At 34.2% G+C, this 72,089-nt stretch overlaps 2 protein-coding genes, 1 long non-coding RNA gene and 1 pseudogene across 4 annotated transcripts; 2 read left to right on the top strand and 2 right to left on the bottom strand.

The window, feature by feature from the left end:
• The first annotated feature begins 26,472 nt into the window (after positions 1–26,472).
• On the top strand, positions 26,473–28,429 carry LOC120260420 (transcription factor HY5-like). Its single transcript, XM_039267897.1, has 4 exons — positions 26,473–26,635; positions 26,857–27,040; positions 27,168–27,324; positions 28,099–28,429. Exons 1-4 carry the CDS (start codon positions 26,554–26,556, stop codon positions 28,162–28,164), a joined length of 489 nt encoding a protein of 162 aa, XP_039123831.1. The 5' UTR covers positions 26,473–26,553; the 3' UTR covers positions 28,165–28,429.
• Positions 28,430–29,227: 798 nt separating this feature from the next.
• LOC120260007 lies at positions 29,228–45,966 on the bottom strand (annotated as a pseudogene).
• Positions 45,967–46,729: 763 nt separating this feature from the next.
• On the bottom strand, positions 46,730–47,726 carry LOC120262287. The gene is made up of 3 exons (XM_039270380.1): positions 47,417–47,726; positions 47,228–47,333; positions 46,730–47,159 (listed from the first exon to the last, which is right to left on the bottom strand). Exons 1-3 carry the CDS (start codon positions 47,566–47,568, stop codon positions 46,866–46,868), a joined length of 552 nt encoding a protein of 183 aa, XP_039126314.1. The 5' UTR covers positions 47,569–47,726; the 3' UTR covers positions 46,730–46,865.
• A 15,480-nt stretch (positions 47,727–63,206) lies between these two features.
• On the top strand, positions 63,207–66,754 carry LOC120262384. Of its 2 annotated transcripts, none has more exons than XR_005536767.1 (4): positions 63,207–63,467; positions 63,576–63,819; positions 65,746–65,807; positions 66,459–66,754. It is a non-coding gene; the product is annotated as an uncharacterized LOC120262384 (long non-coding RNA). The 2 variants fall into 2 exon arrangements; XR_005536768.1 differs by having other exon boundaries at positions 63,208–63,467; positions 63,622–63,819.
• The last annotated feature ends 5,335 nt before the right edge of the window (positions 66,755–72,089 follow it).

Here is a 72,089-nt window from a genome sequence, read left to right as displayed (position 1 = left end):
TATTATTATTATTATTATTATTATTATTATTATTATTATTATTATTATTCAGTTGATGTTGTTGTTGTTGTTGTTGTTGTTGTTGTTGTTGTTGTTAGAGCAAAAAAAAACAGAGAAAAACTACAATGACTAGATAGATGTAAATGGTGAAGAAGAAGATGCAAAAGTGATTGAGCATGAATTTAAGAGCTAATTCAGCAAAACAGCCATATCTCCCTTATTCTAGGACAAATGAGGTGATTCAATGCTTGTTAAAAAACGGTCTTCTTGCCTTACAAGTTTGCTATTTAGACATTTCAAAGATTTGTAAAGAATCAAGGTCAAAATTAGTGGAGAAGTCAAACCCCACTATCATGCTAATCGAGTCCAAGCCCATACCCAAGACTAATTAGTTAGCTATGACTAGATGGATTAGTTAGGATTTGTTATGATTAAGCACGTGATTAGGATCCGCTTTACCTAAATAACTAACTAACTAACTAAATTAGTTATTTTAGGGAGAATTCCAAATTTAGAGCTTCTACAAGGAAACAAGGGCTATAAAAAAACTTTTAGCCCATTGCCCGTCATCATTAATCTTCAAGATAATCTCCTGAGTAGAAAGAAAACATTCAATTCTAGGTCCACCAACTATTATTTTATCACCTATATCATACACCTTTCTCGGTTGATTACATGTCATAACAAACCAACCAGCTTCTTTGGGCTCTTCAAAATAAAAAAAAAACTTTCTTCACTTGTGATGAAAACACATAAGTCTCATCAAGCAAATAGTCACTAGTGTGAATTAATTGAGAGAAATTTACCATTGTAGATCCATATCTATCATTCCTAATTCCTCTACAATTAGCCATATTATCGCAAACACACCAAAACAACACGAACTTGAGCTTATTAAAATAATCTAACTCGATTATATAACTTTAGTATCCCATAGTAGTTAGTGTTTCCTTCTAAATGGTTAGCATCCCTAGCACTAGCATAGCTCATTGTTGAAGAAGTAACAAGACATCTAGAGTTTTGAGTTCTCCTAAATCTCTCTCGAGATTTAGTATGAAATCGAGATTCATTAATGGTTAATCTTTTATATCTCTCAACAATCTTTTTTGGACCTTGTGTATGATACCCAACTTCTTAAGTTGCATTTCTTCCATAAGAAACCTATAAGAGTTACTTGAATCTAATTATAAATAAATTAAATATATTAAAGGATAATTATTCAAGTTATAAGGTTTTCATTGTTTATAGTTTCTCCAAACCAATCATGAAAAGTTTCAGTAAATTTACTATCAACATTATGAACATTTGAACGTCGACCTCATATTAGATCTCTCAAGATATTCATCTACTCACTACAAGTATTGATAATAAATGTTAAGAACTTATTATTCACAAAATAAGAAATTTAAAATGGTTAGCTTATGTTTGAAGCGGTTTAATAGCCTCATGGTGTAATAACACATATAGATGTGCTTGTGCCCATGATTTATCATCCAACTCTATCACTTCAACTTTGCCTATTGGTTCTCCACCACTTTTAAATAAATAAGATCTTGCAAGTAGCTCATCATGCACTTTTCTTAAATTTCTCACAGCTCTATCAAATATTGTTTTCATATCAACTATATATCTAGAACAAACATTTACAAATCCTTCTACCAAATATTGCTAATTCCTTTAGGATATTGTTTATTCCACACATAACTTTTTAATTTAAGCAAAAACTATAAAAATAGATTGAATTAATAACCTACAAAATATTGCTTAGTAAAATATCATAATAAATTGTTTCAAATATTATTTGATTCAATACATTTATCTATAATTAACAAGTTTACCGAGTTTAGCCTCCAATAGAAGGTGAATAACCAACTACACCATAATAGTGAAGAATGAAGGCAGAAAATGCTTCTCCAAATGATACAAAGCTAATACTACTCGATATTGAAGTTTGTCACACTTTTCCATCTTAAGAAATTTACCACAAATAATTTTGAATATGTTACAAACTTCTTAAATGGTATAAATCACTTGCTTTGACATTGATGAGTGTAAAGTAATTGGAAGCAAATCATGAAGCAATATATGATGATCATGTGATTTTAAAGAATAATTTTTTTTGTTCCTTCTGATTCAAACATCTGGATATATTTGAAGAATAACCGTCCGAAACTTTATTATTCTTCAAAACTTGACAAAATACATAATTATCCTTTTTGGACATTACAGAAGAAATGGGTGGCAGCCTTGTTTCTCATTGGATAGATATTCAAGATGGAGCTCATGATGAATTTCCATCTTGACCAAATCAAGTTTGTGTTTTAAATTATCCTTTGATTTTCCATTAACATTAAGAATTGTTCCAACAATATTTTCACAAATATTCTTTTCAATGTGCATCACATAGAGGTTATGAGACAATAGGTTATGCTCCCAACAAAGCAAATCAAATAAGATACTTCTCTTCTTCCACAAATCTAGTTCATTTGATTCCTTTTCCTCTATCTTATTCTCATCACTCTATCTACATCAACATTCGACACTTGCCTAGGTCTTTTCTTCATTCAGCAATAGTCTTAGATTTTTTTCAAATTATTTTTAATTAATTTTCCATACCTAAATTGCACATCTTTCAACATTAATAAAATATTAGATCCAACAATAGCTAAAGGAGCTCCATATAACTTTATAGTAACATTGAATAAATGTTTCTGGAATCTATATGGGTGGTTATATTCTAACCACCATTAATGTGCCATGAAACAAAATTTTTTGCCCATGATAACCATTTTGAAGAAAATTGTACAGCACAACAAGGACAAGCATATTTTCCTTTGTTGTTCCAACCTATTAAATTTGCATAAGTAGAAAAATCATTAATAGTCCATAATAGAGCTGCCCCCCAAATAGAAATTCTTTTTTACTAGTACATCATATGGCTCAACTCCAACCTACAATTGATTTAACTCTTTAATAAGAGGTTGCAAGTAGATATCGATACCATTTCTAGGACCTTTATCTCTAAAAATAATCATTGATAAGAGAAAAGACCGTTGTTTCATCCCAATCCATAGTGACAAATTATAGGGAATTAACACCACTAGCCAAGTATTATAAGTATACTTAATAATTTGAATTGGTTAAAACCATCAGAAACATTTCGAGGACCATAAGTAAAGTTTGGATATCTAGTACCTTAATTTCCTATTATTTGTTCGACCATCAGCATGCCATATTATATCAGCATAAGTCCTAGAGGATATGAAAATTCTCTGCAATCTTGGTATTAAAGGAAAATACTGTAAAACCTTCGCAAGTCTCTTAGGAACCACTTCACCATCAACATTTAAAAGTTGATCGAAATCAGTGAACACCCAATAAGAACTACAACACAGATGACAAGATTATTGATTTTATTTATCACCCCAGTATAGCATGTAATCATTAGGCCAACTACAAATTTTCTCATATCCAAGACCTAAATCCTGAATGGTCTTCTTGAACGACTACTTGCAGGAATAGTAGCTGAGGGAAAAACTTCTTTTAAAAATTCATTCAAGTAGGCGAGCCCTTTACCATTTATCCCGCACATGCATTTCAAATAAAAAAGGTGAATGCAAAAGTACAACCTAGAATGCTTTGACACCTCATAAAGTGTATCATTTATACATTCAAGCAACTTGTACAACTTGCCACTTCTTTGGAGGGTTGCTAGTAACCTACCCCTCTATGGGTTTCACATCCATTATTCACTTCAACATTAAATTCACCTATATCAAATTCTAAATCCTCCTGATCAACTTGATGTATGTTAAAAGCATCCCACAACAATTCTTCCATGTCATCGTGCCTAATATGAGAAGTTTGGTAATGAGAATAAGAATTTGAAGGAGTTATAAATGTGTTTGTCATATTATAGGTAGATGAAGGCACATGATTTTAATAAAAAATAAATGGCAAGTATGCCTTTACAGAATTCCATTACACACTAAATGTTTGAGCATTTTATCACAAGTTTACCAATAAATATTCATGCACTTTATGCAAAGGCATACAATCAATGACGGATTTAAGGAGAGGCGGGCGAGAGCCATCTCATCCCAAGTTTTGGGATCCTTTTTGTGTGTGTATATATATATATATATATATGTCTGTGTGTGTGTGTTTCTATGTATATAGGGAGAGATAGAGATAGAGGAAAGAATTCAAAGGTATTCTTCTATATATCTACATTTACATGCATATAGAATTCAAAGCTATTTTAGTATGTATGTAAAATTCAACCCCTACAAAAGGTATATACAGATATATGTGTTATATATATATATATAGAGAGAGAGAGAGAGAATTCAATAGTATTTCATCATATACTTAAAATTTAGCTTCATGGATAGGGATTCTCCATCCCTATCCCAAATTGGGTACGGGGAAGAAAAACCCTCTTTCCCACCACTGCAGAGATCCCTATGAGGATTAAAAAATAATATAATAATAAATATAAAAAATCAATAAAATAAAATCATGATATTACTTTAAAAACAGTAATGATAATAAAAATAAAAACTTAACATAATAATAACACTAATGACAATATAAGGTTAAATCAAAGACAATAATAATAACACTAATGACAACTAAAATATAAAACTTTAATAAAACAAATGTATAAAAATTAAAAATTAAAACCTTAATACTTCAATGCACATAAGACACTACTAAATATATTTAGATTTATTAATAAGTCATTTTTTTTTTCTTTTGACCTCTTTATTAAATTTATATTTATTAGTAAATTTAGTTTTTATCAGAGCAGGGGATCCCTTAGGGTGGGAAGTGTTTTCCTCGTCCTCATCTCACTACAATATTTAGAGATGTTTTTCCTCCTTACCCCATCTCTGCGGGAAATTTAAGGATCCCTCGACGAAAGGGCAAATCCTCGTAGGGCCCATCTTGGTCCTATCCCTACTCCCAAAGAAGCCTGCCCCCTAGGTTTGATTTCTGGATTCGCCACTTCATACGATAATACTATCTTGACTCACGTTATTAAATTAATCAAAAATTGAGAAATTCTTCCACTCCATTTAGATATTATTGACTCACTCTTGACTTAACAATCGAACTCTTATCCATTTCTACTTAATATATTAAAATTTTAATTAGATGTGAAGAAATTATATAATAGTTAGAGCAAAAATTATTGATTTCAATTTAATAAATTTCTTTGAATCCATATTATTTACACATTTACCATATAAATACACTACGTAAAAATTGTAGATTACAAACATCATTTTTCGTTTTTAATCCATTGCTAATTCATTTTAGAAATGGATTAGAAATGGATTTTTTTCAGTTTCTAAAAGGGTCATTGCTAATTTATTAGAAATGGATATAACAATCCGTTTCAGACACTAGCAAAGGATTTATAACAGAATAAATTCTGTTTCCAAATTTTGAAAAATAGAATCAGAAATTATTCTGTTTCAAATTCATCGCAAAATTTTGTAACATAATTTATTTTCTTATTAATCTGTTTCATAGTTTAACAACTGATTTGCAATGGAATTTATTCGTTCGAGAATGTAGAAACGGATTTGAAATGGAAAATATTTTGTTTTAAATTTACTTTTTTATTAGAAACAAAAATGATTCCGCTACAACTCCATTGCTAAATTTTGTATATATATACATATTATTTTATTTTAAAATAAATTAATCTATTTCTGATCCATTGCTAATCCGTTGCTAAATCCCAAATTAAAAAATACTATATTTATTATGTAATTCATATAAATAATACCTGTTACAACAAATTTTTTCAACCAATATAGCTGACAAATAATGATTTTATTAATTCATGTAGAAAAAACATATGTCCAAAATGTTTGTTTAACAAAAGAAAAATGCTAACAAATAACAAATAACTACAATTTATCTAAGTATTCAATGTCATGACCATCACTAGCCTGTTGTGAGTCTTGAGTAAACTGTGAGCACTGAAGTACCTTAGCCTTAAATTGCATCATCATTTCCTACAACTTACGCATCATCTGGTCACTATACTGATCTTTTTCCTCCCTCATCGCATGCAAATTCTGTTGAAGCCCCTTATTATCATTCTTCATCTCTTGTAGACTCATGAAGCTTCTTGTTTCAATCCTATAGATGATTAATAGTCTCACACAACTGTCTAATCTTAACCTGTACCTTTTTAGATATTGTACCTTTAGATGAAAAACAAATCAACAATGTCACATGCTTGTCTAATATTACCCTGCATGTCCATAAATGATGTACCTGTAGATGAGCTCTGCGATAACTGGGGATAGAAAATAGATGCTTGGGACTCCCCCCCCCCCTAGCTCCAATTTCCCATAATTGGCTCAATTATGCAATGAGAGGCTGCAAATACACATCCAACATATCTTTCGTATTTCTTGGGCTTGGAACTATCACCATTAGAAACATATGCTCCTCTTTCATACACATCAAAAGAGGCAAATTATAAGGAGTGACAATTATTGGCCAAGAGGAATATTGTTGACCTGAATGCCAGAAAGATTGGAATCTATTAGTGCACAACCCGAATCTCACATTCTGACTTTCTGCTCCAAATGAAGGATGGGTGTTATTAAAATGCTTCCACGGAGGGTAGTCAGAGCAATGGTGCATGATCACTTCTTCAGGCTCATGCTCCGCATGCTATCTCATTTATTTTGTTGTTGCATTTTATGCATATAATCTTTGTAACCTTGTTGTTAAAGGAAAGTAATACATTTTCTTGTATGGAATATTTTTTTTGTTTTTAAATGAACTACCTTGTCGTCACTTATATCTAGGACACTCACAAATTTTGCAACTCATTAGTTCACCATCTCCTCCCTAGTATATCATGCATCCATTAAGACAACAATGTATTTTCTCAACCGATAGACCTAAGCCTTGAACTAAATTCTTTGTGCTATAAAAGTTACTTGATATTACATTATCGGTTAGTAATATTTCTTTCAAAAATTGACAACAAAAATCATTGAAGCACCTTTCAAATAAATGATGTTCTGCCCTCATATTTAGCATTCTTGCAACTGTTGATAATAATGAGTGATTTTCACAACCCGGCCACACCTCTTGGTTAGTGGCTCTTAACATGTCAAACAAATTTTTTAGCCATTACATTTGGAGGTTCCTCCATATACGTAGGTGAGAAATCAAGTCCTCCAGCATCTATAACCATATGTTCATATATATTATATGATGATGGTCTAGCACGTGTAACCAGTTCAGCGGTTACATCCTATTCACCATAAGCATCGATATATGGCTCATTAGGTTCTCCATGGAGAATCCATCAGTAATAGTACCTTACAAATCTATACTCCATTAGATGATATCTAACTATATTTTCATCCAAAAAGGCACAATTTTGACATTTGCGATGATTACAGGGACACTTGATTTTGATTCCATGCATACATTCTGGGTGCCTTTTTGTAAACTCAATAAATTCATTGGAACCTTGTAAAAAATTCGGGTTCATAAAGCCATCTTTAAGCCTAACATACATCTAACTCCTTTTTGAATTCATTTTAATAATTATTGTGTTATAAAAGGATGGAATCGGTGAACATTTTTTATTGTACCTCTAACCAGTAAAATATTGTGTTTAAAGAGAAAACTGCATGAATATTGAATTATTTCTCACGTTCAACATTACAATTTCTAGTGATGGTTTGAAGCACCAGAATGGTTAAGTGTTGTATATTTAGTGGCATGAAATATCATGTACATGTGACCCAATCATAGTTCTTTAAATCAATTTTGCATTTTAAATTCATATAAATAAAAAACACATAGCACTTAACTTTGCAAAATGCTTCACTTGATTATATGCCAAATTACCAATATTCCAGATAAGACTAACCAAACACTTCAAATGGTAGCAAAGAGAATTCAACTAATCAAGACACTATAACACAATGCGAAAGAATGAGATAAATACTTTTATGATTGAAACCATAAAATTAGCATGAAAGATTAATAAATTTAATCATTGTTTTATCATTAGAAAAATATATGCACATTTTGAAATGACTTACTTCGGTAGAAAATAAGTAAAATAAATATAATATTTCAAGACTTTGACATATACAGCATGTCTATCAATGAAAATGATGCACGTCTTTACCCATAAGTAATTGAACAAAGTTGGAAGCTTAGAAGTCATCCATAAATATTAAAATACTAATTAAAAGAAAAAGATCTTGCTCAAAGATTCAAGGCATCTTTTATAATGGCACTTGTGGAGGAATCACATCCACTCAATTTTCTCTAGAATTCTTTAACTGCTTTAGCTTAAATCACTCTTTACATAAATCTAGGAGAATGAAAATCCATTACAATTAAGATGGCTCAATATTATGTTTGATTATTCAAACATAAAATATATATATATATATATATATATATATGTATGTATGAATATATTATGCTGAAAGCAAATGTTCAACTTTCAAGTTTCAAGGACTCAGGAGAATATATTGACATGCATGATATGGAATTTATATCTACATGTAAGAATATTCTTTTATAGTTCAATCATATGTACTATCCTAGGGAAGCATCAAAGGGTTCCTATTTCCCATATTAATATTTTTAGTGTCCCCTGTCAAAACTATATATATATATATATATATATATATATATATATATATAAGAAGTCACTCTTTTAGTTGCCGAAAATCTAGTAACCATATATATATACATATTTCAAAATATCTATGAGATTGACAAGGTCATTTTAATATATTGCAAATAAAAATACAAAATAAAACCAATTATATAATAATTAATTTATAGAATCTCATAAAAACAAAGTAAAATAAATTAGTTAATTACTAAGAAGTTACTTGTCAAAGTAAGACAAAATAGTAACCAAAAGTCTTCTTCTTCTCCACAAATTCTTTCATCCTCTTCAATGCAACCTCTAATGTATTCCTACTCATGTTAGCAAAACAAACCCTTTAACCTTCCAACCTCACCGCAATGGCATAAACTCCTTGGTGATATTTAAGCCTCACTTCATTAACTACAGTCTCCCAAAATTTAAACTCTCTATCTATTGTTTTCTCTTCAAGCAATGGGCTCAAGTTCATCCACATAAACAACCCTGCATTTCCTTCCAAACACTCTATCTCAGTTTCTTTCAATCCTTCAACTATCTTTCAATGTCTATTTCTTAGGCTTTCTCTATTAGTTCTTATAAACTTCTCAATGAACTCTTTGTTTGATAGCATGGAAGCCAACATTCTCTAAAACTAGGTTGAAACTTGACATCTTTGTTTCAATTATAAAAACATTTGGATTGTACGAATATATAGCTCCAACACTTCTTGATCAAAAGAGTTGGAGTATCAAGAAGTGTTGGAGCTATTCCTTAAGTTTAGGATCATTTTCTTGATTAGAAGTGCAAAAAATTTCCTTAAGTTATATTAAATTAAAAAATTTGTTATACTGGACCAAAAAGGCATGCTAAACCAACTCTGAGATTATTTTTTTGCACAAAAACAACAACTATTGGAGTCTAAGTAAAAAAAAACATAAAATGAAAAATGACATTGACCAAAAATTCCACAAAAAAATCCCAATAAAATTGTAAAAGCAGTTATCAATCACTCCCAAGCAACAACATATAGTTCAATTATGAAAAAAAAAGTTATAAAATTCACACAAAAAATCATTAAAAAAAAGCCATCACCAATTAAAACAAAAATCACCCCAAGAACAAACAATGGTCATCAAAAGAAGAAGACTTGAAAAGGAATAAAAGCAAAAGGGCAAATTTGAGAGTGCCAATCCAAATGGAAGAATAATCCATATGACCTTCCTCTCCTCCTAGAAAATCCTACACTCAATATAACCCCTCAAAACCCTAAAAATTCCAATAGGTAAAAGGATAAACACTCCTCGATTATATCCCATCAAATTGCCACGCAAACCCTAAAAAAAACTATCCAAAAATGAAATTCACCATAGAACTATAAAGAAAACAAATATCTAACCTGAAAGAAGGGATTCTAAGAAGATTTGGGCTTCAATTTGGGGATAATTAGGGTTAAAGATGAATGGGATTCAGATTGAGACGATAAAGAAGGAAAAGAAAGAGAAAGTCAATTAAAGAATAAAATATAACATTAGGAATTTATAAATTAAAAAAATTAATACATTTAGGGCATGTTTGGATTGCGGAATAGGAATGGGAAAGGGGGAATGAGAAGGAGGGAGGAATGGGAATGAAAATAGGAAGAAAGGGAAGGATAATGATGAAGGTGTTTACTTGGAAGGAATGAGAGTTAAAAATATGAAAAGTAGGAGAGAGAAATATAGTAGAATTACACTTATGCCCTTTTATAAAAATGGAATGATATTTTACTAAACAATAGTTTATATTTAATAATAAATAATTAAAATGTTATTAAATATTTACAATATATTTAATTATTTATTTTAATTTAACATAATTAAATATTTTAACTAATTATTATAATTTAACAAATGTTATTTTAACAAAATCTAATTATAGATAAATTATATCTTTATTGATATCATTATCCAAAATCCCATAATAATAATAATAATAATAAATTATTATTATTATTATTATCCGAACCTAACACATAAAAAGAAAAAAGTTGGTAACTTGAATTATAATTTTCAGAATAATGATTAAAATGATATTAATATGATAGAAATTAAGTTGGTTGATTATGTTTTATAACTTAATGATATAAACATCATGAAGAAGAAGAGCCGTAACTACTCCTCTTCACCCATTTCCCCGGCCTAGCTTGATCTTCGTCGATGTTCAGATCCTCATATCTGAAGGCCCTACTGCCACCATCATCCACGGCGACAACAGGATCTTCCCATTGCACCGCAAGATTGTTGCCGGGATAGGTGCAGCCGTCAGTAACCCTGCTGACATCGCCATGGTCCGGATGCAAGCTGATGGTTGCCTCCCCGTGGCGCAGCGCCGGAACTGCAAGAGCACCGTGTATGCTATTTCGCGAATGGTGAGAGAGGAGGATGTGACAAGCTTGTGCTACGTATCTTCATTGACGATGAATCGGACGAAGATCATCACCACATTGTAGCTAGCAATGTATGATCAAGCGAAGGAAGCAATCTTGCGCTGCCGCAGTGAAAGGGCGGATGGGATAGGGACGCACGTCACGAGCTTCACGGTGGGATGAAGCAACGATGAGAAGCAATGGGAAGAAGATAAACTGTTAAACTTTCTTTTTGATTGAATAAAGGGCATAAAAGTAATTTTAATACTAAGGAGAACTAAACTACCCAAATTTTCCAGCAATGCAACACACCCACATTCAGTAATCCTAATCCCATGGAAATACACTGTTCACTCCTTTCCCCATTACCAAACAGGGGAGTGGGATGCTTGGGTGCATGTGATTCCTACTCCCAAGGCATCACTCCAGGATTCAAATGGCCCCTTATTATTTCAATTTTTTTTTAAAAAAAGCCACCAAATATATAAATTTTTCTCGTTATAAATTTGTCTCAGCTCATGAAGTAACTTTTGCGGGGTTTGTTTTATACTATGCTGCAAAAAGTATATTTGCCTTCTGTGTTAGCCGCACTTTTAAAAAATGTCTCGAATAAAGCACCACAATAGACACCCTTTTGTTGTAGTGATGCCACAATTTAGCAATCAACTTGGTCCATTACCTTAAAATCTAGCTTAGAAACAAACATGTGGGAAGGCTTTGCAAACGCCCATTTTTAAGCTATAAGAGTATGCGCCTACACACACACAATATTCAAGCATAAGAAATATTCTAAAGCACAATCAAGATCTACAATATAGTATTCTCACAACACCAACTTCCTCAATCCTTTAGAATAATATGATAATTATCATCCTTTTTAATTTAATTCCTTTCAATCTCATCTACAATATAATCATTATCAAAATACCCTCCAATAATGCACATGTAAGTGGAACTTATTCATTCCATCTTAACCACTAGCATAACCATACACACACCCATGCCACCAATCTCATTAACAACATCAATATCCCACCTTCTATTCAACACTTACAACATAGCAAATTTTTCAAACATAAAATGGTAACCAAGCAAAATTAAAGCATACCACACTCACAAATAGATATAATCACATACACAATCTATTCCCATCATTTTCCATCATTTCATTATTAACAACCACTCATATGATCATCTTTGGCATTCTATTACAAGCTATCAAGAACAAAATCTAGCTTCTTTCTTAATAATAACTCAATTTAAAATAACATGAATTTCAAAGTCATATATGTAAACATGAGCATACTATTATTTCTATTTCACTAGAGATTATAAAAATTCTCTAAGTTACCAATCCAACAATCAAAAAAACCAAAATAAAAAATTATGACATAGAAAATTGGTAACACAATTTGGCATCAATGCCTATGTCTGGGGGCCAAGCTCTGAAAATCAATCCACTAATAGAAGAGACAAAATATAGAATACAAGATCTCACATAGGTTTAGAAAGATCACACTTCTCTTATAAATTTGTAGCCTCTAACTTTTCAACCACAGTGGTTATCAACACATGAGATCATTTCCTAGAAGCTCTACTCTAATCAATCTTTAGTTGGTCTTAATTGACATTGGCGTAGATCACCTTCCTTAAGATCTTGAACATAATCACCATGAATAATACTCTCTCTCTCTCTCTCTCTCTCTCTCTCTCATCACATCCTCCTAGCTTCTTTACTCATGACACCCTTACAAAGAGATATATAGAGACCTAATTAATCAGATTCTGAAGTATCCTCTTTTATTAAGATTCTCTTGCAAACTCGGGTCTTGGAGTCATAACCCAAGTCACAACTTAAGTTTTGACTTAGCCTATATAATATTCATTGTAAGGCTTAGCCACAATTTAGGTCATGACTTACATAACACCAATCAACCCTAATCAAATCTACAGTTAATCCTAGTTGAATCTCAATCAATTTTGGCTAAACTTGGAAATAGTTACAACTCCCAAAAACAAAAAAAAAAGAGCTAAAAATAAACTTTGTTGGAAACGATAGTAGGTATAATTATCTCTATCATCACAAGAACATAGTAGGAAGAGGAAGAATATATGTATTTTAAGATAAAAAAATTATAGAAATTCACTTATAATTCTTCAACTTCTTACCACATAGCTTTTATATAGGTTCCAATAAAGACCCTTCACATTCCATAACTCCCATGATAAATAACTATATATTAAAAACCATAACTCCATGTGAAGCTAAACTAGTAACATTTCATAACTCCTAAGACTCTTCATATTCTATAACTATTAGAGACATATTCAATAGAAATATGTAAGTTTATTTTTTTTAACCCCCTTTATTAATTATTCAACACAACAGCGACATCCAGCCAAGAAAATCACGAGCTACATCAACTCTTCTTATGTTAATTCAGAAGCACACAGTTACTATTTTTGGATTCTTGAGAATCTCTCCCCTTCATCTTAATCTTCAATTTATTCAACTCATCTCTTGTTTTGGTGAGACCTTTACATAACACTTCATAAGCATCTTTGAGAACTTCAAACTCACACTAGAGTTCATATAAGTCCGTTTCAATGATGGCTTTCAGGACAACATCATAATACTGTTTCAGATGCCTTTTGACTCGCAATGTAGCATCATTCTCATCTTCCTTTTTCATGTATGCTATGTACCCATACTGTTCATGACTTCCTAGCTTATCTTTGAACTTTATTTTCACAGCAGAACTAGGTAGAAAATCAGGAAGAAACCTTTCACACTCATATCTTGTTGGTAGCAATTTTGGTTTTTCTAGAAGCTCCTTGAGTAAAGATTTAAACTGTGCAAATACAACAATAAACTTTGCACTCTCCATTTATTTACTATTTTTTTGGCTTTTGCTATGCTTAGAAGATATCTGTGGCCTTCTTTCTTCGTGGAGCCTATCTCATAGCTCTCACTTTTTTATAGGGTGCTTTTCTTCTATTTGCCCAACTTGAGAGTTCACGACACTTTTCTTCAACAATAGAAACACATATATATAGCCTTTCTCACATAGAGCGTTTCTTGCATAGGTTTTGTATTTACCTGCCAACAAATTAATAATAGAGAGATTATCTATAGCCAAGGCTCTACTACAACTTGTTGAAAGCGACTATAGACACAATTATCTCTATCACCTCAAGATGATTCTAGGAAGAATAAGTAGATTTATTTTAAGATAAAAATAAGAAAATTCATTCTTAATTCTTCAACCTCTTACAAAACTCAAAACACTTATCCTTTATATAGCCATATATTTAAAAACATCACTCCATGTAACTCCTAAATCTTAACATTCTATAACTCCTGAAACTCTTCATATTTTATACAGAAAATTTCTCTAAACTACCATGTGGTTTGCCACTTTTTCAATTAGGGGTTTGTGATTTTAGTTTTCGCATTTTAGTATCCTGTAGTCTAAATCATTTGCAAAAAAGTGTCAAAATGCTTAACACCATTAATACTTGCTGACTTGGCATAAAAATAGATCTGAATTTATGTTTTTGAGTTTATTTGTATTACTAAAACGTATACTAATTAAAAATCATTCAAGTCTACCTCTAGTTATGATTTGAAAGGTTTTTAAATATCATGTAATAAATTCATATCTATTTTTACGCCACATCAGCAAGTATTAACAGGGTTAAGCATTTGCCACTTTTTTTTTGCAAAGGACTTAGATTACAGGGTATTAAAATGGCAAAACTGAAACCACAATCCTCGAATTGATAAAGAGATAAACTATATGGTGGTTTAGCAAAATTTCTTATAAAGACATATTTAATAGAAATGTTTAAGTTTAATTTTTCTTTTAGCAGGCTTCAATCAATCAATTTTGTAATCTCCTAAACAACCCAAACTTAGTTCCTGATCAACACTAAGGATAGCTTTTAATCAATCATTTAACTTGGCAATCTCCCAATCAACCCAATTTGCCTCCTAGTCAATTGATGTGAAAAAACAAGGTAGGTCAACCTTAATTACCATCAAAGCTACTTAATTAGTAAATTAACAAGTAGTGCCAATACTTAAAAATACAATAAGGAACTATTATATTTTGAACCTAAAATGTGCATCCATACCTATATCCTCTCCACACTTAATATACTATTTACATGGTCACAAGTCAGAACAATCATAGTCTAGCATAAAATTCAAACAAGGTATTTGAAGGAAGTGCAAAACCAAATGCTATATTAAAGAATAAAGGGTAACAAACCATAACCCACTCAACTTTCTCAAACCTCTCTATATCTTTTCTTCTATTTCCATAAACTCTCTCTCTCTCTCTCTCTCTCTCTCTCTCTCTCTCTCAAACTTATCTTTAGAAGCTCACTAAAATTTCAAGAGAATTTTTTAATCTACAATAACCGCTATAAAAGTGAACTATAATATTGGGTTACAATAATGTGCTACAGTTGAAAACTTTACAATTTTTCTACAATAGTGTGCTACATTAATATGCTACAATAGTGTGGCACATTAAGGCGTTGTAGTAGAATTAATACGCACCCAAAGATCCTACTACAATCCAAGGACATTCTAAATACACCATAAAATGCTAAAACTACCAGAGTAACTCTTATAACTCTCTTCAAAAAGATTGAATGCATTAGATTTCCAATGACAATCATTACATTCATGCCCTAGAAAAATTTCAATTCAATCCTCCACACAAAAAATTTTCCTAACAAGTCCATATAAAATTTTAAAATAAGTCTCTGAGAGTTAGCGAAGGTACATAGACTTTATCTTATTTATTAGTTGCTTTAAATATTTTTTTAGCTTAATTCAAATTCCTCACTAATAAGGTTAGTTGGTTATCCAATTGATTATTTATCTAGAAGATTGTCATGCTTGACTGCACCCACAATGTTAGAATATTTTATAATGGCCTTTTCAATAGGTAGTAATGCAATGATTATGGTGTTTGAATAAAATGAGTTTATTAATAGTTATATATATATATATATATATATATATATATATATATATGAAATTTACAATTTATCATTACAATTTTAATACTTACTGGTCCTTCAAGGCCCCCCTTTGTGCCAAACCATCCTTTATGATGCGGCACATGTACCGTAAGCTCCATATAAGCGCATCCTTCACCCTTAATTCTAAATATTCATCTACTATGTTACACTCCATAAACCTCATGATAAAATTAAAGCAGTCAAAAGATTGCGAGTATCCCAGCATTGGCATAAGAGGCCATCTAATGAGTGGTTAAGTGCCTCAAGAGATAGCGCGTGTATGCTCACTACTATAAATTTTAGGATTTGTTAAGGAGTGGATCATAACATTTGGGTAAAATAATGTAACGCTAAGCAGCTACTTAACGACTCTTACCATTCAAAGGGCCACTTAGTGGTATTTTATGGCCCACCCATAAAGAAGAATAACTCATATGTTCTTGGTTTACCTTGTTAAGGACAAGAAAGTGCAAATGCTAGTAATTGACTAGTAGGAGGGCCAGTTTGATATTATTAAAAGTTGTGAAGATTGAATCCATCATCTCCAAAATCAAAAAAAAAAAAATAAAAAAAAAGAGAACTTTATACAAATAAATTACCGAAGAAGCTCATTAGCTAGATGATAGGATACATAATCATTATTATGCGATAGACTTGGCCTTATTTACTAACAACTAATCCAAGAGGATTAGCATGTAATCATCTAACACATCATCGGAAACCTTATTTTAAACTGTTACTTTGATGAGTTGATACTATTAAATCACTTTCTCAAGCGTAGTTCTCATAGTATCCTTTAGAGAAATCTGATGTGAGATGCGCAGGTGTCATTAGAAAACAAGCACACCACTATCTAGGCGCAAGTGCACGGGTCATAAAGTAGTAATCTCCTCATGCAAGTGTGAGATGGTCGTTTTGTGGGTCCCAATAGCTACTATTACTTTTTCTTCGACTACACTATCTAATCTACCAAATGAATGTGATTGTTTAATTTCAAAATAAGAAAATAAATAAATTAGCTAAAGGACATCAAGAAAACTAATAAAGATAAAAAATACCAATGGAAGGGAAAACCTTGATCAAGAATCCCTCTTTGGAGAAAAACAAGATGGATGAATTTGAGAATTAAAATATGATGTTAGCTGAGGCTTTAGTCCACTAGAATCTAAATTCGACTACCCCAAAACCTCCGTAGTGTAGCCCTAATCCCATACAGATTCCTCAATGTGGAAGATACCCCTATGATGTCATTGGATACAAAGAATCTTGGCTAGGGTAACCCTAATGCTCTCTTGGCTAGAGCTAAACCCTAATCCCCGTGGGGATTACTGACACACAGAGCTTTCGGAGTGTTGATGCATTGAATTCCCCTTCAATCTATGTGTGACCTAATACATGCAAGCATCCCACTCTATGATCATCATTCATCAATCAAAACCTATGAAACCCCTCAATTGTAGGGTGAACATGAAAACAATAGATTAAAACCAAATTAAAACATGCCAATAATCAATTGAGAATTAAAGTATCATCCATACAAGTTTCCTGCAAGGTTCACCAGAGCCCGGTGGGTTTGGGAGTTTAGTTCAATATTAAAAGAGGAGAAAGCAAGAAATACAAATTGATAATATAAAATTTTATTGCAAACTCCCTATTCCGTCAACTAATGGTGGCGATAAGACCTCGCCTGATCCATGCTGTCGAGTTCTTGATATTCCCCTCGAGTTCCACCCTCTCCTCCCCTCGATTCTAGCTTGAATCAACTTCTCCAAAAACCCTAAGTCCATATTTTATATTTTTCCAGGTGTGCGAGCAAGCATGTGGCCACATAGAGCCCGCACGGGACTTGAATTGGGGCTCAAAATCGTGAACTAAGTGCACTTGGGTGGAGGATGTGTGCGGGTGTTGTGCGACCGCACGAGGGCCACATGGGCCTCTACCCAAATTGTGTAGGTGCCATGCGGCCGCACAACCCCCCATCCTGGATCATCCGGCTGCATGAAGGCTACACGGTTCACTACTATAGTGCTCTATCTCTAAATTTGCCTCCTCCTCGCCAGGTGCTTAGGGACACGTGTGAGCTTCAAATATGATTGATTTGTCTTCCAACACACTTCAGAAAATACTTTTCCGAGCTCTAAATGATCATCCAATGTCTTGAAATAAAATTAATGCAAAAAGTGCGCAAATAGGCATTAGTGTTGTGAAAAATGCATGAAAGTATACAAAACATATCAATGAGATATAGTGTATTTTGATGTTTATCAAAATCAAGCAATAATTCCTAGTCCTCTTTAATTAGGGTGTTAATGTGCTATTATGTCATATATAATAGACTTATTTTCCATCCTCTTCTTTAGAGGGGCATTGGTGAAGAATGATTTCCATATAACTTGCTTCTTTTTCTTGCCCACCCTTTCTACTACAAGGACTATATTGTATCGAAAAAATAACTAGGATAAAGGATAATAGAGATAATTGCGTTGCATTAGATGTCTTGGTGTTAGAAAAGTGATTTTTATTTGTGTTAATATATAACAGGAAGGGGGAGTCACTAGGCTTCCTAAGCAAAGACGTAAATCATGATTATCCTTTCATAAGCTATGCAGTCAAACATACACAAGAATAAAGTGGCCAAAACTTATACCATCCCACACGTACATGCCACTACTACATGCACAAGAATGCACATGTCACGCCCCGAACCTAGAGTATTGACAAACGGCCACATACCTATAAAGTCGTGACCAAGTAGGCACGCAAGGCCCCAAAACCTGTCTCACACTAGATAAAACAACTTTTAACAAAGACATTAACTTTTAAAAACAACATAGAGGCACAATGCCCGAAATATGACTAAAACAAATAACAAGTGTCTCACATGACATTAAACATAAGATAGAAGTTCTAAGTTCACAACAAAGAAAGTTTATTAACTTGATAAAGATCTAGAAGGCGACTTGCTCAGCGACCCCTCTAAGATGTCCACCACCCAACCCTACTCCTGATCTGCAAAATAGAGAGAACAACTTAATGAGCTTGGGAGCCCAGTAAGCAACCACTAAAAATATCGGGATCACAAAATGTTCAATAATTTCCAAAAAAATATACAAAGTGTAACATAGTGAAATAATATCAAAAAGAAACCCAGAATTAGAAATAATTCAAAACAAATTTATTTTACCAAAATGACATTCATATAAGTCCCCCAAACAACTAATGCCAAAACAAAATATTATAACTCATTTATTTAAACTCGGCGACCCGAGTCAGATTTCAGAATTCATAGGTTTACCCTCGGTGACCCGAACCAGAATATCAGAAGCCGTTATTCTTCACCGACGCAATGGTGCGAAACTATAGTTTCTATGTCAGAAGTACGTGTCGACAAGGTCATTGTTTAACCCCCAGTGACATGGTTATTGCATAGTTAATTGGGGACTACGAGTTTCTATACAAAAATATATCAATATGTCCAAAATTATTATCAACACAACAATACTAGATAACACATTTAGAAAAACAATAATTAAATAGCCAATATGTGACAACTTCTATTAATATATAATCAACACTGTCTGCATGAACAAGATTATATAATTATATATATATATATATATATATATATATATATATATATATATAATTTCTGAAACAATTCCACATTCAACAACATTTCATTCTTTTCTTTTAATAATTTGATAAAACTAAAATAAAATAAACAACTGACGAGCAAATCAAAACTCAATGTCAGGTTGACAAATATATATATATATATATATATATATATATATATATATGATCCGTACTATACTAAAATAACATCAATTAATATCATCAACATATTGTAAGTAATCATCAATAGACAAATAATAATAATAATAATCAATAAATAATTTGTGAATAATATGAGGATGTTTTTTTTTCTCTAAACAGTAAAATCCAAATTAATTAAATAACTAAGTAAACCATTTTCAAAAATCAGAAATTTGCATATACATATATACACAGATTTATATGTGGTTTACTTACCTGGCTAGCTAACACCAAAAATTACAAACACCCCAAAATCAGGTTTCCGCAGAATATCCTATAATTGAGAGCACATCCTAAAGGTATTAAGACACTAAACATGCTAAAAATACACAGGGATATACAGTGGATCAAATTCCTACACTAACTATGATAATACCTAAAACATCCAACAATCCAATATATACATATATTTTAACAACTTATTTACAGAACTTTCACTATTCCTTATAAAACTTAAACAAATATAATACCTTAAACAATTAATCAATCCATATATATAGATATATATATATATATATAAGCAGACTGCAGAACCTAAACCATTTTAGTTTCGTCCATTAAAATTCGGTAGAACTTTCTATTTACAAAACTATTCATCATTTTAATAAAAAGCAACATATTTTATAAATATAAACAATATAACTTTACTCTGAACACATGAAAACATTCTAACCTATCAACTTAATATATATATTCTAACCTATCAACTTAATATAAATATATATATATATATATATATATATATACTGTATGTGGTGGACGCCAGCACAATACACTCAAGTCCACAATCAAATGTAAATTTAAAAGAAAACAGAACTTAGAAAATTTGATTTTATTTTTTAAACATAGATAACTTGTGCATGAACGACGAAAGTAAAAACAATTAGCAAATCAATAAAAAGTCTCACTGTGTACTGTGTAACATCCTAATTAACAAACCGGTTTAATTCTGAGATAACCAAACCACTAAGCACATAATATAACCCCTAAATAAGAACATTAGATAATATCACGACAAGATCTAGGAGATAAATAGAATTTCACCACTTAACCCTAGATCTAGGAAGAGAACGCTTACCTCACAATAACAATGACACAACCTTGACGAAGAGGCCTATCTCCGTCCTCGCCGCCGGCACCACACACCAAAAAGAAAAAGAAGAAAAAGGAAAGAGGCAAGATCTCTCATTCTTTCTTGGTACAAACAAGAGACTATATTGGAAGAAACAAAGACATGGCGGTTAGGGTTTGAAAACCTTAATAAAATATAAAGATTAAGAAAAAATTAATAACAAGGGTTTTTCTTTTCCTTTTCCGTAACCGCCATCCATGCAAAATAAATGATTTAAATTAAAAAAAAATGCGTGGGGCCCACAGCACATCTTATACCTAGTTTTCATTGTTGGATGCAAGGAAAGCATTATCTTTCTCCTCTTCTTTGAATATAGCATGCTTATTATTAAGTATAGCTTTAGAAGTTCACAGAGTTTACTAGAGGCAATTTTGTCTTTGGTTGTATTGCATCTTAGAAAGATCTTTATGCAATGGTTTTCAAAGTGAAAAAAAATTATAAATTTGTGTTACATTTAATCATCCTTTTGTGTTGTACTTCTCACAGATTTGTATATGAAACAGATGATAAAAAAAGTTCTGTTGTGCTATACTTCACGTTTTCTCATATCAAACCTACCTTTATATTCATTTTGGTGTGATAACTTATAACAAATCCATCATAATCTTTAAACTTGAAAAGAGGAAAGATAAGAACAATGGTTATGGTCTTTTTTGGCTTTTTGTTTCCTAATCAAAACAATTTATTTTTAAGACAAAAATTGAATATAGTAATGTAGTTTTAAATTCAAAAAGGGCATTTATATCTATCTTAGGTGTACATATATAAATACACAGTACTAGTCAAGAAAGAAAGCATTCATTACTAGAAGGACTATCTTGCATACTTGAAACTCTACTCCTAATTTTTTTTCATTAGCAAAAGAAAACCAATCTTTAGATTGCTCAACAAAAATTTATGTCATGAGTTTATGCTACATTAGAAAAGGTCTGTAACAAATGCATAATTACTGCACAATTAAACAGCCAATTAAAAAATGATACATCATATTCTATACAGTGGCATAATAAAGTGTAAATATAGCACCATATATGATTGGATTGCAGTAGATGTTTTGAAGATCCTGATAATAACCATAATGGAAGTATAGCATAATTATATGACTAAGCCAAGAAAGGGTTTAATAGAATTTCCTAGTGTTAAGCTTTTTTAAGGACAACTAGCCATACATGATGTTAAAAATCCATATCATCTGCACTTACTAGTCATTAGAAGTGTGCACCAATCACAAACAACTAGGAGGTCATAAGGCTCAAAACTTTTATATAAACCCCATCCTAATTTAATATAGTATGAGAACAAAAAAAAACAACATAATACATACAATCATTCGAGAAACAACTTTAAAGACAAGTCTATTTCTTGTATAATTTGTACTTTTATTCTTAGTGGTTACATTGAGTATCTTGTTCTCCATTAATGAGAAATCCTATGATAGCACTAAAGAGAAAGCAATAGAAGAGAATCTTCTCAAACTAGTGGATCCATGACACTAAAAATACAAACAAAAATGCATAAAATAGAAAGTGAAAATAATCTACAAATAACAAACAAATGGTGCATAATTCCCATGCCAAAGATTTAATGCTATAACAAAATTTACATGGAAAGTTAAAGATCCCAAGATAACAAAACATAAAATCTATTTGAGCAAACCATCACAAACCTACTCTTTGGCTTCATTATAGAAATATGCAAGTAGATTTAGATCAAGATGCATTAAAGGAAAAGAGAAAATAAAAAATTGTAGAGACATTAATAAAAAGAGATTTGTCTCCATCTCAAGACGAAACAAAATGCCGGAAGACAAATGAAACAAACATAAAGAAGTCAAAATCATGAACACAAGATTGCAAATCATACCAGATTTCTTTAAAAAAAATGCAAATTTGATCCATAAAAGCAAAAATTACAAAACCAAAACCCCAAAACCACGGGCTTTTTCTTTCTTTAGGGAAAAAACCTGAAGATACTTAAATTTTTATGAAACAAACAAACAAACAAACAAAGAAAAAACAAAAACAAGTGAAAAACATGATTCCCGCCTTTAAATTAAAAAAACTAAATTTCCCAAACAAAACACCACAAAATAGAAACTTGCTTCTTCCATCACAAACAAGAACAAAAGAAGAAGAAAAAATATATATTTCTATCAAGTTCAAGTCAGATCTTAAGACAAACACAACACCAAAAAATAAATAAATAAACAAAAAAAGGAAAAACCAAAAAGCAAGCATAGATCCATTCTAGACAGATATTAAGAAAAAACAACGCAAAATCTTACATTGAGCCAAAGTAGGAATGGGGGTGGGGCTGGGCGGGGCGGGGAATGGGATCCCCGTCCCCATCCCCCGCTCTCCACGGGCGGGGATTCCCGTTAAAATTCCCCTGGGAAAAAAATCCTCCCCAGCTGGGATCCCATCCCACGGGGAATCCCCGCCCCGCCCAAAACATTAATATAAAAATTTTCTATAAATAACTATAATATTTCTAATGCATTTGTGTTACACATATGCTAAAGATGCTATATACAATTGAAAAATTAAAAAAATATAATGTATGATGAAATAAAATAAAAAAATTCTCAACCAAAAGTACAACATACACATCATATATAAAATAAAAAAATTCACACAAAAATATTTCTCATAACAAGTCATAATATAATGTTTGATTAAACAACAACATTAAGGTACAAATAATATAAAGTTTAAAACTAAATTATAATTACAAATCCATTAAATAAAAATTCATAATGCAAAAACTAGCACAATAATTTCATGCTTCCATCAATTTGTTTCTTCTTTCTCCAAGTCATTTATATTGAGAATCCAATTCCACTACCACTAAAGCATCTCGACATGATAACTCCTCCTTCAATAATAAACAAAATTGTAAATATATAATAAGATTATAAATAATATCAAGATTAAAGATAAAATTTTATAAAAAAAATCATATTTACCTCATCATTCTCATCCTCCTCTTCATCAAATGTAGAACAAATAGCTTGAATTGTTGACCATAAACAAGAATCTTCAAAAAAATAAAGAAATACATAATAATAACTAAAAAAATATAAACTTAAAAAGAAATACCATATATGTTTTTAATGAAATATATAAATTTAAATAGTTAATAAGTTGTATGAAATAATTGTGAGTTCCATAATAATAACTAAAAAAATATTAACAAATAAATATTTATTGATTATATATATATAATATTATGTTAATGTTGAAATAATCTTTAATAAATATATTAAAAAAATATATAATATATTTTTTTGGGAATCACCTCGGGGACCCTGCCCCTGCCCCAGCTGAGGGGCTAGGGCGAGGAATTTTTTCCCCGCCTCCCCGCCCCCACTCCCCGCCCCCCACCCCCATTCCTAAGCCAAAGATCAAAAGTTTCTAAGTTCTTATGCTAGAAAATAGCTTTGGAACTTTTTAGTTTTTTGAAAGGAAACAAAGTACAGTAACGGGGACTTCAAGTTGTAGGGACAAAGATTTTATTCCTTTCTACAAAAAGTTGTAGGAGAATGTTGACACTATTCAGTACTCCTTTAGCTCAAATTCTCAACAATCAAAAGCAAAACCCTCAAATTGAAAGAGATGCACAGTTCTCCAAGATCTCAATAGTAAAAAAACAAACCTCTTAAAATCGAAGAGATTTATAAAAAAGAGAAGAGAGAGAGAGAGAGAGAGAGAGAGAGAGAGAGGAAAAACTTCAAGATTCTGAACAAGATATCAATGCAAGGATAATCCAAAATGGCAAGGAGATCAAGACACTAGTGGCACAAGATATCAGAAGGCCAGTACTGCTAGAGATATTAGAGGCTGGATGAAAAAAATCATAATGTCGAGGATGGAAGGTGGATGATAGATGGAGAGATCGGGCATTAGGGAAAATGACAAAGTGAAAGTTCAATGAGTTTAGAAAAAACTCTAGAAGTAGAGAAAAGTGAGTTTTTTTAAGGTGGTTCACCTTCCGCACTTCAGTAAAAAATATACTGAAACGTGTTTAGCTCAAAATTCACTTCAGAACAAAAAAACATTGGAAGTGAGGGAAAAATCCACTTTCCCCAAATGAACGCCCTCTAGCCTTGTAAGATTCCGTCTTATAGAAAGATTTTTATACATTTGATACGTGATATTATTTTATATAAATCACTCATAAATAAGAAATATGTTTGATATAAAATACATATAAAAATGTAATTCAACTTCCCCCACTTCCCCAAATGAGAGCCTTCTAATTTTGTAAAATTCTGTCTTAGGGCAAGATTTTTACATTCAATAATTAATATTATTTTATATAAATCATTCATAAATAAAAAATATGTTTGCCATGAAATACATATAAAGATGTAATATTTTCAAAAACATAACATCGTAGTCTTCTATTTATTTAATTTTATTTTTTACCTAGTGAACCCTTGCATGTTTATTTTAGGTGCTTTTGTAAAGTTTAAAAATTAAGTGCCTTCTTTTTCACCATTTATATCTAGACATTTAATATTCTATGTAACTATCTAAGTTAAATATTTAATTTTCTACATGATTTTATTTTTATATCTTCAGTTCTGATCATTTATGAAATAAATTTTTATTCAAATATGTATTTAATTATATAAGTATCATATTTATACAGTAACGAAAAAAGATAATAAAGATTTAGAAATATTCAAATGAGAGGATGAACAAATTAATTTATAATTTAAAAAAATAACCCATAATTTACCACCACAGTACATGTGTAATTTGTATTTTTCTAAATTATAAAATTGTTCTATTTACACACCAAAAGCATATTTGAAAGTACAATTTTCAGAACATGTAAGTAAGAAACAGAAATTTTTTATAGTTTAATTTAACATTTTTTTTTATAACAACTCATGATTAATAACTATATTATGAGTTTGCTTTTTACAAGAGTTAGGAGTTTATTATCTATACATAATTTCAAAATTTTACAAAGATGTATATATATCTTAAATCATGGTAACAAAATTAATAAATAAATTAAATATAAGGACTTTATAATTTTAAAAATTATTATAATTTCATAAACAGTTAATAATAAATTTTAGGGCATCCATGCACCATCATCATCACCATCATCCTCAACTGCCCCCCACAATTAAAAGACCAAAAAGGACACTGGAAAAGAAAGAATCCAGACAAAGACAACAGCAGACACCAGCTCATCACCGTTAGATTCAAACCCAGATCTAATCCAAATCTACCGGTCAATAATGCACCACGCTTACCATCTCTTGACCTTTGGATTCTCTCCACTGTTTATGGCTTGTCCTCATTCCACGTTAACACCTTAGTAACCATCCGATATTTTCCAATCCAACGGCCAAGAATTGATCTCTAAACCCCCAAACCCCTTTAGCCAACCCTCGTTAATTGCTTGCTCCCCTGCTCTTTCCCAGAGAAGACAAACTTTTCTCTCTCTTCTCTCTTCTGTTTGTTTCTCTCTCTAGATTTCAGAATGCAAGAGCCGGCGACGAGCTCCCTCCCTTCCAGCAGTGAGAGGTCCTCTAGTTCCGCTCCTCAGATGGAAACTAAAGAAGGTGTCAAATTTTGGAAGTTTTTCTCTTTTTTTTTGTATTTTTTTTTCAGTGTATTTTTGATCCGTAATTGATGAATTTTCATCAAAAGAAAAGAAATTATGGTATAGGATTTTTTATTTGGGGTGAAAGTAGGTTTTTTTTCTTTTTTTTCTTACATAAAAATGGAATTTTTAGCTGTTTTATTGGTAAAAATGGAAACTTTCGGTGGTGTTGGAATTCAGGAATGGAGAGTGATGAAGAGATCCGTAGAGTGCCGGAGTTCGGGGGGGAGATGGCGGGTCCGTCCACTTCCGGTAGGGAGGCCGGTTCAGCAGCAGGAACGGACCGGGCTCAGGCCGCTACCCAAGCTGGACAGCGGAAGCGTGGGAGGAGCCCTGCGGACAAGGAGCACAAGCGGCTCAAAAGGTGGACTTTTAGGGCTGTAGAATCTATGAACTTTTTGTTTTTTTTTTCTCCAATCCTGTACATTGTGGAGGTGTGTCTTGGGCTATGTTTGATCCTTTGTTTTGTGAATTTTGATGGTTTTTAATAGGTTACTGAGGAATAGAGTGTCAGCTCAGCAGGCCAGGGAGAGGAAGAAGGCTTATTTGAATGATTTGGAGGCTAAAGTTAAGGACTTGGAGAAGAAGAACTCTGAGCTGGAGGAGAGACTCTCCACTCTCCAGAACGAGAACCAGATGCTTAGACATGTATGTATTCAATTTCACCTTCATTTTATTCTTGTATCTCATTATCAAACTTGCTCTTGGAAGTTGATGATTTTCTTGTATGGCATTTTTCAGACAAGGAATTTTCTTCTTTTGAGCACCTTTTTGGATTTGAGCTGATAGTAAAGTGAAAAAAATAATAATAATATAGTTTTTTTATGGTTTTTAATAAATGAGGATCATAGATAAGTGGGCTTTTGTTTGTCATGTTTGTTTCCTTCCTGTGGAGAGAAAATTATCCATTAGATGTTTCCTGCACCAGTAATTAAATTAAGGATTCTAAGAAATGCTCTCTAATGCGCTTGCGATGATATTACATTCATGTGACACCACTGTGTCAGAAACATCCAAGCGTGGTTATTTCTAAACTGGTAGGATCAGTAGTTCTAGCAGGTTGTGATTTAACTACTGAGATTGTGCTTTATGTATTGGTCCTTTGCAAGACAAACTTCTTTCTAAGCAGTCCCACATATTACTGTTTTCTGATACAGCGCACTAGGTTCTTCCACAAAAATCCATGTAATCAAATGTTGACTTGTCTCTTAGATGGGTGTAATTCCTATCCATCATTTGACCTCCAAAAGATGAGCCTTTCTAGTGTGTGCTTAAACTTTATGGTCTTATGACTATTCAATATCATTTCTTTTTTTTTCACAAATGTTTCTGCATTCTGACAATCAACTGTAATATCTGAATCTTTTATTGTTGAAATGGATGCACAAATGAATGATGGAGAATTTAATTTTTTTTCTGCAGATATTAAAAAACACAACAGTGAGTAGGAGAGGAACCAGCAGTGGTGCCTCTGGTGAAGGCTTGTAGAATTAAAAGTCAGAGAAAAGATTAAGTGATGAACTTCGTCAATTTTAGGCAGTTTAGTCAATCTCAGTGTTTAGCAGTGTGAGGTAATCCCCGTCACAGATTGTTGTAGTTCTTGTTGTTTCTCTGTCATGTACCTGTTGTGCACGTGTTCTTCTATTCGGAGTTGAAAGATTAAGAGATTATCTATCATGGTTTGCTGTTGTGAACTCTTTAGTAATGTAATATGATGATTTCACTCTAATGAGATCTAGTGCTTTAGTGGTAATCCTTGAATGAATGAATGAATGAAGACCTGGTAATAAGCTACAAGATTTTCTTTTTCATTTGAAGCAGGAAAGAAGTTGACAAGCTTTTGATTTTTCATTTGAATGCATGCGTGGCTTCTTTATATCTATCATGCAATCTTCATGCAAGCCTGGAATTAGTGATCATGCGCTTTTGTTGGTGAATGACCTACCAACCACAGTGAAAGTACTAGGGCCCATGGCCACCATCTTGAGTAATGCCAGGCAGTGCGTTACTGAGCCTTGATTTTTTTTCCGAGGTGTCTTTCAGAAAGGACAAAACCTTGATTACGCCTGGTAGAATTGCTAAATTTTTAAAGTTATTTGAACTGGATCTGTGATTAATTCTAAGATTGTATTTTCTCAGAATTTGGATTAGTCTTCGAAAAATAATTTAGCTCACTTCGCTCAGACGTCATTGCTTACGGTTGAAGGTTTTCCTTGCATAATTCTTTGATTATCTCTGTTGACATTTCTTTGCTTATGGAATTATTAGTAAAGGTACAGTTCTCATTGCTTGTTATCAGAAATATTACTGTGGAGAGAAAACCGGCATGTACCGAATCATGGACCTCATGCTGTCTCTTATTCTTTATGGATTTTATGCACCATTGATTATTGAATCCTGCCTGGATTTTTTTTGAATCATTGTAGGCTAGAATTTCATTGAGAACCGATCAGTGAATATGTAGGACCTAAGCTGTCTCCTCTCCTCAGATTGAAGAGTTATGATCATTCCTAGTATTTACTTTCAAAGATTGCCTCTTTTTGCCAGGTCTTCAATTGGCCTTCATAATGTACTCTGATACAAGTTCTACAAACAATTGTTCTCTAATAATCTTGCGGGGGAATCATGTTCAACCATAATTCCTGATCAACAGGAAGAAGAATTAGAAACAAATACAGAAACTTGGCAACTTAACATAGTATACTTTATGAAGATAATGAAGTTGAGAGAGTATCACAAACCATGATCAAGTAGTAAAACCATATGGCTGTCAAGAACCGATATAATTTGATGAGCAACAGTGATAACTGTTGACTTGACAAATTGCTGTCTAATTGATGCCAACGCCCTAACCTTTCCAAAAATAAAAAAAAATGCTGTCTAATTGTTCTTTGGATTACACTGTTGTGGCTCTGTCAACAGAAGCAGTAGCTTCATCTAAAACTAAGATCTTGCTCTCTTTTAGGATCACTCTACCCAAGCATATTAGCTGACACTGGCCCATGCTCCAATTCTCTCCATTTTCAGCCACTGTATTCATTGATTGAAAAATTAGATATATAAAACATGTAGTATAGTTTGGAAACTAGACATTAGGGTAGGAATAGAGCAAAATTTTGAACCCAAAGAGTCTAGCTTTAGTTCTTTTTTCCTGATTTCATCCCCCAACCGACAGCAATCCAATGCCTAAACCAAACTAGATGTGTCAGAACAAAGCAACAATTGAAATGATTCAAGGTGGAATAAAGGGAAGGAGATCACCTCCCAAATTTGAGTATCGGTGTATTCTTCGAGTGGGTCTAGATTGTTACGTATCGTCCCCTCAAACATGGCAGGTTCCTGAGGAATGATGCTTAATCTGGACCTTAGTTCATGAAGACCAATGGTTGATATGTCAATGCCATCGATATATATGATATATCTGACCAGCAGAAGGATGGGTGATCCTGAAGAGTGTTTGTATTAGTGTTGATTTGCCACTGCCTGTTCTGCCAACAATGCCGATCTTTTCTTCTTCTTTTTTTCTTTTTTTTTTTTAAGAACCTCTCAAACAGAGAAGCTATTTATTAGAAAAGAGAAAGAAAACAAAAAACAAAGAAAGAAGAAACAAAGGCCAGAAGAAGACCAGATAACAAACACTACAAAAGAGAAAAACATAGCAACTTAGAAAGAAAACCCACTGCTTAAGATTGATCTCATGATCCAAAAAGGTAAATCTTTTCCAGTTAAGAACAGATTGAGGTGTTGATGTTGAAAGCCAAGTGTAGCAAGATTGTCAGCAGGAGAGCCCCAAGAGAGTGGTATTATATGGATTTGAGGGCAGCTGCACATATCCAAAAGGAATTTCAGGTTGCTAAGTTTGAGGTTGATATCTCCAGGAAAAAGTGAAATCCGAGTTCTGAATAAGATCATGAATGACATGCTGGTCGCTGAAAATATGGTTAACCGGGATCCGAAGTTCCAAGGCAGTATGAAGAGCAACTTCAATAGCAAGTATGACACCAGAAATGTTGTCCAGCAGTTGCTGAGAGCCACACCCTGCAAGAGAAATCTCAAATTTAGAATTCGTAAAGAAGAAACCAAAAGAGCAAACCTGGAAATTGCGGTTGGTTTTTGCATGAGTGAAGAGGAATCCACCGTCGGCAGTAGAGAAATTGTTTAGTATAAGTTTCCTGCCTAACAAATCTTTGGAGCTGACAGAAAATTCTTCAACATGGGCCACAGTTCTGGTGACAATGAAATAGTAATTTGGGCGAACATTTTTAAAAATAGCATTACAACGGCTAAGCCACAAATGTCATGCACCAGCCGCTATGTAAACCAAGATACGCAGGGAATGGCTGTATTCAGTAACCCAATTGCCAGAAGAAAAACCATTATTGAAAACAATAGAAGTGTTCAATAAGGAACTAAATTGTTCCCAAACAATCAAAGTACATCCACACTGGCCAAATAAGTGAGCAATAGTCTCACGATGAAGACCACACAGACCACAAGGAGAATCAGGACCAATGTGAATGCTATGAAGAAAAGCATAAGTGGAAAGACGACCTCTCAAACAGAGCCAAATAAAATGCTTAATTTTAGGAGCAACAAGAATCAACCAAACAATTTTCCACCCCTCCCAATGATCTGCAAAACTATGTTGTTTGTTCAAGAAATGGTAAACTGCTGTTGAGATTTTAGAGGTGGAAGCATTAGGCCACCAAACCCAATGATTGTTTGAAACATGATCAATTGAAGAAAAATTCTTATCAGTACGATCAATATGATTTCCAAATAGTAATTGTAACCCCTGAGAATCTTAGTGATCACCAGAAGTGAGGTCAGAAAAATTAAACTGTTCCAAATCAATATCCATGTTGAGAAAAGTGGGCTTCAAAGCAATCGGAATACTAAATATCCAAGGATCCCATAAAAGAGAAGTATTCACTGGATTAACAAAATTGATTTTACAGTAATGTCTAAGAAAAACAGCAGATTTGCATAAGCCGCGGAAAAACCAGGAACACTTAGCAGGGATAGGGTCATGCCAAAAATTAATTTTCCCATATTTATTGATTAAGATGTCAACCCACAAACACTCATGGGAGTTTAAGTATTTGAAAATGTTTTTGGACATAAGAGAATGTTTAGCAAGAACCAAATTTTTGATACCCAGACCCCCCTCAGACTTACCTTCCATTAATATTTTCCAATTCACATTATGGATGCCCGTTCCATTGTCATTCCTACTCCAAAAGAATTTACGCACCACTTTGGAAATTTCAGATAGAATAAAATCAGGAATATGATAGACAGTCAAAGTGTAAACTGGGACAGAGGAGGACATAATTAATTAAGATCTCTTTAGCCGCAGGAGTAAGATGAAATTTAGCCCAATTGGATACACGTCTCTTGACTTTTTCTACCATAGGCTGAAATGAACGGGAAGACATTTTTCTAGGAGAAATGAAAACTCCTAAATACTTAAAAGGAAATTGAGCATGATTCAGGTTCAGAATAGAACAAATTCTAGTTAAAACATGTTTATTAAACCAAGATGGAAAATAAACATGGGATTTATAGAGATTGGGACGCTGACCAGTAATTCTAGAGTAATAATATAAACAATTCTGAATATTTCTAGCAACCCCACGAGACGCCTGAGTGATAAGGATCAAATTGTCAGCATACATGAGATGGTTGAAATTATGCTGCAAATTGCTATTAAAGCCAGGAATCAGATTGTTATGAAGATTAAAATTAAGCATAGAAGTAAGAGTTTGAGACACAAGGATGAATAAGTATGGTGAAATAGGATCTCCCTGACGAATTCCTCTAGAAGGAGAGAACCAATTTGTGGCTCTACCATTAACAAGTAAGGAAAAAAAGAGCGGGGATCAAGACCGGAAGCAATCCAAGAGATCCAAAGGGGAGAAAAAAATTCATTTTAGCAAGAATGGCAAGAATTGCACTCCAGCTTGAGTGTATCATAAGCTTTTTCAATATCCAATTTTATTATCATCCTAGGGGGGCTATGGCTATCATTTTCTATCGAGTGAGCAACCTCTTGCAAAGCAATAATATTATCCATCGAACACCGATTTGGCACAAAGCCCACTTGTTCAAAACCAACAAGTTTATGAATAACAACTTTTAATCTGTTGGCAAGAAGTTTAGAAATTATCTTAAAGCAAACATTACACAAAGAAATGGGACGAAAATCCGAGACAAGCCTAGGCTTATCAATCTTCGGGATGAGAGCAACATATGTTCTACCCTAAGAAGAAGGCATACATGAGGTTTTAAAAAAATGTTGAATTGCTTCAAAAAGATATTTGCCAACCACATGCCAAAATATTTTATAGAATTCAACATTGAAACCGTCGGGTCCAGGGGACTTACCTGGGGGAAGATCAAAAAGAGCACGGTGAACTTTCTCCAAGGTAACATCCCGAATGAGCAATGTTTTATCTGAATCCGACAGCATAGGAAGATCGGGAGGGAGAGCATCGGTTAAGTTTGTCAAGTTGTTAGAAGATTCGCTCCAAAGATTTTGATAAAAGTTCATGAAGGCGAGATCAATGTCTTAAGAATTACTAAAGACATTGCCATTGCTATCCACAATCTGAGCAATAAAGTTAGAATGAGAGCGAGTATGACAAAGAGCATGGAAAAAATGAGTATTCTTGTCACCATCCAAAACCCATTGTAAGCGAGCACGCTGAGCCCACTTAATGCTATTCTGGCGCTGCAATGCAACAAGCTTGGCATAAAGATTCGTCAGAACAGGTTGATTATTAGGATCAAAACCTGATAATTCCATACAACCAATATCCGCTTCAACTTTAGAAATCATAGCATCCAAATTATTCACCCCCAAACGAGACCAGAGAATGAGCTTAGAGCGAGTACGGGAAAGAAAGTGAGTAAAAACCTGCATGGGACTACCATGGGGAGAAAAATCCCAAGCTTCACGAACACAGTTATGACAACCAAGATAATCAACCCAAAAGTTATCAAACCGGAAAGTTTTCTTTTTAAAATTAGAAGATAAGTTAATAGTGAGAAAAAGGGGAGAATGATCCGAAAAAGAACGAGCAAGATGAGTAAGAGAATAGAATTTAAAAGTACCGTTCCACTCCAGATTAAGAAGGCACCGGTCAAGCCTGGCCCAACGACGAGCGGAGCCGTGTTGATTGTTGCACCAGGTGAAAGTAGAACCGACATATTTAAGATCCAAGAGGTTATTACTAATAATAAAATCGTTGAAAAAATAAGATTTACGATTATAATTAGTGAAGGGGCCACCCTTGTGCTCATCTCTGGAAAGAATAGAGTTAAAATCTCCCAGAATAAGCCATGAAAACCCAAGAGAAGAAAGCTTAGAGAGTTCATGCCAGAGAAATCGTTGAGAAGAACAGTGAGAAGAGTTATAAACCACCGAAATGAGAAGAGTTTTAGAAAATGAAGAGGAAACCACTAAATGTAAAACACGATGAGAAACAGCGATAGGAGAAACCTGACAGAGGGCCGAGTTCCAAAGGATAAAGATACCACCTAAATAGCCATCAGCAAGAATAGAAGCCCATTCCCAATGCCTAGATATTTTCTTGCAAAGGTGCTCAACCCGAACAGAGTTGGCGCGGGTTTCAACAAGGCAAACCAATATAGGCTTAAGCTTTCTGATGAGCCGGAAGAGCCAAGAAGAAGTATCCCGATCGGAGATACCCCTACAATTCCAACAAAGGATTTTAGCTGGATTCATAAAAAACCATATTCGAAAAAAGGACAAAAACTTAAATGGAGAAGATACAGGCTCAAATCAACAGAAACCAGAACCCTCTGGTTCCAACCTTCCCTTCTTGGGTGAAATCTCATTAGTGTTTAATCCTTTCCTGATGAGGGCGTCCCGTTTGACCTCCGCCTGATACTGAACCAGCGTCATTGAGTCGTCGGGACCGTCGTCAACATCATCTAGCATTTCATCATCGTCGTCATCGGTTGAGCCCTCCTCACCATCACTGTCCTCCTCCATATCACTGGATTCAAGGGCAGAGGAGACTTGAGCTACAAGGGAGTTATGCAAGTGACTAGGTGGAGGGGAATGAAGAGAGACATCCGGGACAGATGTACGCAAGATAGGGGGAGGGGAAGCGTTTCTTGGAAGATTATTCAGCTTTAAGGCTTCTCGGGAGTTACGAAAGATAGTGTTTTGAGTGGGTGTGAAGGGCGGTGGATTGTCTCGAGCATTGTTGGTTAAAGAGTTTTGAAATGAAGAGTCATGCAGCAAGGGGGCTTCGAGATTAGACGTGACAGGAATATAGTGGGAAGGATCAGCAGGGTTACTTTCAATGCAAATGGTGGGGTTCTCCATGTTGGGATCAACAGCTAGATTTACCACAGCATCTTGATCAAGAGGATTTGTAACGGCAACAGACAAAGAGCCGTCATGGGATGCGTGCATAGTGGAGGACCACCCACTGCCAACGACACGGGATCCGCCACGTAAGCGGTGCAAGGCGGTGCCTCGGAACTCGGTGTTTTCAGTCTCCTGACCAGCTGCAGAGCGCGAGGTCACGTGAGCAGCACGAACAGCGCCACCACCACGGCCCCGAGCTCGGCCACGCCGATGAGAGACCAGAAGCCATGGTCCGAACTCCGATTCTGGGTTATCTTCCGCACCAGGGACGAAAATAGGGTCAGCAGGATCCATGCATTGATCAATGTCGTGCGAGACCTGGGAAGTATTCTCTACCGCCAATCGTATGGCACGAGAGGGCAAAGAGGACTCACCGGCCCCAAACAACGATGATCGATTGCAAGACTTGCTACTATGACCAATGAGCCCACAGTTGTAACAAAATGTTGGTAAGCGTTCGTACATCACAACCACAAACACCCTATGAACATCATCTCCGATCCAGAAACCTCGACAAAGAGGCTTCGATAAGTCTATTTTGATGCACACTCGAGCATACTTGGATCTTGCCAATGTGGATGTAAATTCATCTATTTTTATAAGATTTCCAAATTTACTGGCTATAGCGTCAATGGTTTGACCGTCCCAACATTCAACAGGCAAGTTATGGAGCTGAACCCAGATGGCCGCTGAATTAAGCTTAGCAAAGCTTGGTTCAAAGAAAGGTTTCCATGGAGATAATTTAAGTATAATGCCATTTATGGTCCAAGGCCCATCATGAAGGAGATACTGCATCACTTTCTCAGAAGGGCATCTTATCAGTAAAAAACCATTGGGGAGATTGGAGATAAAAACCTCACCAATATCGCTCCATCTGTTCAGCAAAAACGACTTGACTTGCTCGAATGGAGGAGATTTCCCAAACAGTTTTCCGTAGAGAGCATATTGGAACTTCATGCGACCTCTGTTAATAGCATCTTCATCCAGACGGACAAAGCAAGAAGTGGAAGATTTGAGTTTACTTAAAAGCTGACCGTTATGGAGTGGGGAGTTATCTAGAGTCTGTGTCATGGAGGAGGCGATTTGGGACCAAGATTTGGAATGAGGAGCGGGAGGGGGTGGCTGACCCCCGCTTGCCATGGCAAGGGGGGTGCGGCGTGGCAAGGGGAACTCAGAGTGGCAGAGGGAACTCAGAGTGGCAGAGAGAACTCAGAGTAACACACAATGCCGATCTTCATTCCTCCATGGAATGTGCATGTGAGACCTCTCAAAACATAAGGCAGGCGAGGTGCAAACCGGACCTATATCAATGTACTTATAGTAATCAACTCATGAATCTTATGAAATGAATATTAATGGAGAGAAACTAGGAATTACATGAAGGTCATGGATGACTATTTCTCCCTCTGATGGCCAGTTACTGCCTGGTTTACTTGATTCTATGTCTGTAGTCAAAGAGACTTCACTGGGGATGCTTGAAAGGTGTAGTATTCTTTGTACAGATAAGAATTTGCTTGCTAATCTGCAAAGTTGCCATGTTTTTTTTTTCTTTAAAAAAAACTGCACAAAACAGCTATTTATTCAAAACCAAATAAAAAAGTACAGAACGAAACCCTGAGGACCAGAAGAAAAAAAACAGAAGAAACAGAAAAACACTAAGACAAACCAGAAAAACAAAACAATAGATTAAAAAGGTAGAAAAACTAAAACAACTAGAATTTAAAACCAGCATCATCAACAGCCTTCATGAGCCATCGTGATTTCTCTAAACATCTATGGAAGAGAGAGACAAAGTTGCCATGTTACCAAGGCTTGTAGTGTGCTTAGATTAAGTCTGTATTGTTGTGTAATTATAGAACTGGGTAGAGGAGGGTCACAGCAAAAGTACTTGATAAATAATTGCAATAAAGATGGACACAAGATGTACGTGGAAAACCCCAAAACAAATTAGGGTAAAAAACCACGGGCAAGATAGAAAAATTTCGCTATAGTGGAAAATAGGAGTTACAAGATTTCTATTATCAAGGAGAAAACCAACTTATTCTCTCCTGTAATAGAAGGAACACAAACACTCTAATTTTTCTTTCCACTATTTCCTCTCGCTTTCTCTCTCACTCTCACATTTCCTCTCTGAAAATGGTACACTGAGAGATGCATTTTGCATCTCTATTTATAGGAGAAAGTGAATGATAATTAACTCACCTAATCCAAAGATTAGGTGAGGATTAGGTGAAAAGATAGATATATATATATATACATATATATATACATATATATATGTATCACATGTGCAGCCACCATTCCATGATAATATTTTAACATTTCTCTCACTTGAAGATTTGATTGACAGTCAATCAGATCTTCACACCATTCTTTCTACATTGCCATTAATGTTGCTTACGTCTCTACTAGGCCACATGAGGATCGACGCCATATAAATTTGTCAGTGTTGATTGCTTTTGTCAGAAAATCTGCTAGATTGTTCTTTGTATGAATTTTCTGCATATTCAATGTTCCTTCTTCCACTTTCTCTCAGACGAAGTGGTACTGAACTCTGATATATTTTGTCTTTGAATGAAATGCTAGATTTCTTGCAAGATGCAATGCACTCTAGTTATCACAATATAGAGTAATGTTCTCTTGTTTGTGTCTGAGTTCTTCCAACACCATCTTCAACCACACTGCTTCTTTATTGGCTTGTGTAGCTGCCAAATACTCTGCTTCTGTTGTTGACGTAGCCAAAACTGACTGCAGTTTTGAAACCCAGCTCACAGTTCCTCCTGCTAGTGTGAACACATATCCAGTAGTGGATTTGCTTTTATCAAGATCACTTGCATAATCAGCATCAACATATCCGTTGACAGAAAAGTCAAATCCCCCATAACATAATGCAACATCTGAGGTTCCCTTTACATATCTAAAAATCCTTTTGATAGTATTCCAATGCTCTCGACCAGGATTCATCATGTATCGACTTACCACTCCCACTGCATGTGTAATGTCTAGTCTTGTACTGATCATGGCGAACATTAGGCTTCCCACCGCTGATGCATATGGTACTCGAGACATATTCATCCTCTCTTCTTCACTGCTAGGACACATACTTGAGGATAACTTGAAATTAATAGGAAGTGGGGTAGAAATTGGCTTACAGTCTTGCATGTTGAAGCGTTGCAAGATCTTCTTCAGATAAGTTTTCTGAGAAAGCCAAATCTTCCTATTATTTCTATCTCAGTGAATTTGCATCCCTAGAATCTTGTTTGCCGGTCCCAAGTCCTTTATTTCAAATTCTCTAGCCAACTGTGCCTTCAATTGCTTGATACGATCATTGTTGGGGCCTGCTACCAACATGTCGTCAACATACAACAACAAGAAGACGAAATCTTCTTCTTCAAACCTCTTGACATATACACAAGGGTCTGTATTGAATCTATTATATCCAAGGCACATGATGAAGGAATCAAATCTCTTATACCAACATCTTGGTGCCTGCTTTACACCGTACAGAGATTTGTTCAAACTGCAAACCAAGTTCTCTTTGCCTTTTTCTTCAAATCCTTCTGGTTGGAGCATATAAATTTTTTCTTCAAGATCTCCATGAAGAAATACAGTTTTGACATCTAACTGCTCAAGCTACAAGTCGAATGTAGTACACATCGCCAGGACTACTCGAACTATTGTGAGTCGAACCACAGGTGAAAATATTTCATTAAAGTTAATTCCTTCTTTCTGAGCATATCCTTTTACCACCAATCTAGCACGATAACGATCTACTTGATCATTACTATTGCGCTTGATCTTGTAGACCCATTTGTTGCTAATGGGCTTTCGCCCTTGTGGTACTGACATCAATTCCCATATCCTATTTTTATGAAGGGCTTCAATTTTTTCTTGCATTGCTGCCATCCACTGAGATGCATCTGAATTACTCAGTGCTTTTTGAAGATTTGATGGCTCTCCATCCTCAGTTAGAAAACATTACGCAATGTTACCCTCCATAATATAGTCAGAATGTCAACTTGGTGTCTTTCTTGTACGAGTTGACTGTCGAATTTATGGAACTTCATATTCAACTAGCTCTTGTACCTCGTTCTTTGGTGCAGCTTCAGCTTCTTTTCCTACCTATAATGTTGTAGTCTCTGTGCTTTCGTTTGTAGTGCTTACACCATCCATTTGCTCTTGTTCTTTGTCTTCTATGAAGATAGCATCCCTGCTGATTATAACCTTGTGGGCAGTGGGATCCCATAGGCGGTATCCCTTGACTCCATCAGCATAACCTAAGAACATACACTTTCTAGATTTTGGATCCAGTTTTGTAGTTTCTTGTGTATTATACATTACATAGACAGAACTTCCAAATATATGAAGGTTTAAATAATCAACTGGCTTACAAGTCCACATCTCTATTGGTGTCTTCAACTCGATTGCAGTTGATAGAGCCCGGTTCACCACATAACAGGCGGTGTTGACTGCTTCTGCCCAAAACTTCTTGTCTAGGCCTACAGCTCCCATCATAGCTTTTGTTCTTTCCAAAAGAGTCCTGTTTATCCGCTCTGCCACTCCATTTTATTGAGGAATGTATGCTGTAGTGAATTGTCTTTTGATACCTTCCTGCTTGCAGAATTCATCAAATTCTTTGCCAGTGTATTCTCCTCCATTATCTGTCCTCAAGCACTTAATCTTGTTGTCATATTCAAGTTCCACCCGCGCTTTGTAAAATTTGAAGACTTGAAATACATCTGCTTTTCTTTTGATAGGGTATACCCAACATCTCCTGGAATAGTCTTCAATGAGTGACACAAAGTAATTTGCTCCTCCTAGGGATGTAACTAGTGCTTACCACACATCAGAGTGAACCAATTCTAGAATTACTTTCCTTTCTAGAATTAGATGTGTTGAACTCCAATCGATGCTGCTTGCTCACAATGCAATATTCACAAAAGGGTAGTAGTACCTTTGTGAGACCTTGAAGTAGATTCCTCTATGCAAGAATCTTCATTCCTTGCTCTAACAAGTGTCCTAGTTTTCTATGTCATGTCATTGTGCATCTTTCACTTGGACTACTTGTGGCAATTGAAGCTTCTCCTTCTTGCAAAGTTTCTCCCTTCAGCATGTATAAATTTGCAGCTATCTTTTCTCCCTTCATACATACAAGCACTCCGTGAATTACCTTCATCACCTTGTTCTCGACTTCGATTTTACAACCAAGATCATCAAGTTGTCCAATAGACAACAAGTTCTTTGTTAGGCCCTCCACATGTCGGACTTCTTGAATTGTCCGGGTTGTACCATCATGTATCTTGAGTTTGATGATGCCAATTCCAATGATCTTTAGAGCTTGATCATTGCAGTTGTACACAGAACCTCCAGAGATAGGTTCATAGTGGTAGAACCATTCTTTTCTGATAGTCATATGAAAGGTTGCCGCTGAGTCTAGAAGCCAAACATCAGCAAACCTTTTCCATGTATTTGTTGCTACTTCACATACCATGGCATTTCCATCTTCTGAAGTGTTTGCAACATTTCCTTGAGGATTGGAATCCTTTTTATTTAGATTCAACAATCTTTCTTCATGTGACCTTCTTACCACAATTGTAGCATTTGAAGTTTTTCTTACTCCTTGATTTAGATCTACCTTGATTATGGCTCCCACTTGCACCACGTTCTATTGATCTTCCTCTCGTTACCATCAAGGCCTCTGCTTGTTGCGAACTTGCCGACTTGTCTTCCTTGTTCTTGTGCCGACTTTCTTCCTCCAGAATAGTAACTGTAATGTTGTCGAAGACTAGAATGTCCGTGGAGACATTATTTGTTAAGTTGATGATGAGTTGATCATATGAATTTGGTAGACTTTGGAGTAGAATTTTCGCACGTTCACTTGACTCTATTGTATGTCCCAATGATGTAAGTTGGGAAAATAGAGTGTTCAGTTTGCTCATGTGCTCTGTCACTGAAGTATATTCCACCATACGCAAAGTATAAAGTCTTCTCTTAAGGAAAATCTTGTTGTGGAGTGACTTGGCCTCATACAGCTTTGTAAGGTGAACCCATATCTCCTTCACCGTCTTCTTCTCCGATATGCTTGATAGAACTCCATCAGCAAGTGCCAAATGAAGATTTGCAATGGCATTACCGTCGATCTCATTCCACTTGTCATCTTTAACCTCAGCTGGCCTTTCAGTAATGGCCGCTAAGCAATTATCCTTCCTTAGGATAGCCATCATTTTTAGCTTCCACAATGAGAAATTACTCTCATTGAATTTTTCAAACTCATACTTTGTTGTCATTGCTTCTTTCATAGTCTGCTTCAAAGGCAGTAACCATTTCCTACAAAGGGTGAATAATAATCTAACTTATTTTCTGATGTGGAGGATCCACTATTAGTGGCGGCCACAGAGCATACGATAAGTAGATATATATAGACACCCTAAGTCTAGCTCTGGTACCACTTGATGTGTAATAATAGCAATAAAGATGGACATATGATGTACGTGGAAAACCCCAAAACAAATTAGGGTAAAAAACCACAGGCAAGGTAGAAGAATTTCACTATAATGGAAAATAAGAGTTACAAGATTTCTATTATCAAAGAGAACACCAACTTATTCTCTCCTGTAATAGAAGGAACACAAACACTCTAATTTTTCTTTCCACTATTTTCTCCCACTTTCTCTCTCACCCTCACACTTCCTCTCTGAAAATAGAACACTGAGAGATGCATTTTGCATCTCTATTTATAGGAGAAAGTGAATGATAATTAACTCACCTAATTTAAAGATTAGGTGAGGATTAGGTGAAGATATATATATATATATATATATGTATATATATCACATGTGCAGCCACCATTCCATGATAATATTTTAACACATATGTCACTACTATTTCCAGCACGGCCTTGAGAAAAAGGTCAAGATGTGAAATTGTGCCGTATTTCATCAATTGTGGTGTGGAATTTGAATAAGAGATTAACTAGCTTACCGGGATGAATGAAGCCTTTTGGACCATAAATGGAGAAGATCAAGCAAAAGGCAAATATTACCGCGGAAAACATGTCCAAACGAAAGCAAAGCCATTCCATTGCTCCAGATCGAAGTTAGTGTTCAAGAATCTCAATTCCTGTCTGAAGGCTCTGATCATTGTAGACCCTGATAGTGATTTTAACAATGTTGTATGATGGCGGACCAACAACCCCCTTCTATCTTTACTAATTCCCTCCCGGTTTCTCTATAATATATCTAAACAAAACAAACAGACAACTGAGTTGATTGATGATTTTTGCAATAACTGTGAGCAGGGAATTCTACAAAGCACATACCTGGTACCAAACGCATCGCGATCATAGGAATGAATCCCATGAAGACCTGCCATGTAACCTGTGACATAACCGCAATGCTTCCCAGTAGCTCTATGATTGTAAAAGCAACCATGCCGATGCCCACGGGTATGTTCATGTCCACTTCACTTTGACCATTGGATGCCTGCAAATGCAATTGCTACTTAATATTCTAGGATTGTGGCTTAGATTTTATTATTTACACTAATCGCAGTCAAATTCTTTTGCCAAGTTCTATGGGTATCTATGTTGATTCTTCGATTGAGGGGGAGCTCAAGGCTATTCAGGTGGCTATTGACAATTGTGCCCAGGAATGTTGGACGCCTTCAAAGCTTCACACTGACTGTCTCAGTGATGTTCACATGATTAAAGAATATTCAACTGTCTTCGCTTGGAGATTTGCTTCCACCGTTCATCATATCAACTCAGTCCTTCTCCGTTGGACTAATTGTGATCTCAAAGCCATTTCTCGTCTCCAAAACTGAATTGCTGATCGCCTGGTGAATCCTCAGACTTTCCTCTTTCACTCGGGTCAAGACTGCCCCCGTTGGCTCGATGATACCTGCTTGGAGTTCCATCTCCACTTTTAACCTGTTCTCCTTCTGCTCTTTCTTTGTTTCTTTTCTTTTCTTAGTTCATGTAACTCCCTTAGCTAAAAAAAAATATCTTCTACACAAACTCATTCACTCCCAGCAGTGTTATTATCTAAGTATGAAATCGATTCACTCTATTAAGGATGTACCCTGTGAGAGTTGAATCAAAGAATGAAACTGGAGCATGGAAGATGCAATTGAGCATGTTCTTGAAGAGCAAGGTTTCTGTCCTGAACCCTACCGTCACAAGAAGCAAAGCTTGCACAATGATACAGAGAGAACTTCCAAGAGACAACGCCACTAAGACATAGAGCAAGGTGGAGCCATTAACATGAGGTTTTACTTCTTGTGAAGCAGGAGAAGCTCTAGCCATCCAATAATTACTACTTATTTGAAGAATTTTGAAGAGAACCTGAGCTAACAGTATCAGTGGCACAAGAGCTCCTCTGTATGCAGTTGATATGTATTTCCAGTAGACCATGAACCCAATTTTGCATGTCTCCCTTTTCTTCTTCGTCTTCTTTTTCTCTAGAGGGAGCTGTTTATTCCCACTGGTTATATCTTCCATTTCACAAACCCAGCCATCAAAATCTTCATCACCATTGTTTGAACAGTTGTTACACGGAGTTGCAAGCTCTGAAAATTCAAGTAATGGCAGAGCCTCCTCATGAGCACTCTCCATTTCCATGAACTCCATACCTGAGGTTAGCATCAGCTCCTCTTACCTGCCTGCATGTGCAATCCTGCCTCATTTCATTACTTAACAACAAAAACACTCTGATTTAGTTCTATTTCTTTCCTCAAAGACAATGAATGATAGATACTACTCACCAGGATAAGATCAAAAGAAGGAAGAAACTTCAGTTGGTTGTGTGACAAAGACCACTGTTTTAGAAGCTAAAACTCCAAACAAGCATTCCTTGAAAAGATGAGATTGTGTAAGAGCATCAAGAGCACTTAACTAATCATCAAGCAGCAAGACATCAGCATCTTCGTAAACAGCACGAGCAATCTGCATCCTTTGTTTCTGCCTTTCACTCAGAATGATGTCTCTCTCTCTCTCTCTCAAGTTTGTTTGGTCACCAAACGGACGAGCCTCCAAATCCTTTTTCATAGAGCAAGCTTCAAGGACACTTTCATACCTTACTCTGTGCATCTCCTTCCCAAAAAGTATATTTTATTGAATATTTCCACTATGAATCCACGGTGATTGAGGTAGATAAGCTGTAGTGCCACACAGCTTGATGTTTCCTGAAACCTTTGGGATTTCACCTAAAAGGCAAGATAACAAGCTTGATTTACTACAACATACAGCTCCACAAACAGCCACCTTCATCCTTTACATCACTTAGAAGTTCAACCCAGTCAAAGTAGGAGTCTCAGAAGAGATGTCCCAGGAGAAGGAACCATCAGTTACTTCAAGGGGAACTTCTGAGGTAGTACCAGTACCTCTAGGAAGCCTCCGCACAGCATCAATCTCCAAGTCTTCAAGAGAAAGGAATGCTGCTATCCGTCAAGAGAAACCTTAGCTTGAATTGCAGTGGAGATTGCATCAGGGACTTTGTTGATGGGTTCATGGAGCACCTTGAATGTTGTTATAGCTGAGAGAACCTTCCCAGAATCAGTAGGCACACCTAAAATCATACAAGCTCCAAAGATGGCAACTGCAACAAAGGCTGGTGCCCCCCAGAACACCAATGTCATTGTTGATGTATAGACAAGCTTCTTCAACCAATTGGTCTCACTTTTCCTCAATTTGATGATTTTGGACAAGAACTTCATCTCCCATGCTTGAAGCTTAAGGGTCCTCATGTTCTTCAGTATCTCAGTGGTGGCCTTCATTCTAATGTCTTTGGACTTCATCATCCTCCCCTGGTACTTCCGTTACATCTTCCCCATGGGGAGGTTGAACAAAATGAGTGCAGTGGTGGCTGCTAGAGTTGCAAAGGATGCAGGACCAAGACGAGCATACAGGATAACCAATGCCAAAGAGACTTGCATTGGCACCATCCATAGATCATGCATGTACCAACTGAAAAGCCTGATTCTCTCAACATCTACAGCAACAAAGTTGATGATCTCTCCAATGGTACTTCCCCTCCTTGATTTGTTTGACAATGTGAGACTCTTTTGGTATATCGTCGCAACCAGGAAACCTCTCAATCTCACACCCATCTGGTGCAATCTGAAGTACCAGTGCCTATGAGAGACACATTCATGAATGCGCAAACTAAGTAATAATTTTCATTGTTGAACTCTTGATCTCCATTAAGGTACTGTACCAAGTTGCCGACAAGGTAAGGACCTACAAAAGAAGCAATGGTGTAAATTAGTGCTATAACACCGGTCTGCAACAGTAGTTCTTTTATGGAGGATAGCAGGGCCTTGGCAAGGTTGAGATTGGTGATCATTCCTTTGTTTTCAGTGGTTGTATAGGATTGGAGTTTGTGCTTGAAGATTGGATAGACACACTTGACACTATCAAGGTTTGCAAATTTTGGAACGTCTTTGAGGTTTAGTATCTTCTTATGGCCTAATGAAAGCAATGGAGCTATCCAGGAGAAAGTGAGGACACTGAGAAAGTCGGCATTTGCAAATAGAGAAATATCGCCGATGAGATTGCATGCATTGCATGGGTCAGTGTCAGCACTTTTTTTCTTGAAGAGTGAAGCAAGGTTGAGGATTAAACCACAAAGAGCGGTTGCGGAATCTAAAACCCATACATGGGTTTGCACTACTCCATGCTTGCTATTATGTATGATGTCGATAGCGAGGAAAGAGCCGGTTGTGACAAGGAACAGAACCAGCCAGAGTTTTAGGAAGAAAGAGAGTTTGATTTTCCAGTTTGAATTGTGAAAGTTAAAATACAAGTAAATGGAGATGGCAAACCATGCCAATACTCTAAGAAACAAATCAAGCTGAGTGATCAAATGGTTGTCGGTCCGGTGAACATGCATGAGCCAAAAGATACTGTAAATGAAAAAGAAAAGATTCAATCCAGAAAGGCACAAAGAAGTTGAAAGGATTATCTTGTGATGCAACAACATATGGTATTGTGACATGCTCATGTTATAGTTAGGAATTTTACACTTCTTTCTTAGCCAGAGGATAAACAGAGAAAGCAAGACAACAAGGTGGCAAGAACCACAGAAACCATAAAGAGAAACTTCCAAAAATTTGAGACTTAAGATGAAAAGATTTTGGGAATTCAATCATCCCTTGTTTGTGGAATTTGAAAGTAGCCATTGTTTGTTATCTCTTGGTGATAAATCTCTTCAGTAACTCTTCAAAATATATACATAGTCATACACAAAGCTATTGTTGAATGACAGGAGATAAATCTTCATATATGTGATTGCCTTCCAAGTGAAATGTCTGTAATTAATCTCATGGTAACAAGAACCTTACCATCAAGCATTTCATGTTAGGTTAGGAAATGAATTGATTACTTTGTTTATCTTATCTGCTGCTCATCCACCAAAATCCTCCAACTTTCTGAAATTAAACACCACTTAAGTTTCAGATATCTGATTTCTTTATTGTGTATAATTTTTTAGTATGTAATTTTATTTATCCATTGCTTTTGAGTTTGGTCTTCGTTGGAGATTACTGCAAACTAACTGTTCGGCAGGTTAGGTCTCTGTCACAGTAGACAAATCAATATGAATCACAGTATGATCTTCTTTGTAACATGCAAACATTAGAACAATAGATATCCCTTCAACAGTTCTGTCACACTCGCACAGCGGCTTATTTTTAAAATCAAAAACATGGTAATAAACTTTAGATACAAAATAAAAAAGGAAAAAGAACCATTTTATATACCACACCGAACAATTAATCCCCCTTTTCTTTTTCACATGCATAATGAACATGTCTCCTCTTTGACATGATTTTGGGAAAGATGACATTGCACCACCTTTTGCTGCTGCTGTTGCAAGCTCACAACCCTCTTGCATCCCCTAATTGGCTCTCCAGTAACCAATGGAATCACTGGAAGGTTATCACAGTTGCATATTTCTATCATAAATCCATCTGGATCGTGGAAGAAGAGCTGATCAACGTTTATTCCACCTTCTTCAACTTGCCTTTCGACGTAGTCTATCTCCATTTCCTTCAATTTCTTCTCCACTGCAGTCATACTTTCACACTGCAAAGAATGAAGGATTGAATTGCTGAACAATAAATATGAAATAATTGAGGTGTTTTTTTTTTTACCTGGAAAGAAATATGTTCATCTCTTGGATTGATTACTGTTTTCTTAGGTTGGTGTTGTGGATCCTCTGCTTGAAGTAAATGAATGCCAATTCCATAATTGAACAACCTGCAAGACAAATGTTTATATCAAACATGGCAAAAAAAGAAGGCAAATTAAAAATATCCAAAATCAGAGAAATATAAATGTACCATGCACCATCAAAATCAAAGGAGCCTGGCCTTCTAACAGGGAAGAAGCCAAGAACATTCTGATAGAAATCAACTGATCTCTGAACTGATGCACAAACAATGGAGATATGATTCAATGAGGTGAGAGGCAAGGCACCATTCTTGTTCAACATGTTAAATTTATTCCTCTCTCTCTCTTTGATTCTTTCTAATGAAATGAATTTTTGGACAGAAACAGAACAAGAAGAAGAGACTGAAACTTTGAATGGATAAGAAAGGTTAAAAAGAAAAGAAAATGAGGGAATTGAATGAGCTGTAAGATTAAATTATGATGGAAAGATGAATGAGAAGAGATGAGGAAAATGTGGTGATTTATATAGACTGAAAAAGGAGAAGATTTTGCAGTGCATGCTCACGTTGTTGAATCTGTGGAGTCTTGAAGAACATTAATTTTTTGGATAACATTATTAGATACGTGGATCCACGCTGTGGATTCTTCTAGTACACGTGGATGGGCCCACTTGAGGGCCTTGCTTGTTGGCATGCCCAAATGGCTATGTCTAAATGACTTTGTTTATTTATTTATTTATTTATTTTATTTTTATTTAAATTGTTTTTTTTAGAGTTTGTGACATGAATTCTATTTTACCTGATTTGAAAAAAACTTAAAGTACGACATATGTGATTTTTTTAATTATGATAACAATTTAATTTTGTAGTCTACCACTAATCTTATTGGGGCGTGGGAACAGAACTTTCATAGTATGTATCTATATAAAAAATAAAAGTAATAAAATTGCACTTAAAAAGCAGTAGAATGAAGTGGCATTTTGATCAACTAGACTTTTTATCAAAGTAGGGCCTATTTAAACACATTTTAAGATTTTTATTATAATCAAATAACTTTAATATAAGTTATATAACTAAGCCACCACCACTGTATTTAATGGTCAATATAATGAAATCGCTAACTCATTCTTTACCTAGGTATTTCTCGTTTTGAAGTTTTTTCCTTAAATTCCGTGCTGTAATTTTATTTTCTTTTGTTTAGTATCCTCCCTTATTCCTTTCAATTTTGAATCATCATAATTATGTAATTTGAGAATTAGATTCTATTAATCAAATGAATGTTTAGCATATGATAAATCACATGTAACATGTTTGTTACACTTGTAATAATCATTAATGAGAAATTATATTATTTAAAAAACTTATTCATACCTATAATTTATTGCTAAAACTTGAATGTGACAAGATAGACCAAGTCAAGACATGGTACACGTGAAGATTAAATTTGAATTGAGTCATTAAGGAAATATATTCAAAGACAAAAAATAGATTAACTAAAAAATTGGAGAAAGCTATTTATTAAAAAAAAAAAATCTTTCCACCAAATGAAAATAAAACGCGTAAACCATTAAATTAAGTAATTGATCATTTTATTCAAGCATGAAAAGCACAAAAATTGAAGGGAAGAATGGGATGGTTGGTGTGCTCATCTAGAATATAACGAGTATCACTTATTAAGAAATGCATGAATCTTTTCAATTTGTAGAATATTAATTAATGAGAGCATGCATGTCATCAATTCAAGTGGAGATAAGATCATATTAATTTCTTTTCATCTAAGTTTTAGCTAAGATTTTTTCCTTGTCTAGATTAAGCTCAATCCTCACATCAATAAACAAACAAGGTTCATTTCAATATTTAGTATCAAGATTAAGAGAAATAGTACTATCAAGATATAGGAAAATTTCTTGATAGCTAAGTAGTAACAACTCATGGTTTGGCAGGGATTGTCTTAGTGGCTAACATGGTGATGATCTGGCTAATGATGTGCAACCTACCTTGTTAGTATGATAGGTAACACCATGTGTAAACTTAGAATTATGATGCTTTGAAGGTTTAATTATTAGGTTTATAATGGCTTTGGGTTTTAATGTCACTTTATTGTTCATAATAGTATCATTGAATGAAGACAAAGTGAGACCTTTCAATTCATTATATTCAAAAGGAAATCACAAGATTTATTAGGAAAAATTTTAGTTGGTCTCTTTGGCAAATTATTATTCCACATAATATGCGCATTATAATATTTAACTATATTATATAGTATTTTTTTTAATCCATAAACTAAAAAAGATAAAATATGACTTGGTCTTTAATTAAATACAAAAGCTTAAAACAATCACTAATTAAACTATATAAAAAAAAAGGGCACAATTAAATTTATTTTTAAATTTTGATGAATACTCCCAGAAAGAAGTTATATAAAAATATAAGGATAAACTAATTATAAACAACATGTGCGCAATTTTTTTAAAAAAAGAAAAAAAGGGAAATCATTATTATCAATATTGTTGTTGTTGTGAGCTACAACCATCATTTTTGCTATTTTTTTTAATAAGAAAGGCTTATATCTTACAATATCTTGCTTGATTATAATAATTCGACCAAAAGAACAAGTTCGGAAAGGGGTTTTGAGTATTGATTTCTTTTTCTTTTTTTTTTAAACTTTTATCTAAAGTTGCTGCACTTTTTATTTAATAAATGCATAATGATTATCAATTTTCATTTAAAAATAATAATACTTTTTTAAAAATGTTTTTCCCCCCAAGTTATCATGTATTCAATGGACTTTGGAATAACCTTTTGATGAAGGTTACAATTGGTTTTAAATAGAGTTAATTCAGAGACTAGCTCAATTGAACTCATCTTAATAACATGAATAAATTCACAAGCGTGGTGGCTTCATGGAGATTCAACAGCAGAGATACGGAAGAAATGATATGTAAATCAATTTTTTTACATTTATTATTTAATTGAATATATTTTATTTTAGTAATTAAACGACAGAAGTTTATTATTTGATTTTATATTAGAGAAAATAACGTACATGTTTTTTTTATATATATTTTTATTTTTTTTCAATCTTTAGCTACTTGATTTTATACCGTAGCTTGTGAATAGAAAAGCTTAGTATGAGATTAAGCTTACTAGTGACCCCATGCTCAACCAAGCTCAAGCTTGCATGCAGCTTGAGCTTGAACCCCCGGCAAAACCCATCAGAGAAGAAAGAAAAGGAAAAAAAAAGTGTAATAATTTAAAAAAATTAAACAAATATTATTTTGGATTTAAAAAATAAGTTTTTCTTTAATAGAAGATTTATTCGATATTTTTTTTAAAAAAAAATAGAGGGATGCCTATAAATTAGTAACAATGAAAAAACATACCATAAAGGAAGAAGAGGCAAAAATATCTTTATATAAAAAAGATTCTAATTTTAACTATCAATATATATATATATACACACACATACAATTTTGGAATTCTTTAATATATATTAACAGTTATGATTTTTCTAAGGCTTATATGCAATTTTTTCAATTAAATATTCTCTTTTTATTCTCATAAAGGAAGAAGAGGCAAAAATATCTTTATATAAAAAAATTCTAATTTTAACTATCAATATATATACACATACAATTTTGGAATTCTTTAATATATATTAATAGTTATGATTTTTCTAAGGCTTATATGCAATTTTTTCAATTAAATATTCTCTTTTTATTCTCATTAAGGACATTCTTCTAAATTTTGTTTTTAATGTTATAGTATTTATTAACTACCTTCAACCAAATTACCCTTTCATTAATCATCATTCAAAAGTATATTAACCACATATAATAAAATAGTGATACGATGTATTTGTTATAGAATAAAAATTAACCAAATTAGCGGGTCTTAAGAATATATTACTTTTAAATTTTATTATAAAAAATGTCACTTCGAAAGACTTTTTAATTATATTTTAATAATATATTGTTTATTCATAATATAAATCACCTAAAAAAATAATAATATTATGTACAAAATTGGTGGATATCGAATCTAACAAAATTAATCCTACTTTATTAACCCTAATAAATTGTGTATACTTGTGAGAATGATCTAATCCAAAATTCTTTATGACATTTTATAAAACAAAACCAAGAAAGGGAGATGGAAGGGGGTTTTGACATGGAAGTCAAAAAAAAATAAAATAGAATAAAATAAACAAACAAGGATGCAAGCTAGTAAATTTTAATAATATGAGTATTTAGACCAAGATATAATTTCAATATTTGTTTATGAAAGTGATCATTTATTTATACAATGATAGATCTTTGGGATATTCTCTGATAATTGCTTATGGTTATCAACAAGCTATGTCAACTTGTTTCTTCTTAACTCGATAACCAAAACAAACTCTTTGATTACTTCTCTTATCAATAAACTGCAAATAAACTCTTAATGTTTAATCTATTAACAATATTAAATTTTAATGAATGCTTAACAATTCTAGCCAACAAACATATGAGCTTAATTTATTTAGACCAGATTTTATATCATTATGGATTTAATATTATAATTAGCAAAATATTATTTTGATAATTGAGCTATAGGCCATTTTGTATCAACTAAACAAAATAATAATTTTGAATTCATAAGATATATAAATATTAAAGAACAAAATAATAAGAAGAAACAATTAGTTCTCGCAATTTTAAACGAGTCAAAATTCAATAATCCTTGACTAGTAATCAAGAGTTTAGTTACACATAACTCTTAAGGGAAACACAGAGGAAAGAAAGATGAAAGATTTTTTTATGATACCCTCTTCCCTATACTTCTTATTTTAAAGAAAATATGAAAAATTCAAAAGTCCCATTATCTTCCTAATTCAAAATAGTAAACATTGAAATTTAAACTAAATGCCACTTTCATCCTATCTCATTTTTAACATTACTCTCTCTATATATAGATTATTCTATATATATACATATAGAAAGCTCAAGTTTTCATTAATCAATCAATTATTTAATTTAATATTTTTTAAAAAAAAATTATTTGTTATCTTTGTTAATTGTGTGATGGTTTTAACTGATTAGGTTTAAAGTCCAATAGGATTGGTAATTTATATATATATATATATATGTATATATATATACATCTATATATACTATTAAAGTAGTGTATAATCTACTCTGAGAGCGTTTCCAGAAACAATTTTAATTTTTTTATAATATTTAAGTTTTTATTTATATTACTTATAATATTAATAATTTAAAAACATTAATTACACCTAATTATTTATACAATAAATGTCCATAAAACTTTTGAAATCCAAGGTATAAAATAATTTCTATGGTAGGAGTTGTTTAATTATATTATTTTATATATGCTATTGCCTCAAAACTCCTCACAAAAATTTTTAAAACTCCGATGCAAAGCCGGGAAAAATGGCCAGTATCTATACATACTATTAAAGTAGTGTATAATCTACTCCGAGAGCGTTTCAAGAAACAATTTTTAACTTTTTTTATAACATTTAAGTTTTTATTTATATTACATATAATATTAATAATTTAAAAACATTAATTACACCTAATTATTTATGCAATAAATGTACACAAGACCTTTGAATCCAAGGTATAAAATAGTTTCTATGGTAGGAGTTGTTTAATTATATTATTTTATATATGATATTGCCTCAAAACTCCTTACAAAATTTTAAAAACTCCGATGCGAAGCCGGAGAAAATGCCTAGTATATATATATATATATATATATATATATATATATATATATATATATATTTAAAGTAGATGTGCTACGAGAGGGTTTCAAGGAAAATTTAAAATTTTCTTAAGAATTTCTCTTATTGTATTTAAGTTATATTAGATGTGATATTAGTTATGGAAAGTGTCTAATTTTATTTATTTGATTGTATTAAATGTTCCATTATATATTCCAAACAAATCTATACATCTAAACATACTATTAAAATACATGTATAATTTTCTCCGAGAGTGTTTCAAGGAACAATCTAATTTTTTTTATTACATTTAAGTTTTGTTTTATATTATATAATTGATAAAATTTGATTACACTTATTTATTTGTGCAATAAATGTCCATAAAACAAATCCAAGATGTAACAATAAATATGTTCATGTTATTACTGATATAACTCTATTGGCATAATTTTTAATGATATCGACATATTGGTTGATACGCCCTTTGCGTAACCGCAAGTGCACGAGTTGTACTAGTAGTAAAGTGTACCCAATGGGATCAGGTAGTCGAATACACAAGGACTGGTAAGCTTTCAGTACTCATTGTTCTTCTAATATCTAGCCGGATAAAAAGTGTCACGCCATACCCTGGCCGAGCACGTGGCAATCGCCACGACAACCAGGAGTGCACCCTACAACATTCTACCTCCTAGTCAACGTAGGGCTCAAAACAAACCCGCTATCATGACTTACTGAAGAGGGAGACAACCTCCACTATAGAACCGGTTGGGGTTCTAAATACAACCAAAAAGTACAAATATAAGAATAGTACACCAAAGTCAAGTCTAGTGGATCCATAAAGTTTACATGCATAGTGCACTAACCTAAACAAGGAAAAAAGGGTAGGTCACTCTACTGTCTGTCCATCACAACCCAGTCCAACATCGCAGTCTGAGAAAGGGGAAAGGAGAGTGGTGAGTAACAAGTGTTATCCAATGAGTGGTGTCAGCATAGATATAAGTGAGTGGTACAACATTTCCAATTGTAATTCACAATAATAGTAACAAATAAAAGATGTTCCAAGTATTCAACATATTAGCAGAGATCAAAATGATTTATAAGTAGTACAGGTAAGTAGCATTTTCCAACACTTTGAGCACTGCTCAAAATACAAGCTAGCCTCAAACAATTCCCAAGCTAATCGTGGCTGCGACTAGCTACGGGACCACCATCAAGGTGTTTTTAAGACTTTTAAAATTAAAAAATGATGCCTTCCTTGGTGTTGGCCACTGAGATTCCCTTGTGGTGACCCCAGGTTTTTCACATATAAGAACCCTATGTCAGTGGCTCCACGCACCTATTGACCAAGGATAAACTCAGGGTTGACCACGCCGCCTCCCATTAGGCCGGACCGTGGAACCCCACACTGCAGTGTCTGACTGAAGTCCGCTGTCAACACCAAAATCCAAATGCCATAATGCAATTTTTTCCAATTCTAACTCGAGGAATCCATCATATGATGTGTAAATATTGAAATTTACATCAATCCATATTCCATTTGCATGTAAATACATTTACATGTATACATGTTTCTTTCAAAATAAATACGCATAAGTATACTAGAATCATTTTTTGCCAAATAACTCCATGCTCAAAATATCTTTATATATATATATATATATATATCCAGCAAGCGAAATTGGATTTATTATCAAATTTATGATATTAAACATATAAAGAAATACTATAATACTCTTATTAAATCTATGCTATTAACAATTAAACCACTCACTGAACCAATCGTCTCGCCTTAAGACGCGCAACGAATGAACAAAAGAATCGAAACTAAATGCATGCGAATGCAAGGTTACATGTCGAACATGTAACTCTAGAGTTTTAGGGGAAAACAACGTCATTTTGGGCCCAAAGGACCTCAAACAGAAGGAAAATTAGTTCCAATGGATTCCAAATAAGAAGGGCTTCGATTTTTGGACCAAAGAAATAAAAGAAAAGGCCATGGTTTTCGGTGCTACGGTAATTACGGAGTTGCTACAGTAACCACGAATTTGCTACAGTAAACCGTCCTTGTTTCAAAGGTTTCTCGTCGATTTACAACACCAAGACAAAAAAATTTCTTTACAAACATACACACACATGAATATCAACAATATTGGCTTCGATTTGAGCCTAAAAACAACTCAAACTAAGGTTGATTTCTAGGGTTTCAAAGATTGTCAAAAATGAGTAAATACGAAGAAAATACAAGGAGAAAACCTTGAATCGAAGCCTTACCAAGCTCAGGAGAATGAGAGGAAGAGAATAAAAGCATTGATTCACCGAAAAAGCTCGACGATGAAATTTTTTATCAAAAACAAGTGTTCGGCTGAAGAAGGAAAACAAGAGGAAGAAGAAAGAAAAGTAAAAATAAGAGAAATGGAGAGCAACCACATTGCTTCTTATCCCTTAAATTGTTTTTTTAAAAAAAGGAGAAATTACCAAAATTCCCTTATAAGAGAATAAAATGAAAAGGGTCCAAAAGATAGTATCACCCCTGTTTTTCGGCTGGTTTTCACACATAACCTACTATGCAATCATGCAAAGATGCCACTAGTGTAAAATGACCATTTTACCCCTAATGCATGCACAAAAATCAAAAAAGAGGCCAAAGATCAATAATCGGGACAGGGTGCCACAAAAAGAGTTTAAAGAGTGAAATGGAACTAAAACTCGGCTAAGGTACATATAGGATTGAGGTGAGAATCACGGATATAGAGTAGTGCCCCGGACTAATCCCTTGACAAATGCAATAACTAGGCAATGATTTAAGAGTTTCTTATTGGACCGTGGTGAACACCTACGAAGGGTTTGTAATGTACGTCCTTGCCCAAGGCTCGAAGTAGACTCAACCCCTTTCTTGATGTGTGCCCTAGCTAGACGAGTATAGATTACCCTCTAGACAACAAATCAATCTAAGGTTAAATAGCAACTTAAAATGCAATGGCAACCAACGAGGAAAATAGCAACGAAAAATCAACACATACGCAGCTAATCGGCAAGTCCCTCGTTAAGCTAGCAACATACAAGCATCAAGACAAGGAACACATAGAAAGATAAACAATGTAAACAAATGGAAGACCACAAGGAAACTCAATAATCAATATTACTAAAATCAAACCATCAAACATAAAGGTTCATAATCCAGGGCACCGTATGACAGTTATCCCCTCATAGGTTTACAAGCACATGGAAGACTAAAGAAACAAAAGAGAAGGAATCCATGAAAACCCCTTTTTTGCTTACAAAACTACTCCGGGGGTGCTCCGATGAAGTCCCACCGATGTTGCTTCACTCAAGTGTCCTACCACCTTAGATCCACTTGAAATCCATAGAAGATGAAGTCCAGCCGCCGCCTCCAAGAAGGTCCCCCAAGAAACCGTAGTAAATTTCCCTTGAAAACCTAACTTTGTGGCTAAGAAAGGCATTCCCAAGGCAAGCACGCCTGTGCCCTTGGCCATGCTCTTGATTGTGCTCTTTTTGGAAATCTTGTGATCAGTTTTCTGTACCAAATAATCAAAAACCTGTAAAAAGCATGGGTGTGCTTCTGCCCGTGCTTGCTATATTAACCGTGCTACAGTACCATGCTTCTCCTAGGGAGGATTTTCCATCAAAACACATGGGGGTAAGTATGGGCATGCTTCCCCAGTGCAACCATGCTAGGGCCACCAAAACTGTGCTTCCGACTATGCTTCCAAGCACACCTATGCTTGGGACCCTACTTATCCTAAAACTTGTATTCTAATGTTGTTTTGCATTAAAATTCTTCTCTTTTCATTCTTTTGGTTCAAAACCCAATTATCTGCACAATTTAGCAAACATACCTCAAGTAGCATCGGTTTATAACAAAATCATGCTAAAAGGACAAGTAAAACACACAATAGGGTATATAAAATATCTATATAAAATGCACTCATCATTTGTACCGGTGGAATTCCATTAGTATGGTACATGTCATACTAATTTTTTTGGCTCCGAGACTTATCGACAAATACCTTTATACTATTACCAACATAATTGTGTCGGTGTTATTGTCATTATTACTAACTTATTAATACCGATGTAATTTTGTCTGTATTTTGTGGGAAATCCTAATTTTTTAGGGTTGAAGAGTTATCAACAAATATGTTCATGTTATTATCGACAGAACTCCTCCAGCACAATTTTTTAATAATACTAACATACTAGTACTAACAGAAGTCTGTTGGTATGGTGAGTGATATCCTTTTTTTTTTGCCCTGTGACTACTAACAAATATCATCATATTATTACCAACAGAATTCCGATGGCATAATTTTTTTACTACCGACATACTAAGGTCGACTGAATTCCGTTGGTATTGTACACTACAATAAAATTTTTAAATATTATCAACGTTTGTAGGTCAATTTTCCCTTTCTTATTTTTTTTATTAATGTGGATTGACAAAAAAACCATGATCCGATAGTCTGATCTGGTATTTGATTTTTGAACCCAAATTTTGTGGGTACCTGATCTGGGAAAAAAAAAGATCAGGTTCCCGATCTGAATTTTTAAAAATAAAAACCAAATCAGGTCTTGAGAAAATTAAAAGTGGGTACCCGAATCTGATCCAGTTTTCATTATATACTTAGATGTAAATATATATCAATAAATTTAAATTTTACATGGGCTAAAAGTAAAAAATCCAAATTCATAATCTAGTCCTTTAAAAAGTTATTTATATACATTAATAAATTAAAATTTACATGTTCCTATAAGGGTGTGTTATTCTTTTCTTTTAAAAAAAAATCTCTAGAAAAGAATGTACTTATGCTACATGTCTAATTATTGTATCATAAATTTGCTGAAACTGATTATGTATAATTGTTATTTTAGATATATATCAGTAATATGGATATGATTGAGGAAGTTCAACTATATTATATAATGTTTATGAGTTACTTTTACATATTAAACATCATCATGACTGCATGTGCGAATCGGCAACTTAAAGATAGAAATAGGAAGGTTAAATATGAGATTGAATCAATGTCTATTAGGCATTGTAGATAATTTGAGCACTTAAATCGGAATATATAAAAGCAACATAAAGTGTATTGGTAAACTATATATGACATTATTTTCATAGGTTATATCAATTGTTGGCCCCACTGGTGGTCTATAAAGTATAAGAAATATCATGGTTAAGAAAGGATCATGATGTTTTTAAATGTTATAGCACACTATGTCAAAAATAAGATAATTAAATTTGATTTTTTCCCATCTATTGAAACAGTTAATTAGTATTTGCATACTGTCTTAATGGCAATTATTCTTTAGTATGGTGTCCCATTGAAGAAATTTGAACCTATACCTAAAAATTCAAATAACCTCATGTGGAAATGGTCTAAGGTAATAGCTCAAGACTGTAGAGTTTTTGTTTATATAATAGTGACTGGATTATAAGTAACAATTTATGTTTTGCTAATGTAGAATTATCTTGGAACATTAGATAGAACACATATCGAGTAATTGTGTCTAAAACTAATCAATCAAGATATAGAACAAGAAAATATAAAATCTAAAATTATTAGTAGTATAGTCAGTATTTGGAGTTAAGACATGCAATTTTATATAGTTCTTATTAAGCCAGGAAGGTTTAGAACATGATGGGCAAGTTATTAAAGACGTTGTAATGAACTAATAAATTAAATGTTCTAAATGGTTATAAAATGTGTTATAATTGTTTTTGAAGTTATTCTTACCAATAAAACCTTGCCTAATAAGAAATATATGCCAACCTATTAGGTTTATATTATTTTGTCAATTATGAATATGTAAATTACCCTAAATTTCTTATGCCTTTTTGAAGCTATCGATATCACATGAGTTCTTGTGCTCAAAAATCGACCACTAATGCCTTAAGAGTTTCCTAATATAAAACATGCCAGTGCTAGAAATGCAATCAAGAGGATATTTGGTCTTCTAAAAAATCATTATGAAATTCTATCCAGACCAAGTTTTTACACGATACACACTATAAATTCATTAAAAATTCATTAGATTTCAAAGAGGCTACCTTAATTAAAAAAACATGAGAAATGAAATGATTCAAATCTTGAGTGAAACTATGCAAAAGCAAAACTACTACCATCACTAGCATATTGAACATAATGAGGAGGGCATGCTATTCTTATTACTAATTTTCTTTTTTATTATAATACAAACTCACAAAGAAGTAGCTGTTCTATACCATTCTTCAATGGTTTCACTACAATCTTCATAAAGGATAAAGCGTATGCCAAAGCAAGGGATAATATCGAAGATGATGTGTGACAAGGTCCCCTTGCGTATATCCCGCAAGTGCACGGGTTTGTCGAAGTAATAATCCCTGATGAGTGGGTATCGAATCCACAGGGAGTAGGGAATAAAAACACTTAATTCGCTTCTTAGCTATGTGAAAGATTAGTAGTGATAAGTGTGACAATGATTCAATTCTCAAAAGTAAAAACAACAAGTAAGAAAGCATGAGTAAATGAGGAGGTAAGGCAATCGATAAAGATGGGATACTCGGATAATACTCCGCCTAGGACAATCGTTTCAAGTGCAAGAACCCTCTATTATGCTTCCTAATCAATGCAATGGTGAGTCGTGGAAATCCTTATATACATAGTCCCAAATCTAAGGTCAACTATGCCTAACTCTATTCATGTCCCGGAGGAGAGATTAGATAATCTCTCAACCTCGCACTCGAATAGAGTTGCAATGAGCTCTAGTGATTCCAAGTGATAAATCTCTTCCTAATTATAGACCTAACCCTTTGGTCCAGGTGGAAGGTCCCTAACCACAATTAAGCCCTTGATACTAAGATCACTTCAACGCTTCACTCCGTTGCACGCGCAACTAAGCCCAGCGGAGGTTCATCCTTTAGACCATTTACTCTATTATGGTCGCAAAGAACTCGAGGAACGGAGGTAGAATCTATCACGTCGGAGGGGAAAGGGGACGCTCCTGTACCTCTCGACTCACCCTCTCAACCCTGTCCAACCTAGCTTTGTTTAACACTCGTGGTGTGTCACTCACTCACAAAGTTACCAACAAGAACTCTCAACCCTAGTGTCACTCTAAGGGAAAAGTTCAAACAATCAAGCATTCAAAGTTGGAACTCACAATAAACATCAATTAATTGAAAACATAATAAAGAGATTCAATGAAACAAATACATCCTAGGGTTCACAAATACCCAAGTACCCACTAGGGGTTTAGCTCTCCATGGAGCTAAGTACAATCAAAGGAATAGAATGTAAAAGCAATGAATCCATAGAGAAACCCCCTCGATGGTCGTGTCGATGGTCTTGTGGAGAGTCCTCTACTCGTCGCAAGGGATCCTTTGTCCGGCCTAGGATACACCTCGCCGGATCGGTGCCGAAGAAAGCTCTCCCAATAACCTTCTTCCAAACAACGCGCGATTTTGGAGCCGTAGAACCTCTCCAAAACCCTAGCCAATACCCCTCAAAACCCTAGCCGAAGCCCTCTCTCAAGTTGGGGAAAAGATGGAGAAAAGAATGCTGAAATCGGGGCTGAAATCGGCTTTAGATAGGGCTGGAATCGGGCAATCACACGGGCATGTGGATGTTTCACACGCCCATGTGGAATTTCCACAAGGGCGTGTATAATTTCCACATGCCCGTGTGGATTCTCTGAATTCCTGTTTTCTCGGCCGGCTGTGAACAGTGCTACTACAGTACTTTGCTGCATTGTTGTTACAGTTCTCTGCTGCAGTATCCGTCCTGAATAGCTTCCCGAATCCATACTTTTATCGGAGTAACGCAAACGGGCACACGTTCACGTCGTGGATCACTTGCTTCTTCAATGATAGACAAGTTGGTGGAGCTCTTGTTCTATGTGCATAAGTCGGAATACTCCAGTGTGACTGCCCTTGTGCCCCTCCAAATGGATGTGCCAACTCGAATACGAGGAGGTTGGCACATACTCTAGCATCTCACACTTGACCTATGTCTTCGCGTTTGAACTTTAGCAAGATTTCCTCCAAAATCGGTGCATTATGATACACATTGGCTTCTTTCCTTCATAATCGGCCTCACAACCCTACATGCATAAAAGTAACATAAAAACACACATATTAATGTAGAAACCCGAGAAAAGTAATGCTAAACATAAGAAAATAATACTTCGCATTCATATCGCACAAGCACTTATCAATGTGATGAGTTTATTAAGAAAATAAGCCTACTTCGTTTCATTCTAAAGATTTTAAGAACCCAACAAATTTGAAGATACATTGATGAATAATTTTTTTTATAGAACTTGAAATAATTATTTATTATCTTATCATGACAAAAAAATTTAAATATACAAAGAAAAATAAAAAAAATTTATTAAATGTGATGAGTTTATTAACATTTATAGGCGATATGTTGAGGATTAGAAATTATTATTATTTTATGCAAAATGAACAAGTGGGTCTCATTGTACTTGAACTAGATACTAATTAGTTTAATTGACAGAACACCAAATGAAACAAATTCTTGGAAGAATTGGCCATACAGCAGGCTGGCAATGAAAAATCAACCACCAAGAAGAGGGCAAGTATAAGGATCAAAATAATCAATTATTATTTTTTTCAAAAGGAAAAGCATATGCTTCAAATAAAGCTATGGTCATAAATATGATCATAACATGGTCATTAAGCTATCATTATTAGGCATAGCATAGTTTGAATTTTGAAACTTCTTCAATTAAATGTGAAACATCAAAGTCCTAATTATTTGTTCTCATAATAACATTTGAGAGGACTAAAGGTATACGTCAATCATATCAAAACCATAATACATGTGTTTGAAAATGTGTCCTTCTAACAATATTCAATAATTACTTGGTCAATTCTAGTGGATAACAAGTATGCATTATGCTAACAAACAAGCCAAGTATCTCAAGGTGGCTTCACTGGCCTAAATGTGATGGATATGGATTGTAATTAATTGATCAGAACAATAAAGAGTTAGACATCTTCTAATAAACTAACAAAGTAACACAAGTGAAAAAAGTATTGAAATCCAATTCTTTGACTCTCAGTTATATGCAGGTCACATGAGTTTTATTATTGAAGTTCTATGCAAGAATTATGAATTATGATGGAAACATTAGGAAGTGCACAGACGTCTTGTTTTAGTAGTACAGTAATTACTTGTCAGATATACATCAGTAAGAAACACCATCAAGCAGACTATGTACAGATGACATGCATTTGAGGCTAAAGGTTGTAAGTGGAATCAATGCAAAGCAAAGCTACATATTCATGGATATTCAATGAAATCCATAATATTCCAAAAATCATAATAATATTACCAAAGAAAAGAAATTTATAATGAGTACTTTTATTGTAGCCTGCACACTGTGAAGTAATCCCAGAGACTCAGAATTTGTTGCAACTGGATCTCATTCAAAGATATGATCTATGGATAAAAAAAGAATAATAAGAGGATAGTAATACAAACAAACCACTAATTTGAGAACACACAGAGATGACTAAGCAATTTGTAGCAACAAACCAAAGTATTCAGCTCAGCATTGACAGCAAGTCAGAATATTAACAGCAAAGTCAGAAGATTAACAGGTTCCATAAACTGGATGTCAAACTAATGACTTCATCAACCCAAATGGCAAGGAAAGAGAGATCAACTGTAGATAAATACCTTGAGCGGCGGTGGCAACGGGTCCGAGGAGGTTCAGCAACTCCGGTGGCTCCGAGGCGGCGGCAGCAGCGACGGCGGCGTAGGCGTTCTTCGGAACCCTAGCGGAAGGAGAAGAAGGAAATTAGAACAAGATTGAAGCTTTCTCTCATTCACTGAAAAATATAAATTAAATAATGTTTGTAATTATTTGAAACTTACAAGGGTATGTTTGTCAAACAAAAAAATACCAACTCTAATACCTCCCCAATCCTCCAATTTGGATGGTTGAGAAACTTGAGTAGAATGAGAGTTTTAAAACCTCCACCAACCCCCCTCCCCTTAAAACCCCCTCCCCAAGTATGGGTTTTTAAAAACCCTGCCTTTACGCGATTGAAGCTTTCTCTCATTCACTGAAAAATATAAATTAAATAATGTTTGTAATTATTTGAAACTTACGTATGTTTGTCAAAACAAAAAAATACCAACTCTAATACCTCCCCAATCCTCCAATTTGGATGGTTGAGAAACTTGAGTAGAATGAGAGTTTTAAAACCTCCACCAACCCCCCTCCCCAAGTATGGGTTTGCGTGAGGGCATGTTTCTCTTTCAGACATGAATGTATTGGGATTAATCGTTCTAAGAGAGAATACTGAATACATGGATGAGCATTCAGACAAAAGGAATATATAAATAGCAGAAGCCTTGGGAAAAGCATCATCTTCAGATTCAGATTCGAGATCCATTCCTCTTCTCTTTCTACTCTTCTTCTACTTGTTTTTCCATTTATTAGCGTTGAGATCTCCAGGTTGAGTAACCTCTGGTCTCTTAGTATTTCCTTTCTTCCTAGCTCTTATGTATGTGTGGAACTTTGGTGTGTTGTGATTGTGTTTGATCTTCTGTTAATTCAATCCAGATCCTTCCTTCGGGTTGCTCGGTCTTTGTGTTGGTTTCTATTGCAGGGAAATTGCATCAACCGGCCCTTGTGTTGGATTGCAGGGGTTTGCATCAATCTTAATCTCATCCAACACCCGGTTGAATTAACGAGAGATCCGAAATGTTGAAGGAAGAGGAGAGGTGCAAAAACTAGGGTTCTTACTTCCAACCCTAGCGATTCTCCTCCAAAATGAGAGATCTTGCTCTCCGGTTGGCCACTCGCCGTGAGTTTCTTTTGTTGTTGTTGTTGTTTTTGTTGTTGTTGTTTCCTTTCCGTTAATTTTTTATGCCCTAATTTCATACTTAAAAGTTCCTCAAAATTTTCATAGTAATGGAAGGGACATTGGTCATTGATTTGCAAGGATGTTGAAGATAATCATCAATGCTTTTGATCTTTGTTATTGCTGAACGGATGCTTGGTTAAGATTAGTTTTATGTTGTTGCCCTGTTTATGCTGCCTTTGATGTGTTTGTTCTAATGCTTGAAATAAAATGTAATCTTTGTTTGATATATGAATTCTTGGATTTTCATAAGAGATAGGTTGGGTTTTATATCATTAGGAAGCTCTTTTGTGCGCTAAATTAATTTGCCATTATCTTTAATTTAAAGGCCCACTAGTCCATTACTTAATGTGTCTAGACATTTATGCCTGAATAAGTAAATCAATGGATACATTTCTGCTTGATGCTCATTGCCGAGTAGGCCTTCTATTGCATTTTAATAGCCTTTTTTGCCAGAATATGGCACCATTGATGTTGTAGTCTTATATACCTTTGAAAGCCAGTATACTGTTGCAATGAGAAAATATACAGGTTATCTTTGTTCATCTTATATTCTTGCATGTTCCATGAATATATGTTGCTTTGATTAAGAAGAAACATGATTCTTCTTGAGGAACATAAAAAGGTGATCTTTCAGAGTAGTTATTGCTCTTTGTTCAAAATTATTTTGATAATTCCAGAAGTAATCTTGCCTTGCCATATGTAAAGCAATTTTGGTTTATAATGTGGATGCTAGATTGGGTGTTGGACTATGGATTTTGGACCTCTTTTGCTCTCTGTAGCTACTGTATTCAAGCCAGTGGGCTGTGAAGCTGCTCATATGTTAGCGATCCTCTCTCTCTCTCTCTCTCTCTCTCTCTCTCTTTATATACATATTCATGTATGTCTTTCTCATCTTCTTTTTGGCTGTTCTTTGTGTGATCTATTTTGCTATTTTGGTATTTTGCGATTGATCGGTTCATGGATGCTTTTTCATGTGTTTGGAGACCATGTGGTGTGTAAAGTTGGATGATGAAACGTGTTTGATTGCGCTGTATATTATGATATCATGATGCCGAATTTAGTGATTTTCAATTGGTTTTTCAATCAAGGGCTGTGGGTTTGTAAGAACGAATTAGTTCTATGGAATGTAGATGCTAAATGAATAACTCTAGTTTGGAAGGCTAATTCTTTTTGTTTTGTGATTTCGTCGATCTTGAATTAATACTTTAGTTTCTTCTTTATAATCTGGAGATAAGTATGAAGATGATGCAGGTTTTCCATGATTTGAGGTTTTGCTAAGATACGGCTTTAGATTTATGCTGTATAATCCCGATGGTTGGTGTGTCTGTTTGGAAGCTATTTACTTAAAATTTGTATAATGCTGATGTTTGTTTGATTCTTCATATTGGGGCTTTTTTATTCCATTAACTATGTATTTTGTTGATATGTGTTGATCCCCTCTGTAAAATATCTTCGTCACATTTTTATTAGTTTAATTATTGTTTTGTTGCCATTTCTTTTGATGGTTACTTGGTATAATGTGTTTATTGTTTCAAGAAGTTTGTGATCTTGTATGTCTCATGTTTCCTGTGAATTACATTTCATAACAAGTTATTTCTTTGCTTTTTGGTCCTATCTCAATCGTCATCTTTGTATGAAGAAATTATGAATTTTCCAATTGGGGGATTAATTTTTCTTTTAATATATTGTTCTGTTTTTCCTGTTTGAAGTATGCTGGTGTGTATTGACAACATTCTTTTGTTGAATTTTCTGTGTTTACCTAATGTTACTGATTTTACAGGCGTTATTACCTATTTGTATGATTTAATCCTCTGTTTATCCCCGAGGCAACTCTCTGATTATCATGTAAACTCAAATTTCTTGCAGAAATTACTTTTTTCTCAGAAGTTGTAGGTGTGCCTGGAGTGACAGCCACTACGCCTTTCCAGGTGGATGATGATAATTTTTACTAACTCAAATTCAGAAATAACCTGTTGTTTCATATATTATTTGCGGAAGTTGAAAGTTTTAATAACCTGTATGTTTGGATGCTTTTCGTGTGTTTGGGGATTATACATACATATTCATGGATGCTATTTTGGTGTGTAAAGTTGATGACTTGGGAGAGTTGGATGATGAAATGTGGTTGACTTTATCAGTATTAGATTTAGGTTAAACGAAATAGATGAATTACTACTCCAACTTGGATATGTTTGATGAGGATGATGATTATCCTTGTTGATTCTTTCCTCTAGTGATGTTTTATGAGTAATTGTTGGTTCTGCTTTTGCTTTGATTTCACATTCTGGTAGTCTAGACATTCATTATTTTAGAAATGAATTCCATGTTCAGTGTTATGCTACATATTAGTAATGATTGGTTTGTTCTGTGTAATATCCTATATGAAAAGGAAATAAACTCTTCTTCTATCAATGGATGAATCCTCTTTTTTCTTGTGTTAAAAAAACATGTACTGGTTTTGGTATGTCTGCTTTAATTTTGGTTTAACATTGATGGTTTTCCACTAATTTTAATTTGTATAGAGCTTTTCTCTATGTTCTTTATTACTCTGAAGTTATTAACCAAGTTTGACTTGGCAGATCAAGTCATTAAAACGGCTGGATGAGGACCTGAATCAATTTGCTGAAGCTTTGAAGCAAGGTTTGAATAAGTCATCAGGCTAATTGATATAAAGTTTGAACCTGTGCTTGATTGACATCTTATTGTAGCTTTTGATCACTCTATGTTTGTTAGAAAATTCTCTTTATTTTTGGTTTCATGCTACATTAATCTTTGCTTTTAAATTGTAATTTGCATGTACATGTTTTGCCATTGTTGTCCTAAGTCTTGACTTTTGTGTCTACTGCATTACTTTGCTTGGTATTTGCTTCTTTTATTTTTTTATAGTATGTTTATATCTTCATGCTAGCTTTTATGTTGTCTACTGAACTCTAGCCCTGTATATATTGAGGTATTCTGTTGTCTTTGCTGATAGCTGATACATGGTTGAGAAAATGTACAAGTTCATTTTTACAGTAAATTTTGATCCAAAAATTTGAGCTGTTATTGATGCAAGGAATTCTGTTCATAGTCTTTTTGGAAAATACATTATGGTATAGATCAAGCTTACATCATCTTTGAATTGTGCCCAAATTATGGTAGTCCTTCTGTTTACTGAGGAGATATTTCAAAGTTTTATTGAAGTCTAAGCCAATGTTATGCATCAGAACTCATGCACATTCGCTATGTCTTCTCAATATCTTATATGTAATTAAAATATTGAAAATACCTTGTGATTAAAATTTTATTTAATCAATATTTGATTGAAATAAAAATTTTATGATAAAATTTTTAATAATTTTTAATTTTGTGAAGAATGCTGGATCTTTATTAATATTAATTGATAAACTTATTTATTTTGTTAAACTTTTATCAATATTAAAAGCACTGGTCACTTTAATTTTTCCCGTGTAAAAAAATAAAACCATTTGTAATCCTTATATATTAAATAATAATTAGATTTAATAAAATAGTCTAGGTTTTTAAAAAATAAATAAAAGAAGCATACGGATACAGACTATACTTTTAAATGAGAAATCAATAGATATAGATACAGACAATAGAAATAGGTTTTTATTAATATATACTAGCAGGGTGGCCCGCACTATATTTAAATATATAAATAGTTAGCTTTGTAAATATATTAATAATTATTTTTTAATAAATTAAATAAATTAAAGATAGATGGAGTCTAATAATATAAAATTTAACATAAATTTTATTTTAAAATAAACAAACATACAAAGTTTTTACATCATTAATAATGATTAAATATTATAAAGTTTATCAATTATATAATATAAACAATTGCACACGCATGTAAAACTATTTTTTTTTATATTTGTTTTCTCCATTTTATAGTTGTTTAAAATTAAAGTGGATCTTTTCTCTTTTTTTTCTTTTGCTTTACTAATACTGCAAATTGAAGTTAACATATATCATAAATTAAATGGGAGAAATAAACATAATAAAGAGGAAAGATAATTTAAAATTACAATAATGATATGCATTTTGATTACCAAAAAAATAATTGTTTGACACTTGAACAATAATAACAAAGAAGGATGAGCAAGATGGGATCTTGGATAGATTAAAATTTACAAATATTGGAGGGATTATACAATTGCAAATAATTCAATTATCATAATATTTTAAGTAAATATAAATAAAAAAAATATGAAAATTACCAAAAACACCCCCTAAGTTTACAATATGCACAAACACAATCCCTAAATCTGTGTACCCCTAAAAAAACCCTTCCTTTTAAACACAATGTTTTTCAAACTCCAAAGCATGTAGCGGTGGTTAACAGAGTTATTTTTGAATTTTCTGGATGAAATTGCCCTTTGCATGGGAAGTCGTAGGAGTACTGCGTGGTTTGACCATAATGTCCACTGCAATCATTTCTCCAGTTTTAGAGGAAGTGGGGGTTTATCTTAGAGTAATCCCAAGAAACAACCATTACTGGCGCTGTTTACGTTTTTTCTCTCTGCATCTCTCCAACTTTTCTCTCTTCGCCTCTGTAGAACCGGAATTTCCCTTTCCACCAGTGTCTTGAAAGAGAAGTCTCGCTCAACTATTCGGCATTTTCATCCGTTTGCAATTTAAGGCATTGAGCCGAGGTGGACGCTGAGAAGTTGTGATTATGGTTTTTTTTTAAAAAAAAAGCTATTCTGTTATAAAGAGAAATTTTTCGGTTTTGTTTTGTGATTCTGTTTTTATTGGATGATATTGAAGTATGAAGGGAGATTTCTCGGCTAGGGTTTTGTTTCGTTTTACATTTTCATCTATATATATGATCAAAAGAGATTTTTCGATTGTTATGCTCTGTAATGTCTATAAAGTATGTTTCCCCTTTAATTTGATATTGTTGCAGTTTTAGAAATGAGATTTCCGTTCAAGAAATGAGGTTTAGTTTAGAAAATTATGTCTCCATTTAAATATTGTGGGATTACGTTTAATAAATGAGTTATCTATTTAAGAAGTGATGTCTCCATTTAAAAAGTTAACTTTTCTGCTTAAGATGTTCTAAATACTGCTTAATGTAATGTTATTGTCACAAGCTTACGATTATGGCGGTAAACTTAGTTAATGGGTGATGCTACTTGACACCGGAAGTGGAGACCGTGGCTGAATTGAAAATTCACATGAGTGGACGACACTGGGAGCTTATCCGAAGGACACCGTTTGCAGCATTCACTGAGCTGGAAGCTGTATTCTAAGAAAGGGCTCTTTTTGATTCTTTGTTGCAAATGTATAATGACTGCACCAATAAATTCAGGATTGGGGCAAGCCCGCTGAGTTTCAGGCGTGAAGATGTGGCTCTCATTCTTAGTTTGCATTACGATGGAGACGCAGTCGTATTTTAGAAGAAGAAAACATGCTCATCTTTCGAAGAGAGGTATTTATCGAAAACCTACAAGAGACACAGAGACTCCATCAAGAGAACTCTTGAGCAACTTATTTGACAGAAGGAAGAAGAAGAAAATTTGTCAAACTCTTGATGGTGTAACTCATGAGTACAATCCTCTTCCCAAATACCTCATGCTCGGTTTCAAATTGGATCGTTGATTATGTCGATGATCTACCTGGTATGGGGCAATACACATGGGTACAAGCGATGCATAAGTGGTTTATGGAGGACGTTCCACAAGCTGTCGCACGAGTAGAAGCAAGATATGCTAGGAAGAAGACCAACATGGGGTACATTAAGGGTTGCTTGGTCGCACTGAACATCTGATTTTACGAGCTGACCGGCACCAGAAAGAAAGTACGTTTTGGCAAGACCCCAAGGATGCTGTGTTACGGTGAAAATAGTTACCAGATGCAAGTGTCGACAGAAACCATGTTGTCATCTCTCAAAGGAAAGGATGTAATAAATAATGAACAATGTGTTTAACAATAGTAGTGACATTTTAATTATAGTAGTTTTCGTTTAACAATAGTAGTCTCTGTTTAAAAATATTCTTTAGTGTTTAAAATTTTGGCTTTCTATTGAAATATATGCGATACCATTTAAATATGTGAGTTAAATGTTTAAAAACATTTGTTATTGTTTAAATTGAATGATTTTGCTGAGATTATGTTATTTACATAAGTTAGTTTCTTGAGTTGGTCGCGACAAATGCGGATGAAGATATATTTGTTCGGGCCACCTGCCGGGGGGATACTATTGCTCTGGAACCACTTGCTTGAAGGCAAGATGAGAGGCCAACCTTTTCCCTGCGTGTTGGATACCGTTCTCCTACTTCCAGCCCAACGCTTGCACGTATTCCTCGGTGTCAGAGAAGCCCCCCTTACCCCGCCCGACGCCAACACCCCCTCGACGGTAACAACCCCCCTAACCGTGAGAGTCGGGATCACCACAGGCACCCGACCGCGGCACCCTCCCCCGAACAGCAATAGGCGATGATGTTATTGTACGTCTGCTGCAGGCGTGCCAGATATTGATGACCAAGTTCCCTCGGCTTGTTGCTCGGGTTGAGAAATTGGAAGGATGGTCACAATCGAATGCACCGTCCCTAGAAACAAATGAAGTACCCGGCACAAACGCTACTAGGAATAACCCGGATGTAGTCGAGGTAGCCCGGCGATTGCCGACGATGTCAGTGGGATGGCCTCGGATTTTGACGATGAGGACATCATTGGGATGGCCATTCGGAGAAGGCCACATTTGAAAAGGCTTGCAAAAAGAAAAAAAAACAATAATGCCTCTCTCTCCACCAACTGACGATGAAACAATGGCAGCACCATCGGCGGTTGACAAGATCATTGAGTCTATTGCCGTTGATGAAATCCCTGTCTCAATAGAATTGGCGGATGACAGTGCCGCATCGAAGGTAGACACAATCCCTCAACAACAAGAAGAAGCAAAGGATGTGTCTCCCGTTGATGCTGTTGTCGTGCCCACGCTTGACAAGATCATTGACTCTATTATCAACGAAATCTTTGTCTCGGTGGAACTAACGGATGACAGTGTTGCATCGAAGGTAGACACAATCCCTCAACAACAAGAACTAGTAAAGGACGTGTCTCCGGTTGATGTTGTCGTCATTTTGGTATCGAAGTAAGATGTTGCTGGTGTTGAGCGCCAACAACCATCAACAACAATGTTGCATGATGATCCCAAAAATGTTGTTAACGAGGGGCAAGGAAATGTCAACAAAAAAACAACAATTGTTATTAACGTTGACAATATGGTCCTTGCCAATCAAAAATATAAAGAAGTGTGGAAGGACTTTATTCCGAAGAAAAAAGATGCCCGGACACAGGCACCTCGACAAATTCGAGCAGGAGTTAATAAAAATCTTCCTTAACTGCTGTATGGACTCGTATGTATGAAGTTTTTATGTTATAGTTTAAATATATATTTTACTATTTAAGTTATGTAGTCTCCGTTTAAATAATAGTGTTATCTTTTAAAGTTATGATTTACTATTTGACTTTGGCTGTTTCCATTTAAATATTTAAGTTATCGTTTAAAAATATATTTTTTCCACTTAACTATTTGTTTTTTTAACTATATCTGTTACCGTTTAACCATAGGACTATCATCTGGAAGAATGACTCTGTCAGCACTACACGAGCCAGACTATTTACGTTATTGGACGGGAAGGAAATGGTGACAGACGATGTGATGGACGCTGTTGTATGCATAATTCAAAAGTCTCTAAAGAGAGTACGATATCCGTATAAGAAGTGTGTCTCCATCATACGACCACTGGCACTGTTTATGTCCAAGCAGGAGGACGCGTATGACATGACTCACTATGATCAGAGATGTCGCGCGTAATCTGCATGATGTTGATATAGTCATCCTCCCAATAATTATGAATGGCTACTTCCATGTAGTGGTTCTTAATAATGACAAACAAGAATACATGTATTATTCTTCATGGCAAAGTGAGGAGTACAACAGAGACACGTTTGAAATGGTAAGTTCTTTGATAAATAGAGCTTCATAAATAGTACTTTATTAATCGGGATTCTAACCTCAAATTGTATATCTCGACAACGGAGACTATTTTACTATTATATCAATATGGAGTTCGGCGAGACGGTGACTTTAAAGTACCCACTAGTTCACGACAGTGAAACCCCATGACAGAAAAGAGGAAGTATCGATTGTGCCATCTATGTCATGCGGTTTATCGAACATATACTTGACGATG

The sequence above is a fragment of the Dioscorea cayenensis genome, chromosome 5, assembly GCF_009730915.1.
Source record: "Dioscorea cayenensis subsp. rotundata cultivar TDr96_F1 chromosome 5, TDr96_F1_v2_PseudoChromosome.rev07_lg8_w22 25.fasta, whole genome shotgun sequence".
Taxonomy (NCBI): Eukaryota; Viridiplantae; Streptophyta; class Magnoliopsida; order Dioscoreales; family Dioscoreaceae; genus Dioscorea; species Dioscorea cayenensis.
Note: the sequence above shows the minus strand (reverse complement) of the source record. Positions and strands in the feature narration are given on the sequence as shown.

What these genes read in the sequence shown, in the direction of transcription:
- LOC120260420 (XM_039267897.1), top strand. Translation starts at nt 26,554, where the DNA reads ATGCAAGAGCCGGCGACGAGCTCCCTCCCTTCCAGCAGTGAGAGGTCC. An exon ending in GAGCACAAGCGGCTCAAAAG is followed by an intron (nt 27,041 to 27,167) that starts GTGGACTTTTAG and finishes GGTTTTTAATAG; the next exon opens with GTTACTGAGGAATAGAGTGT. An exon ending in AGAACCAGATGCTTAGACAT is followed by an intron (nt 27,325 to 28,098) that starts GTATGTATTCAA and finishes TTTTTTCTGCAG; the next exon opens with ATATTAAAAAACACAACAGT.
- LOC120262287 (XM_039270380.1), bottom strand. Translation starts at nt 47,568, where the DNA reads ATGTTGAACAAGAATGGTGCCTTGCCTCTCACCTCATTGAATCATATC. An exon ending in TTTGATTTTGATGGTGCATG is followed by an intron (nt 47,334 to 47,416) that starts GTACATTTATAT and finishes TTTGTCTTGCAG; the next exon opens with GTTGTTCAATTATGGAATTG. An exon ending in ATGAACATATTTCTTTCCAG is followed by an intron (nt 47,160 to 47,227) that starts GTAAAAAAAAAA and finishes CATTCTTTGCAG; the next exon opens with TGTGAAAGTATGACTGCAGT.